The sequence below is a fragment of the Cydia pomonella genome, chromosome 8, assembly GCF_033807575.1.
Source record: "Cydia pomonella isolate Wapato2018A chromosome 8, ilCydPomo1, whole genome shotgun sequence".
Lineage (NCBI taxonomy): Eukaryota > Metazoa > Arthropoda > Insecta > Lepidoptera > Tortricidae > Cydia > Cydia pomonella.
The window spans coordinates 19,776,786-19,838,501 of record NC_084710.1 but is presented as its reverse complement, the minus strand read 5'-3'; the positions used below and the strand labels follow the sequence as shown (position 1 = coordinate 19,838,501).

At 36.8% G+C, this 61,716-nt stretch overlaps 4 protein-coding genes across 4 annotated transcripts; all 4 read left to right on the top strand.

Moving 5' to 3' along the window:
- Positions 1-11,871: 11,871 nt before the first annotated feature.
- LOC133520801 (procathepsin L-like) lies at positions 11,872-20,108 on the top strand. Its single transcript, XM_061855464.1, has 5 exons — positions 11,872-12,357; positions 14,107-14,227; positions 15,940-16,127; positions 18,357-18,464; positions 19,362-20,108. The coding sequence occupies exons 1-5, from the start codon at positions 11,916-11,918 to the stop codon at positions 19,502-19,504; spliced, it is 1,002 nt and encodes a 333-aa protein (XP_061711448.1). The 5' UTR covers positions 11,872-11,915; the 3' UTR covers positions 19,505-20,108.
- An 8,309-nt stretch (positions 20,109-28,417) lies between these two features.
- Positions 28,418-36,929, top strand: LOC133520796 (pro-cathepsin H-like). Its single transcript, XM_061855460.1, has 5 exons — positions 28,418-28,965; positions 30,138-30,261; positions 32,461-32,645; positions 33,834-33,947; positions 36,335-36,929. Exons 1-5 carry the CDS (start codon positions 28,506-28,508, stop codon positions 36,466-36,468), a joined length of 1,017 nt encoding a protein of 338 aa, XP_061711444.1. The 5' UTR covers positions 28,418-28,505; the 3' UTR covers positions 36,469-36,929.
- Positions 36,930-41,061: 4,132 nt separating this feature from the next.
- LOC133520799 (procathepsin L-like) lies at positions 41,062-48,855 on the top strand. The gene is made up of 5 exons (XM_061855462.1): positions 41,062-41,659; positions 43,448-43,568; positions 45,078-45,259; positions 46,304-46,411; positions 47,612-48,855. The coding sequence occupies exons 1-5, from the start codon at positions 41,224-41,226 to the stop codon at positions 47,743-47,745; spliced, it is 981 nt and encodes a 326-aa protein (XP_061711446.1). The 5' UTR covers positions 41,062-41,223; the 3' UTR covers positions 47,746-48,855.
- Positions 48,856-49,056: 201 nt separating this feature from the next.
- LOC133520800 (pro-cathepsin H-like) lies at positions 49,057-55,906 on the top strand. Its single transcript, XM_061855463.1, has 5 exons — positions 49,057-49,552; positions 51,266-51,386; positions 52,835-53,016; positions 55,069-55,176; positions 55,711-55,906. Exons 1-5 carry the CDS (start codon positions 49,117-49,119, stop codon positions 55,842-55,844), a joined length of 981 nt encoding a protein of 326 aa, XP_061711447.1. The 5' UTR covers positions 49,057-49,116; the 3' UTR covers positions 55,845-55,906.
- Positions 55,907-61,716: the final 5,810 nt, after the last annotated feature.

The window sequence follows — 61,716 nt, the reverse complement described above, 5'->3', positions numbered from 1 at the left end:
CAGCAGACGTACGAGAGACGTACGACGCAAAGTTAGGCTACGTGAAGAAGCACTTTCTGAGCAACTGTATTAAAAAAATATACAATATGTCTAGAGCATATAAGAACTCTATAATAATAACCCGCCGTTACTTTCATTATGGACAACTTCTTAATTTGTTCCAATAACAAACTTGTGACAATACTGACAATATTATTTACGAGAGTAGGTACAGTTAGCTGCAAAAAGACATATCGAGAGAATCGTCTCATAAATATGGTACTACGCTTCGCTTCGGTCGGCTTCGGTCTTATTACACTGGAATAAGATGCTATGGGACATATTTTTGAGTAAGATGTGTACACACATATTTTTACACTTGACTGTACTTTGCATTTTATGCCTTAATTACCTAGGTTACCTGCTATGGAGATTTCCAGAGATCAAATTTTATGGAATTAATGATGGTATTTATTTTGTTTTCTTATATAAGTATAAATATTATAGTTATTATTATAGGTAGTACCTAAGGTCAGGTGCAAACAAAGTTTACTTTACCTCGGGGTAAGTGAAACAGTAGATTTTGACCACGCTAACTTTGCACAAACTTGGCAATAATAATACATACATGTAAGCTCCATACTTGACGTACCACATACTTCCGCACATATACAAGCTACTACTATTGAACACATACTTTTTACTTACTTTTTTTTTCATGTTGCATGTTTAGATGTTTAGGATGCTCGGTGTCTGTCAGTAAAGTTGCCTGGGTAGGTATACACCGTGTTTATTTATTTCCGTTAATTTCAAGGGTGCATCACTGAGCTTTAATTAAGTAACTTTCTCACAGACACCTGTATTCTAATTAACTCCATTTCGGAGACAATCAATATAATTTTTTTATCTTATAAGGCCCGTATGAGCGTGTACACTTGCCTTAGGGCCTGTTTACATATTGATTAGTGTTTAGCATGAGATAATACATTTGCTACAACGTAAATACTATCTCGGACGATTGATGTTCGAAATGACATTGATATATCACAGTTTTCAATTGTTTGGTTGAATTAAATGTAATACCCGTGTTACAACAACATTTAATTACTTTCATAAAAAATAAAAAGTAATTAAAAAATTAAAAAACAAGGTTTTTTTAAATTAACTATGCCATTTAGTTTCCCTTAACGTACTTACCGATACCCCGAAGTTAACGGAATTCAATAAAGACACCGTGTATATAACGGGACTTGTTATCGAAGTTAACGGAATTCAATAAAAACACGGTGTATATAACGGGACTGTTATACATAGATAACAACTACAGAAATAAATAATACCTACGACCCCTTGTATTTTATAAAGAAACAGTACCCTATGATTTATCGAAACTGGCTTGTATCTCCAGTTCCTCTTCCTAGATCGATTTCCTAGGCCTAGGCATTGCGTCAGCAGGGTGTGATTAGCTTCCTCGTCGGCTCGGTGCTCGCTTTCCACAAAGTGCTGGGTTAGTAATTAGTGAGGTCGGTAGCCTAGGTCTTTTTTATGGTTCCGTGACTCAGGTGACAATCTCGATCGCGACATTCATATGACAACGATACGAAACGACTAACAACAGTGTGATAGATCTCTCACTAAACTACTGAAGTAGTTTACAATAGTTTATTTATCTTAGGGTTTACAACAATTAAAACAATACAAATCCTTTATTCAATAGCTTGAGTTTTTCCTCTCAGTCGTAATCTAACTGTCAATGTCACATTTTACCAAAACCGCGGCAAAACTATCTGTCACTTGTCAAACACTTGACAAAATAAAACTTAAAGGTCGTTCGAGATATCCTTAATATCTAACAAGTGTTAAGTTTACCTGATGATAAGCTGCTAGAATTAGCTACATAGGTACTTTTTGTTTAGTCGCTATCAGAAATATCGGAGCGGCCAAGGCGCTCACAAATATCTGAACACGCCTCTATTGTCAACTTTGTCAAGGGTCTACTCGAGTACCGATAGTAAAAACGCCCTTTAAATTGCGCGCGCCCTGTGACGTCACACCACACACGGCTGACGGCTGCGCCAAAACGTATGCAAAAGAATCATGAAAAATAAGCTACCTCATATTAACCTCTACATCCTTATAAAGCATCTGACTTTTAGGCTCAACTTTCACTGAACTACGAATATTAATAAATGTGGCAAAGTTAACATTCCGATACAACGAGGAAATTCCGCCAGTATCCTTGATCTACAAGGGTCTATTTTAGATTTAAGCTGGTTATAATAACACCACTGTATATATCTTTTTTTATTTTTTTATTTATTAAAGTTCTAAACATTAAATCAATCGCAGAGTTTCTTATTTCTTAACTGCTAAGCCAAAGATGGCTTGTTTACAGCCAGAGTTCGGACTAATGCACTAAGAATTTAGTTATGTTATAATATTGTACACATGTTACATTAATATTATTCTAATGTTATCCTTTATAAAATATGTTCATGGTTATTAGATGATAACAAGTATTTTTTTATATCTTTAGTTGATTCAGGATTGGTTAGGTATAAATCTTGTAAATGTTTCGGAAGGCTGTTTAGTGTTTTTGGAAGCAAGTAATAGTTGGTTCTCATACCGTACACATTTTTTACTGTTGGTAATATAAATCGATGTGAGTTAGGTAAACCTCTTAGCCTATTGTTACGATGGTATTCCTTTAGATCGGATACATCCTTGAAATCTTCTTTAAGCATTGTTAACTTGACTAAGTTTTGTACGGGAAGCACATTACAAAATTGAAAAAGGTGGGGATAGCCATCACTATTATTTATTTGTATGTTTTTGGGCACAATGGTTTTCAACAGTGTTTTCTGTAGATTGTATATTTTAGCAATATTAGTTTTGTATGACCTTCCGTAGCTATTCAGCCCATATCGTATTACCGATTCAGCCAGAGAGAGGTATAACATTCGTAGGGTGTTGTATGGTATCTTATGTCTTAAAATTGTTAGCCTTCCTATGACAGATCTTAGTTTATTGCATACGTATTCAGTATGCGGTTTCCAATTGAACCTATAGTCAATTAATAAGCCAATGTACATATGTTCCTTCACAAAATCTATAGTAGGGCAGTCGCAGTTTATTTGTTGTATGTGTAGGCAACTGTGTGCGTGTGCCTTAATTACTGGAGCGTAGGAAAGTTTGTTATGTGAAGAACGTATGTGCATGGCCTTCGTTTTGTCCGCATTGAGGATTAGGCCAACATCGTGTGACCATTTACAAATGGTGTCGAATATATTTTGAATTTTTTGTAAGGCAGTCTTAAGATCCCTATCCGCAACAACTATGCAAGTGTCATCGGCAAACTGGTACACATACTGTTCTCCGACCGTATTACACATGTCATTCGCATATAAAATATATTCGGTCGGGCCAATTATTGATCCCTGTGCCGTTCCTTTTGATGTTTTTATCATGTCGCTATACGAGTTTCCTAGCCTAACTGTGGTAAATCTGTTTCTGTGGTAGCTTTTAAACCATTCTAAGAGGGGGCCCTGAATTCCGTTTTGTTCAAGTTTTTTATATAAGGTATTGTACAACAAAGTTTCAAAAGCTTTACTAAAATCAATAAAAATTACTAATATATGTCTTTGGTTATTCAAATGCCCGTTTATTGCATCACAAAATCTATTGTATAAATAAAGATTTGGTAAATGAGGATTAATCATTTAGTAGTACTAGTGGCGGAACAAGACCAAATCTTTATGTGGACAAGGTACTCGTACATTTAGCGAGGCCCTCTGGTGGCGCAAGAAATAACAAAAAAAAATACCTTTTGAGGCGCGAGGCCCCTCGGTCTGCGAGGCCGTAGGCAATGGGCCATGTCCCTTACGCCTAACGCTGCCTCTGAGTAGTATCAGGTCGATTTGTGATATATTCGATTCGATATTTGATCGTGTAAGCATATAGAAATTTTAATAACTTAGTTACCGGTTCACTTCTGCTAAGTATCAATTATGTACCAGTGTATATATCTATTGTATAAATAAATATTTGGGTAAATGTGGTTAAATCATTTTGTTATCCAGTGACGGGACAAGACCAAAACTTTATGTGGGCAAAGTACATTTAGCGAGGCCCTCTGGTGGCGCAAGAAATAACGAACATTTTTACTTTGTGTCCGAGTTATTTGAGGCGCGAGGCGCAAGGCCCCTCGGTCCGCGAGGGCCATGTCCCCCACGCCTAACGCTGTCTCTGAGTAGTACCAGGTCGATTAGTGATATATTCGATTCGATATTTGATCGTGTAAGCATGTAGAAATTTTAATAACTGGTTCACTTCTGCTAAGTATCAATTATGTAACATGGACTCTGTAGTACGTTAAACATGTAGATTGAAGTTACTGTAATTATGTTATCCCTGCTAACCCAGTTCCTCGGCGTCTCATGGAAGTTTAATATTTTCCCATAACGGAGACAAACCTCTTGTATGATAAGGATTCTAACCGAAATTTTAGTTATCACTTTGCAATTTTTTCGAGAACATTTTTTTCTGCTCTATAAGTCTATACATCGTAATCGGGGTGTAAACCCATGATTTTTGTCATACTTAAAGGTTAAAGCTACAATAGTGCCAATAAACTTGTGTTCAAACCCCGGCTTATACCAAGGAGTTTCTCGGATTTATGTACGAAATATCATTTGATATTTACCAGTCCGGTAACCGGACAAACCGGGTAAACCGGACTAATAACAATAAGGCCGAGTTACCCTCTGCGTTGAATGGTTAGATGGCAGTCGTTTTCGTAAAATTTGGCAACAAATACCAAGATGTGGCGTAGTGCCTACGCTAAATCTTGGCACTAGTTGCCAGGCGGACCCCAGGCTCCCGTGAGCCGTGGCAAAATGCCGAGATAACGCAAAGAAGATGATGATGAGGTACTTACCATACCAATTGACTCACAAGTTATCATTTTCAAATTATGTATGTACTATGTACCTACCTACGTTTCGAAAATGTTGAAATATTAAAAGAATACGCGTCTTCCGTCGTAATGTAGTTATAAAACACTCTTATTTTTCCCTGTGATTAAACGTTAATATGATGTGAGCGGACACTTTTCTAAACGCACGCGCGGAGTCGGCGACCGCAACTCTCGCTGTCCACTGCATTCCATTGCATCTATTTATTATCTTTATTGAGCTAATGAAAACTAATCGTCAGACATCGGACTATAAGGGACAAAATAATTGATAAAATCAATTAACGATGCTTTTCCCATGTACAATATGTTTCAATGAGGGCTACCGTTTTTAGGGTTCCGCACCCAAAGGGTAAAACGGGACCCTATTACTAAGACTCCGCTATCTGTCCGTCCGTCCGTCTGACAGCAGGCTGTATCCCACGAACCGTGATAGCTAGACAGTTGACATTTTCACAGATTTATATTACCGTATTTCTGTTGCCGATATAATAACAAATACTAAGAAGTATGGAACCCTCGGTGGGCGAGTCCGACTTGCACTTGTCCGGTTTTTGTGTTCACCAGTTGCCGCCACTGTTGAGTGAGGTCCAAAGTACAGCGGTCAAAGCTATGGCTTTTATGGGCGCGACAATTTTTTTAATTTCAAATCATATTTAATACGTACTATACCGTAAAAAAATAACTTCTTAAGTCCTTCGACCCGCTTGGGTTTGCATTTCTTTTTCTTAACTCCGCTTTTAAAGTACTGAAACTCATTGTGCCGTTAACTCATATTTTAAATAAACTAGTAGTTCACCCCGAACTGAGAACTCGTGGTACGCGAAAAAGATATATCAATTGAATGCACCAAGTCGGCAAAGGATCGAAAACCGCGTGCGATTTATTGCAAGGTCTGTGGAGCCCTTACTGATAGATTTAAGTATAAAATAAGCTGTACCTGTGGTAAGGCATAATCTTTCTTATCGAGTGACAAATACCTACATTTTGTTTATTTTATTTCGTTTGTTGCTAATTATTATTTAGAATCGTAAATTAAAAAACAATATAATAAATGTGTAAACCAAGTACTTTCATTTGATACCAATCACGACCATACTTTCTTGCAAATAAGATGACCAGAACAGAATAGCAAGACCTTGACCTTGACGCAATAGAAATACAATATTATTGCGCATGATTGCCGGGATACCGTCCATCCTATCTTCGCAAAAGAAGCCATAACATTACAGTTATTTTTTATTGTAAACGAAAGTGCTATTAAAATAATTGTTACTACCTACCTATTCAAATGAACTAGTATATAAATAAGTAAGTATAACCTATTTTTATATACCCACATAAATGAAACATAGCTGACGCAAAATAAATACGCTAATGATATGTCCATAAAAAAAATGTTTACAAGCAACCATTCATTCGAGATAATATTCCCGTTCCATGTTCTCCAGCCATCATTAGACAGTTTAAATAGTTTCACTGCGGGAAATGAGTTGTAATGATGTTCCATAATCTACTGACTGGCATGGATTATTTATCTTCTAGAACTCGTACAGTCGGCATCAGAAGTAGGGGATCAGACTAATAACAGCTGAGCTCTCTCTCTCTCTCAGCAGCTCGCGCTCAGCAGCTCACTCTTCTCAGATTTGAGAACGTTAGTTAAATATCTTCGTCGCGCTGACGGGGCGGCTCCTTAAATTAGTGTGATAAGGACAACTGATCAGAAATCTGAATTGAATGAATTATCTTTGTTTTGTTAATGAAACTTAAAACGTGACCACGTTTAGGAAGAAGAGGATCTAGGATTTAGTTAGCTAATCTGGGAACGCGACAGTGCTCCCGCTAAGTTGAGAAAAAACAAAGAAACAGTCATAATTATCATTCTCTTTTTTATCAAAACTGACTGAGAAGTAGATATAAAAACCCACGACTACCGCCAACTGTACTTCGTACAGAATATGTAGAGCTTGCAAAATGGCGTCTTCCGATACCGGAAGCGGCGCTCTGTCATTTTCCCGACGCGGCTAAAACGTGCGCTGATCAACGACGGTTTACCGTCGAGTCGTATTTTCTATGCTACTGCGTAGAAGAAAGTTCTAATCCCAAAGATTCCAAGGGTACCGTAAGCTAGATGACATTTTTTTTATATATAGTATCAATCGTTCAGGTTCGTTTTTAGAATCAAATGAAAGAATAAAGAAGAAAGACCACTTGATATGCTGATCGACTATCTTCGTAATTTTTATATTAACAATATCTACGTGTATGCTTATCTCTTCTCTGAAAATTTCAAGCCCTTCAGTATAGTCTGCCTCATCGTATACTTTTCCAAGCTGCTTAATGAAGTCTCTAAGAAGGTTATCGGCGTCGTCCAGGTCATAGTATGGTTTGTCAAGATGACAGACCGCCATGACGACACTGCTGGCGAGGCAGACCCAGGTACCCAGGTACCCAGTATGTCGACAGAAACATATTGTTTGTTATTGTAGATTATAGAATACACAGAACTGTCCATGTACCCACTGACTGAATTACTATTTGGTATTGCATTTATATTGATTGCTCTTTTTATGTGTTTTCGCAAATTTATTTTATATTTTCGAATTTTTAAGCTGAGTTAAGTTTAAAAGTTGTATGTGTTTATCTCTATCTTCATGTATTATATGTGTCTCCATGTACATTTGTTCTGAGGTTGTGCAATAAAGTGCATTTGTATTGTATTGTGTTTAGTATCGGGTGCAAAACATTAGTAGAAGAAATAAAACAAGTAATTTTTTGAATCTTTGAAATGGACTTAAACAGCATTTTTAGCTGATAAGCTTTAACATTTTATGTGAAAAGTGCCGGGTGCAAAAAATGATTGGAAGGTATTTCTAAATACAAAAAATATATATTATTATAGTAATATAATGAAATGTTTTCATATTTTTAAGGAAAAAAACTGTAAATTTTGCCGAGTGCAAAGAAGTATTTGAAGCAATCAAACCAAGAAGTTATGAAATATATAATAAATATATAGCACTGAATGTGTTGCCATATTTTCTGATAATAGCATAGATATAATATTCCTAAACATCGAGTCTAAGCTACCACCACCGTAGCCACACACACACACAGCTACATTTTTATGTACGATTAACAATGAGTAACCAGATATTGTGGCCATGTCGATAAAGCCATATCGATAAACTATGATTCTCCATACATCTATTACAATTTAAATTTTACTTTAAAGGATTACCTAAAATGAACAGTACCCCTAGTGTAAATTTAGTCGATAGCGAAACGTGACGTACGCGTTTGTGTTAAGTCTCATTTTGTATGGGTTTTTGAACAGCGCGCCAAGCGGGACGTTTTGGAAAGTCAAAAATCTCATACAAAATGACACTTAACGCAAACGCGTACGTCACGTTTCGCTGTCGAAAATATTTACACTAGGGGTACAGATAACCATTATTACAAAACGTTATTTATATTCTTATCAACCAGTATGATTTTGTGAGTTCGATATTACAATAATCAACGGCGGAAGTCCATGACACACCGGCCAAAACCAACTAAAATATGTTTTCGGTAATATTGGAGTTATTTTATTATTAGAGAGTGGATTTGAAGTAGCGATCTCAATATTAATATGGATATGACTGGTATAATTTCCTACTTTTTCTACACACAGAAATAATGTAACTTGTCGGAACAAAAAAGTAGAAACCTTTTTGGAAGATATTGTAAATATTGGGCAAAAATTATGATGATAATAAATAAAAACATCGTTTGTTAATTTTTTAAATGATTTTATTTTTTAAAGTTATTTAATATTTCTTCTGCACAAAGCACAGTATTTTTTTTATTACGATACGACTCAAAGAAATGAAAAATGAAAATAATTCGCTTCCACAATGCTCACAGAGCAATTAATTAATTTCGAGGTAGTTTATTGGTTCTTCCTCACAAACGAAGTCAAAGCAATAATGACTCTCACTTACACTGCATTTTAAGCATACACCGTTGAAAAATGCATTTTCGTCCGTTATGTTTACCGTCCACGATGGTAACGATTGTAAAAACAGTTTTATACTTAAATCTCTTGGCAATTCTAGTACAAGAAACCATTGTTGGCAAATTCCGGATACTTGCACAAAAGATATGTAAAGGTGACCCGTAAACTTGGAGGATTTAATAACTGGAGCCGCATTGTCTGTAATTTTCTGTACAAAACAATCTGTCGATTTTTGCGGGGGCGGGGCACGTCAAATGCATGCACGTCAGATACACATCAGTCCATACAATACATATGACCATTAGCCGAGGTTTTCGACAGAGGGGTAAAGGCCATTCCAGTTGTTAAATTCTCCTAGCCCATATAGGTAAGCCTCGATCAAGCTTTATCAATAGGGAATATAAGGCAAGACCTTTCGTAGAGGGAACCACTAGCACATTCCGAGGGTCTACTGCGAAATACTTTGCGAAATTTTGATTTCCAAATTCGTTATCTGCACCTCTATCACTCTTGCATATTCGAATGATAGAGAAGTAGATAACGAATTTTGAATTTTTGCGTTTCGCAGTTGGTCCTTGTAAACAAACCTCCTTGATGCATCAATATCATTTTTATTCGCAGCAAATTATATATGGAAGGTGGAGGTAAGGAATGAAATCTCCATGTATCAAAAAGTGTCATCAAAAAACCGTAAATAGGGGGCGCTACAATACCTTGAATGTTTGAAAAAAAATCAAATCATAGACAGTATGGCTTGCAATATCGGACGGTTTCCAATTCCGGAACTGATTTTCGATATTGGGTCCCAATTCCGGAATTCGGAACTGATTCCGGAATTGTGGTTCGGCATATTTTATTAGATATTTTAATTAAAAACTAACAAAAAATTGAAATTCTGATACTTTACGTTTATCAAAGAAAGTGTTGTTTCAATAGAAATTAGTTAGTAGTATTATTAATCGAGAAATATCAATAAATTGAGTAGTGCAGTCTTTTCACCACTTATTTTAGCACTTTATTACTATGGCCACTTTTATTCACTTCAATGATACGGCGTATTTATTTGGGGAAACCACGGATGCTAGCAAACCATTAGATGCCTAATTTAATATAATGTTTAAATGTAGCGGCTGCGTTGCCTAGTAAGTAGTGGCTCTGTTTACGAAGATGAAGGTCCTGGTTCCGATCTCCGTAAGGGCATTTATTGTGTTTATAACGATTATTTCTTCCTGAGTTAACGTTGTGTTCTATGGATTAAAGTATAAAGCTATACCTATTACCTTCGTGCATTGCCGATTAGTGCCCAAAACTCGAGACTTATTAAGATTAAACCAAATGGGCTAAATGGTTAAAATTATTTTATTAGCGCTACATTCAGTTGGATGAGCCTTTTTATGAAGTGTAAAATAATAACTGCAATGGCTCATAGACATAATGCAAAATATAGGTACTTAAACGATACGTTTTTTAAGTTCGGTTTTTTCCTTACTAGTTCCTAATTCAGAATATAATATGTTCCGCTACAGGATCCGAAATCTTTCATTAAGGAAACTTCTTTCTGAATTGTGAATGAAAAATCCAAATCTTTATAAATTTTAATTCAAAAGTTAGCGTAGGTAGGTTTCTGGGAAAGTATAGATGTATGATTTTGCTTTATACTTCGTTTTGAGCATTAGAAACAAGGGCAAACAATCAAATCTAGACGTGTCTTGTTATTGAAAAACGCGTTTTAGAAATAAGTAACTTTTACTTATGACAGCAAAGTAATGTTTTATTTTTCAATCGTATATGATTTATAATTGTTACATATAAATTGATTTTCAAACACGTTATTCAATAAAAATACATGTCAAATATCCCTCACATTATTTCTAATGCTAAAAAAACGAATCCTAGCATGTAAGTATCAAAAGTTAAAAAAAACGATGGTTAATGCTGCTAGACTTGAGAAATTAGTCAGCGAGGACTAATAACATCAGCATGGTGTAATTTCTTAACGATTTTCAGTATTAAAAGTAATAAAATCTAATTAAAGTACATAAATACTATAGTTACGCTGTAACTGTGTTTTTCGTGTTTTTATTTCTATGTACAATAAAGTATATACCTACATACATACATACACAAATCCAATTCAAGAATTTTCGATATTCAGTGGTCTCAATTTCGGAATTGTAATATCGGAAAACTGGTCCGAGATTCCAGAATTTCGAAATTCCGGAATCTCGGATTGCAAGCCCTAGTGTATAGCATGCTTATTGAATCGTAGGTAAATTCGGCATGATCCAAATCATCTCAGTTCAGCGGTTATTGATTCTCCATACAAACTTCCATCTTCCTTTTCACTCCTTTAAGGGATGATTTCCGAGATAAAAAATATCCTATGCCCTTTCCATTCAAACTATGTATCTCCATACAAAATTTCAACTAAGTCGGTTCAGCGGTTAAGCGTAAAGCGTGAATTATTATTTTATATTTTATTTTATTTTACGTGTTTTTACTTTAAAACTACGTCAATCTGATAACAAATGAATTCCGCATCCCCGATCTATACGAAAATGATATCAAACTTGGCCTAGTAGGTAAATTGATATTATCAAGATAAAGTTGAGAGCCCCTCCCCCTCCCTAAAATTTTTCATCACAAAACTATTTAAAAAAAACCGTGTATCACAAATTGCCAATTTAAATTAAACTCTATCAAATTGACAAAGTGTCTTAATTTAATTGCGGCCTTACCTACTTGGCTACTACGTGTAGCACGCCGGTCGTTAGGCGAAAGAGCTGTAGGTAAATTACTAATAAATAATATAATTTTATGAAGTAACAGGAATTCAAAGCCGTAAATACTCGTGCGATAGCACGTATTTAGACAAACAACGAGTATTTTTTTCTGTATAAATAAGCCTGCTAAAAGAGTAACATATACAGTTACAAGTTACAAGTAATCGTACAAGTAAACATCATGTTAGTTTCGACAGTGTGGGTGGCGGCCTGCCTCGCCAGCAGTGCCGTCATGGCTGTCTCTCATCTTGACAAACCATACTACGACCTGAACGACGCCGAAAACCTTTTCAAAGACTTCATTAAGCAGCATGGAAAAGTATACAACGGAAGGGAGTATTCCGAAAGGCTTGAGATTTTCAAGGAAAGTTTAAAAGATATAAACTCTCGAAATGAAAAATATCCTCAGACGGTGTTTAAAGTGAATCATTTTTCTGATTTAACACCTGAAGAGCTGGAATTATACCGCGGTGTCGTGCCTGTAAGAAATGTATCAAAAGCTATCCCTTATCGAACAAATACTCTGTCCAGGCTACCTGAATTCGACTGGAGGAAAGTGGGGGTTATTACACCCGTCAAGAATCAAGGAAAATGTGGCTGCGGGTATATCTTTAGTGCAATTGGTAGGTATTTTTGTATTTTCTCTTTTTCAAATAAAATTACAACGGCTAAACTATCTATATATCTATAAGTCATAATCAGCTCGTTAAACATGTCCGATCCGTCGAGAAATGTATAATGTAATTTATTTTTATATATGTTAAACTATAAAGGAGTTTTACGCTTTAATACATTTATTTATGATTAAAAAAAAGAATTGACTAGCTGTTTAACTTATATTTTACACTATTTTTAATCGATAAGGTACCTAAGGTAAGATAAAACTATCACCGGCGCGCCTATCTATACAAGTGTTGGAAATCCTTATACTGTTTGTCTTGCCTCGAGCAAAATAAACTGTTTGTCTTTTATGAAGAATACAGTATCTACTGATATCAGTACACTCTGAAGGCTTGTCGACACAATGGCCCATGATGGGCGAGCAGGCATGCACGATTGTTTGGAAACCAGCGATTGATAATAAACATAGATGACGAACTAGCTCTGCAAAATGACCCCACACACATTGTGCCGAAGCGGGCGGGGCGTCAACTTATTTAGTTCGCAAATGGCGGCCGTGACAGTCATAGTAAGAAGTACCTATTCAAATTATATCTTTAATAAAAGAAAATATGCCTTATTGTGCGGATAAATGATGTGCTAGTCGTTCCAAAAAACACTGGAAAAAATATGGGATTACTTTTCACGTATAGTTTAGCTAGGATCATATTATTATGATTTCTCTTGATCACAACAGGCTTTATATGGGGATGATGTTATGCATTTTAAACAACCATTGCTGTTAAGAAACTTTCATTTTTAATTTGTTCAGGTTGTTATGTTAATAATTTAAATGTGTGATAGTGAATAGCCGTTGTAGGTGGAGGTTTTTTATGTGTACTTTCTAACTAAGTCCCGGTATCTCGCTGCTATTTATAACTTTTCATTAAGTTCGCGGACGTCTGAACCGATTTGGCTAATTTTAGTATATTCCAATACCGGGGCGGTATAGACAAAATCGGCCAGTAAGCGTGTCGCGTTTATTGGCCGATTTTGTCTTTTCACTAAACAGAGTCAGTGATTTGGTCCAATGACTGAATTTTTCTAGGGAAATGATGATATGGATTCGCCATTTTAACATCCTGCGTAATTTGATCATATCCCTTAGAGATTTGATCAAATCTCTGTTTTTATCATTTCCCTGCGTTATATTCATTATCCCAGTGTTTCCAGAAGGCGCAAGCAGGCGACTCTAACACTAGGCGCAAGAGGCTGTTAGAACTGTCACGCACGCGACGCATCAGGGAGGCAGTTCTATTATTATTGCACCGAAGCAATCAGTGCGCGCCTCCGCGAACATATGTACCTGACGCGCTGCAAAAACGAGACAGTCCCAACTGCATCCTGAACCCATTGTTGTACTTGACGCGGAGGGCATTGATGCCCTTTTTAGTATAATTATTCCACAGTCTGCACGTGTAAAAGGTCTGGCAAAAACGCTTTAAATAGCGTTATTTTGACTTTCTCATTACACCACGCATTTCATTGCATTGCGCATAATCTGTGAATATTTGTTACATCTCAATGACTACGTGCCAATCATCGTGCTCGTGTCTACACAATCGCCAATAATCGGGGTTTTAATCGTCTATCATGAGCCATTGGGTACTTGGGCAGACGAGCCAATATAACATTTTTGAAAGAACATTACATTTTTACATTCATTTTTTACATTTTTGTTATTGCTTCAATGTTTTTCACATTGTTTACAGGTACCATGGAAGGCCGGTACGCTATGAAGTATAGAGAGTGTCTGGCCTTCTCTGAGAGCCAGGCCCTTGACTGTTACGAGAACGCTGGATGTAATGGAGGCAACCCGTGGCAAATCATATGGCAAGTATTATCTTTTCCTTCTAAAACAAGTAAAAACAACAACAACATAACTCGACTATGTACACAGAGTTTTTTAAAGTTATTATTTCGGGATGAGGTTGTTAATAATTACAAATACGAAATACAAATACGTTTATTTGATTACTTTTTTTAGCAGCAGGAAGTAGTCCATCTTGTACAAAGTGTAGGTAAGTATTTATCTCAACAATGTGCAACAATTTGATTTAACTGTCAAACCTTTAAGTTATTGCAATGTTCCTTATAAAATGGGTAAATGCTGTTTTTTTTAATTTATTTAAAATTTGCTTATATTTAAAGAGTATTTGATCAAAATTGCTACGAGTACGAGAATCAAATAGAAAGAGTTTTATGACTATTCTTATATTTTTTTATGTCGTCAGTAAACAATTTCATTACACTTGTAAGAAAATGAGTACATTTTATCTAGTTTCTTTACAGTGCGTATGTAGAGAGAAAATAAAGAGTTGTTTCGCCTCTGGCTAGCTACGCAGCTATGCTTACTCTTTAGCTATGGAGTGTGGAATTAAAAGGAGTGAAATCTCTTATGGTAGAACTGTTGCAAGTGTCCAGCTGTCAGCTATAAATAATAGTTCCAAATCTCACCAGAGTAGTGCTAGAGTAGCTAAGAAACTAGGCGTTATTGACGGAGTGAAGTGTGCTGTCTATAATTTGATTTTTTGTTCAAATATTCTAGGTATTGTATCGCCACTTATTTAAGGTATTTTGATGACACTTTTTGGTACATGGAAATTCCATTCCTTACCCTTCCATTCTTCGATTCCCACCTTCCGTATCTTTAGCTTAGTGACAAACGTCAAACACCGAAAATGGCGGACACAATTTGTTCTCGATAGCCTGTCTAGTACATTTATGTTAGTGTGTCACGCAACGGATTCGAGTCAATCGTGAAGTCTAATGCCACAACGGAATTGGTTGATGAGTTCGCATCACGAGCGCGATTGGTCGCAACGCAACTAGCGTTAAGCACGATTGACTCGAATTCTGCGTGAGTGACACCACTGAACTAGCACCATTCCTAGTGCCCGTAAGGCCCATCCTTCGATATATGCCAATATTTGTACAGTCAAGGTATTAAATATATACACTGCCAAAGTGCTAAAAATATGTATACACTGCTTTAAAGTATAGGCAATAAGGTCGTGTATACATATTTTTGGCACTTTGTCCGTGTCGATATTTAAATAATAAATAAATAATAAATATTATAGGACATTATTACACAAATTGACTAAGTCCCACAGTAAGCTCAATAAGGCTTGTGTTGAGGGTACTTAGACAACGATATATATAATATATAAATACTTAAATACATAGAAAACACCCATCAAACTCAAAGCCGGCAACTGGCAGGAAGTGGCACAGGATCGGGACAGGTGGCATTCTCTCGTTTTGGAGGCCAAGACCCTCTTTGGATCACTGCGCCACAATAGTTAGTTTAGTTAGTTAGTCATAGAAAACACCCATGACTCAGGAACAAATATCCATGCTCATCACACGAGTAAATGCCCTGACCAGGATTTGAACCCGGGACCATCGGCTTCGTAGGCAGGGTCACTACCCACTAGGACAAACTGGTCGTCATCAGGTCGTCATTTAACACCTTGACTGTACACAGATTTTTGGAGCTTTGCCCAAATCAACATTTTAAACCTTCTTATTATTTATTTAAGGGGTTACATGTTCAGCAAATGTGGGGTTATATTGGAAAAAGACTATCCATATCAACCAGAAAAGCAAACTTGTCGTCAAAATAAGAGTATGGCAGTTACTCACGTGCTACCCGTTATCACAGGATGGGGAGTAAGTGAAGAAGAGCTTTTATTGGAATTCTTAGTAAATATCGGACCTCTAGCTATCTGTGAGTATAACATTGTTTATTTATTTATTATTTATTTAAACTTTATTGTGCAAATTTACTAAAATGGGTACTAATGGCGGACTTAACGCCTTGCATTCTCTACCAGTCAACCGTTGGGCTAAACAAAAACAGTTAGTTTGGTGCAGGAGTATAACTTAGCAATATTTTTTCCATTATTCTAATAAAATAAAGAATTGCCCATTCTGCGAAGTAACATTTTAGTGTTTATGTCAAAGATTTCAAAAGTGAAGATAGGTCCGTTCATACCCGTCCGCACGTTCTCGTTTGACAATCGAATTGTGCGCACGAATGCCATAACGCGATTGATTGATGAGTTCTGCAGTCACAGCACGATGGGCTCGCATTCGTCGCACAATGTGATTTGATACCAATGCACTAGCCTTTCGTAGTTCTTGTTAGGGCCGTCTTTACGAAGTATTTTGTACCTAATATGTCAATGGTTTATGTCATAAAAAACCGGCCAAGAGCATGTCGGGCCAAGCTCAGTGTAGGGTTCCGTAGTTACACATCCATCACAGTAAACTGCCTTGAAAGGGGGTAAAGTACCTTCGCGGCGTTGTACGTCTTTGTTTGTACTCAAGAGGGAAGACTTTTTGCAATACTTAACTCAAAAACGGCTTAACCGATCATGTATTGTTAAAGTTTTATTTGAAAGGTTTTACCAAGCTTTACTTTCACGATTTTTTTCATATTTTTTGGAAAAAATAGCGTCCCTCGCGAGTCGGACGCGCCCACGGAGGATTCCGTATAATTTTATTATTATGATCCATTTATTTATTTTTCATCTCAGGTTAGGGTTTTAATGATATGAATATAAAAGTAAAATACAAAAAATCATATAAAAAGAATACAAAATATATATAAACATATTTTTAAAAAATCCTAGCCTAGGGTGCCGCCAGCAGGAGGGGCAGGGCCCAAGCTGCTGGTGATCCTTCTGCATCTGACCCTTGATTTAGCCACCTAGCGAGAGTCTCTCAAGATGTTGGTCGAGACTCTTCGCTACAAGGGCGTTCCCTGAAACGACTATGGGAACAATGATCGTCGAATCAACATCCCACATGGTGGTTATCTCGTGAGTAAACTCTAGGTACTTACTGGACTTCTCCTTCTCGGCTTTCACGAGATTCTCATCATGGGGGATGGTGATGTCGACGAGCACGGCCCGGCGTTGCGATTGATCTATTATCACAATATCAGGCTTATTATTCTTTTTATTTACATTTATAGTTTTCCGATTTTGCCCTGTACTTGTAGCGTATTAATACGATATAACTCGCCATATTTTATAGTATGCCTAGGTCAACGGAAAATACCCTATGAATATTGATTCCCTTGAGAGTGTCTTAATATATTATCGACGCCGGCAAAACGTCCCACTTTGTCGCTTGCCATAAGGACGAGATTTGCCTGTATCTTTATACGAATAACCTTACAAGGGATCCTTATGGCAAGCGACAAGCCGGCCGCGGTCACATATAAGATTTTTGTGACATAAACGGCGTATCTTTTAGGGTTCCGTAGCCAAATGGCAAAAAACGGAACCCTTATAGATTCGTCATGTCCGTCTGTCTGTCCGATTCTGTCACAGCCACTTTTTTCCGAAACTATAAAAGCTATACTGTTCAAACTTGGTAAGTAGATGTATTCTATGAACCGCATTATGATGTTTACACAAAAATAGTAAAAAAACAATAAATTTTGGGGGTTCCCCATACTTAGAACTGAAACTCAAAAAATCTTTTTTCATCAAACCCATACGTGTGGGGTATCTAGGGATAGGTCTTCAAAAATGATATTTAGGTTTCTAATATCATTTTTTTCTAAACTGAATAGTTTGCGCGAGAGACACTTCCAAAGTGAAAAAATGTGTGTCCCCCCCCCCTGTAACTTCTAAAATAACAGAATCAAAAATCTAAAAAAAATATATGATATACATTATCATGCAAACTTCCAACGAAAATTGGTTTGAACTAGATCTAGTAAGTAGTTTTTTTTAATACGTCATAAATGGTACGGAACCCTTCATGGGCGAGTCCGACTCGCACTTGGCCGCTTTTTTTATGTTAACTTAGAAGTCTGATTTTTTCACAGTTCAAGGGACTGTGTAGACTTGAGTATGGTTTCGTAAAGGGTCTTGACAGACAGACGGATTTTTTCCTTTTGAGGTACGGAACCCTAAAAAAAATGGTTTATATGTCGTTTCAGGTTTGAGTGCTGCTGATTTTAAACATTATTCTGGAGGAATCCTGGAACCCGACTTGTGCACCGGCAAACCTTTCGATCACTGCGTGCTCTTAGTAGGGTATGGAGAAGGTTTGTAAGAATGTAAATTTGCTAAAATCGATCAAAAGTATAACAGAAATTAACACAAAAAATATTACTTTGCTGATCCGCGAAAAGTTAGCATGCTAGTTAATCAGTGCTAGCCCGTTATACTTACTTGCTTATTTTAACATGCAATTAATATTCCCGCTCTCCCACTGCAAAAATAAATACGCAAATAAATAGTCCTGGACATGTTGACGGTCTGATGTCCGACAACTGAAACACAGACACTGAGTTTTCGGACGTGAGACCGTCAACATCTCCAGCATCTCCTGAGGATGCCTCGTAGAGAGGCGAAACATGTGTCGAGTTTTGTACTTTTGGTGGTGGGTTGTTATATTTATTTGCGTATTAATTTTTGCGGTGGGAGGGTGGCAATATTAAGTGCATGAAAATATACGCAAGTAAGTATAGCGGGTTAGCACTGATTGACTATTGGCACGTTAACTTTTCGCGGATCAGCAAAGTAATATTTTTTATTTTAATTAGTATGGATTTCCGCAAAGTAACGCCTGATTCTATTCATTAATATACCTAACAGAATTAATGTGTAGGTAGACACTATTAAAACACCTATCTTTTACTCTTATTATTTGACATACATTATATATTTATGTAAAATAAGAATAGTTTTAAATATTTTGAATATTAGGTACTAGCGTTTAAGTAACGAAGTGATGCTATTAGCAGCACATTGCATGTAGGTTGAATACGTGGCACTTTTGCTTTTTAAGGGCTCATCTTATTTAAACTTAGATCTTGCAAATAAAGGATTTTTGTTTTGAACAAACAATGGCAGGCTATAAATAAGAAGTTGTAAGTTTCCATTAAAATCCATTTTTTAGCATGAACGATGTTCTTAACGTCATTTGTTTTCTTCTACAGAAAATGGTAAACAGTTCTGGACCATAAAGAACTCGTATGGAGTAATGTGGGGCGAGAGGGGCTACGTGCGCATACGTCGAGGCGTCAAAGCGTGCGGCATAACGGGGAAGGACTTTTTCTTGTACTTCGCTGAAATGTTATAACGCCCTTAAAGAAGGAGGCCAATTCAAACTTTTATTGTGATATCTTAATCATGTCATTTTAATATTATTCATATGTTAGTATTGTCGCGAATGTGAGTAAAATGACATAATTTAAATATCATTTTTATTCGGATTGGCGGATTTTGGATTTCTCCATCAACTAGAAGCTCATGAAAAGTTACTTGATATCTTCTAATGTTCATAATAACTAACACGGACACGAAAAAATATTCGACGAGTTCGCGAAGAGTCCCCTTAAATCTTATATGGACTTTAGATTCAAAAATAACAATTGATTCACGCAAAGGAGTTCCATGGTTGATTTAAATACGAACAGAAACCCCGCTCTTCTTGGAAAGAATACGTATAATAGCTTAAAGTATAAGTGTACAATCTGTTAGCAAGATGCGCTTATTGTGTGTATAGACAGAACTACTTTTGTCTATACACACAATAAGCGCATCTTTGTGAACGGCACAAACTATAAACGTACCTAAGTTCACATGCATGTGTTGCCTTATTTTATTAATTTTGTCAGAAACCTTCAACAATAACTCCTGTCATCTTAATCAGAAATAAAATAAATTTGGATTTGACGTTTCAATATTTGTTTTTATTTTATTTATTACCTGTAAGAACTCAGACTGACAAATATGGCCCTTGAAGATAGTTATATCTCTAATGGGGCCCACTGATTACCAGTTCGCTGGGCGATATCGACCTGTCACTTATTAGCGATTGTTGGCAAATAACTTTACTGACATGCCGATATCTTCCGGCGAACTGGTAATGAGTGGGCCTCTTAAGAGTTTGCACTAAAAAACGAATTGATGAACAGGATGCCTAGCCAAGATGACAATGATTGATAGAAAACGCCAATCCAAACACAAATAATGTATGGAAATAGTCACGTAGCTGTTCGTAGCATCATGATAGTTTTTTTTTTTTTATCGGTTGGCGTTTGTCGATATATGAATGTACTCCATCTTCAGTTATCCTCAAGCATTTTAAGGTCTCTAAGCTGTCCTTCCATTTTACTGTTCTGTCTAACTTGTTGTAACATGTCTAAGGTACCTGAGCTGAAGGTGAAAGTGGCCCCACTATTAAAACACGCAATACTCATAACGGACCAATTGCAACTCGTCAAAGTTTAGGTCTTGTTTTCTTCCACGAAACTTCATTTAACCATGATTAGTCAATTTAAACCACCCAAACTATGATTGGTCTATTATAAAATGAGGCGCTGTGATTGGCTGCAGCGTTGTCACTTGAAAATACATGAGAATGGACACCAACTCTAAGTAGACGGTTTCATCCGATATAGAACATGTTTTAAATGCAATATTTTGGTATATTTTATTTTTTAAATTGTATTAATATACAGGCTTATTACTTATTTGTTCGTTTATCGCACGTATTTAAAGACAATTAAGCCTCCGAACCAATTAATACATTGTACCGTTCATCTTATAGGGCACCTGCGACATTTAGTTAGGTGGCACAGAAATATGTCAAATGTAAATTAATGTAAATTTTATAGGTCAAAATTGAAAAAAAAACAGCTGGCATTTGGGATTTTTAAATTTTGCTCTGATCAAGATGAAAACCGATATCTGAGGATCTGAGCCGCCCTACATTATGAGTCTGAGGTCAAATTTGGTAAAAACGCCCGACATCTTGAATTTCTCTGTTTTGACTCTAATCATGATGAAAATCGATATCTGAGGATCCGAAAGCAACTTTATACAGAATCTGAGGTTAAAAAAAAATGCCCGCCATGTTGGATTTCTACATTTTTGCTTTGATCAATAAGGCGGGCGTATTTACCAAATTTGACCTTGGAATCACACTGAAGGTTCTCTCGGATCTTCAGATATCAATTTTCATCTTAATCGTAGCAAAAGTGCAGAAATTCATCTCGACCAGAGCCAAAATGCAGACACCGAAGATGGCGGACTTTTTTTTTCATTTTTTACCTTAGATTCATAATGAAGGGCCGCTCGGATCCTTAGATATCGATTTTCATCTCGATCAGAGCCAAAATGCAGACATCCAAGATGGCGGAGGTTTTTTTTTTATTTTTTACCTCAGATTCATTATAACGGTCCTTTCGGATCCTCACATATCGATTTTTATCATGATAAGAGCAAAAATTGACATATTCGAGATGTCAGGTGTTTTTACCCAAATTGACCTCAGAATCATAATGTTGGGCCGGTCGGATCCTTAGATATTGATTTTCATTATGATCATGGAAACAATTCAGAAATTCAAGATGGCGGGTGTTTGTTTCATATTAACCTCAGATTCATTAATTTCATTATAAAGGATCCTCAGATATCGATTTTCATCTTGATCAGAGCAAACATGCTGAAATACGTATTGAACACGTTCGTCATAGGAACAGTTTGTATGGGAAAATATCATTATTGTTTTTACTATTTGCCTCGCATTCTTTCCATATTGTTTCACCATTCAAACCATCCCTGGACCTAGAAATATTCCAATACCAAAAATAGCCAAATCGGTCCACCCAGCCGTCTGCGTTAGTAAAAAAATACACATAAAAAACCTTCACCTACAACGACGATTCGTATTTACCATCACAAATTTAAATTACTAAAATAACAACCTGAACAAATTAAAAATTAAAGTTTCTTAAAAATAATGGTTGTTTAAAATGCATAACATCACCCATATAAAAGCTGTTTTGATTAAGAGAAATCAAAATAATATGATCCTAGCTAAACTATATGTGAAAAGTATTCCCATATTTTTTCCAATGTGTGTTGGAACGACTAGCACATCATTTATCCGCACAAGGCATATTTGTTTTGTTAAAGATATAATTTGAATACTTCATACTACGACTGTGACAACGGGCCGCCATCGCCATTTGCGAACTAAATAGCTCCACGGCACAATGTTGACGCCCCGTTACGTCCGCTTCGGCACAATGTGTGGTCATTTTGCAGAGCTAGTTCGTCATGTGTTTATTATCAATAGCTGATTTAGAGCAGCTCAGTATGACATTAAATATATACATTTTGGCTGACCAAATATATATTTTTGTTCATCAAATAGGAATCTTTCGCAGATTGATTAAATGACAGACATGTGTCATGTGTGTGTGATATCCAGAGAGGAAAATAAGGACTACGTTTGTATGGATAGGCGATTTCACTCAAGTCCTCCAATTTCGTCTTAAGTGACATCGCTTGAAGAACCTATGGCAGGGGGGGAGGATAGTCGTGTGCTCTTGCCCTTTATTCGAAAATGCGTCACCTATTTTACTTAACATAACTTAACATAAAACTTTTTTCTTAATATGGCTACACTTTATTTTGTCAGTATGGATTAAGTCTCTTATCCAGGCCATGAAACAAACAAAAAATCATCTGATAGAACAGATCATTTACGGGCATCGTTGCAATAAGGGTAATGCGTTTACTCACCGTTCTTAATTTAAATTGCTAAAGTTCTCAAAATGGCCCAAAAACTATTAGAAACCGTGATACACGAGTTGCAAAAGAGAGTGACTATGCTTGTGAATAAAGTGAGTGCACTTGAAGTGAAAATTACGAAGCAAATGCAAATAATTCAATCACAAATTGAAGTGACTAACCGACCAAATGCAGATGTCCACAGCGAAACTTCTAGGACTACCCTCGAGTCATTTACGCCTTCTTCTATAACTATAACTATAAGATACATATTGACCAACCTACCAGGCAAAATGCCTGTATTGATCATATAATAAGTAATGATATTAATGCTATCGGTGAACTTCATTCGCTTCAAATATCTGATCATAATACGGGTCAATTATTAATAGTACCAGATGTCCCAATGATAAATCGTAGCTCATATTGGTTTATTAGAAAGCGAGACTTTAGCAAAGAAAATATAGATAAATTTTGCAATTGTCTGTGCTCATTGACTTGGTACGAAAAATATAATGAACCAGATATTGATATCGCATTTGACATTTTTCATAAGTATTTAACATTATTTTATAATTTATGTTTTCCTGTAATAAAAATGAAAATTAAAAGGAAGTCATCTAAAATAGCCTGGCTCAGTAAAGGAATAAAAATAGCATCAAAAACAAAACGTATACTTCGTTATAAATATTATTCCACGAAAAATGAATTTAATAAAAAAAAGTACTGCGATTATCAAAAAACTTTCAAGAAATGTTTGAAAACGGCACAGAAACTGAGTAACAAAAAATATATAATGAATGCAAAGAATGTGTGCAAAGCTACTTGGAGTGTAATCAAAGAGAATAAATACATCAAACAAATCGTTTGATCGAAAAATCATTGATAAAATAATATGTAATGATGTGACGATCACCGATCCAAAATTGATTGCAGATGCATTTATAAACCATTTTATAGGGATCTCAAAAACTCGCCAAGATCAGGAAAATGTTAAGTACTCAGCTAAAATTACTGGCGTTGATGCTAGTATGTTTCTTTTCCCTACAGATTAACAAAATTCTTCAGTAAGCATACAGTGCTCTCCAAGCAACAAAATGGGTTCCAAAAAGGGAAATCTACCAGTCTGGCTGCCTTTCAAATGGTAATGGAAATTACGAAGGCTTTAGATAACCGAGCCTCGACGACTGCTATATTTTTCGACATGAGCAAGGCGTTCGATTTGGTACAACATAACCTGCTTTTGTCCAAATGTGAAAAATGCGGATTACGTGGTAAAGTACTAGATTGGTTACAAAGCTATCTTAGTAACAGACAGCAATATGTGGAGATCTCGAACATTAACGAAGATAATGAATATGTAAGCTACAAATCAGACTACATGACTCATACTGTCGGTGTGCCTCAGGGGAGTATCTTAGGGCCGTTACGGTTCCTGATTTATATCGACGACTTGCCATTAAGCACTAATCATCATTGCATTCTCTTCGCTGATGATGTATCTGTTATCGTATCCAGCGAAAACAAAACTAATCACAAAAATGATATTAATGCAGCACTTGCCAATATAATAGGTTGGCTAAATATAAATAGTCTGCAAGTCAACATTAGCAAGACCACATATTTGCAATTCTGTAATGGATATGGGGAAAAAGAAAAAATGTTACTTTCATATAATGTTAATGACCAACAAATTACAGAGTCAGAGCAAGTCAAATTTCTTGGGATTTTAGTTGATGATAGGTGTCACTGGACACATCATATTGAAAGCGTGTGTAAGAAAATAAACAGTTTTGCCTATGCCCTTTGGCTTTTAACAAAAATTACTAGCCAAAAAACAGCAATCCAAGCGTATCATGGCTACGTGTCATCTAGTCTACGATATGGTATAACTGTATGGGGTAACGGGTCAAATATAAATGGATTGCTTATAGCTCAAAAGCAGTGTATACGCGCGATTTGTGGTGTTTCGGTATCAACTTCATGCAGACCATTATTTTAAAAACTGATCTTCTCACTGTTCCTTGTTTATATATATTTGAAATGTGTGTATTTGTAAAATGCAATCAAAATCTATCTACAAAAAATGACGAAATATGTAACTTTAATACGCGATACCCTAACAAACTGATATGTCCGAGAACACACACGAGTCTTTATAGGAAAAGTTGTTATCCCATGAGCATACGTTTGTTTAACAAGCTGCCAGATACTATTAAAAGCCTTACATTACAATTATTTAAGAGACGTTTATTTCAATGGCTTAATGAACAGACCTTCTATTCCATAAATGAATATCTGGATAAGTGAACTGCTACAGCTCAATTTATTTTGTATTATACGATATAATTAGTCTTTAATATTTGTTATTTTGTATGTAAATATTGCTATGTAAATACACATGAATTAATTTTGGACATTATTTAGGTGCATGTTTAGTATTAGGTAAAAACTTTAAAATTTGCATGTCACTGTGTGACAAGGTAGCTTGGCTCAGTTAACTATAAACTGCAACATCCTATGTATACCCTATCTTTCGCAAATAAATAACTTATGACTTATGCACCTGCCCCAAAAGCGATGCAGCGCCCTGAGCGACTGGTTAGGTCATTTTCCAAAAATCATTATTTCCTTGTAGCGTAATATCCAGTCGCATTTTTTCCTATTCTTAATTTACACCAGACGTATTTATTCCTAACATGATTTTTCCATTCGCATATTTTCCCATTAGTTAATTTAAATATTCTTAATTTACACTAGACGTATTTATTCCTTGCATGATTTTTCCATGCGTAGATTTTCCCATTAGACAATTTATCCACAATCACCCAAATTGCGTAAAGTTAGCAATATCGACGGAGCCCCGCTTGCGCGGGGCTCCTATTCTGTGCCGTTTGGCCTTCGGGCGTTTGAAGATACCTAACGAACCTAACTCCCAACACCGACAATTTTGCAAGGAATAAATACGTCTAGTGTAAATTAAGAATAGTTAAATTGGCTAATGGGAAAATATGCGAATGGAAAAATCATGTTAGGAATAAATACGTCTGGTGTAAATTAAGAATAGGAAAAAATGCGAATGGAAATTACGCTACAAGGAAATAATGATTTTGGGAAAATGACCTAACCAATCCCCTGAGCGTCAAGCGCGCATTAACGCGGCCGCTGCACACCGGGGTAAACCCAGCGCTGCAGTTGCTGTACGAAAGCGAGACACGAATAAAGTGAGTAAACCTGCCGTCATACCTGCATGTACAACACCCGAATCGAGCCCAAGACCGAGCACAATATATTATGAAGTTTGAAGTTATAAAAATCTGACATTAGTAATTTTTATATACGGCCAAAGAATATTATGCGCATAATATACGAGCAGCACAGCTTTTTAGGCTATTTGATGCATTATTATAGTGACATTTATGCGAAATAGAGTTATGCCAATCGTGTTATGCCGTGTCAAAATATTATTAAATATTGAATTGTCATTTTATGGGAAAAAGAGGGCACCAAGCAACAACTCTTGTTCTGCAAATAATTCACAAACGGTCAAATCTAAAAAAAATATATGATATATATTACCATGCAAACTTCCACCGAAAATTGGTTTGAACGAGATCTAGTAAGTAGTTTTTTTGAATACGTCATAAATGGTACGGAACCCTTCATGGGCGAGTCCGACTCGCACTTGGCCGCTTTTGTTATAATTTATCTGCTGAATAAATAGTTGAGCTGTAAAATTATTATTTGGTCAGCAAGATTAAAAATAGGTTCGTAAAAAAACATGTTTCTAAGCAGTTTAATTGAGATATATGCATATTAAAGGAATGGTAATCTGATATAATAAGGTGGCTAACGATTGATTTCAAAAATCGGTAAAGTTACAGGCGGCGCGAAATCAGCTCACGTTACAGTCACCAAAATGTCAAGGTCATCTAAAACCGAATCAGAGCACCCCAATATCCATGTGGTCTTGTCTATCCTACCCCTAGAGTAATTGCGAAAATAGAGGCGCGAAGGGAGGGCTGCCCTCGCCCGCTGTAACGGAGCGTGGGAACTAGCGAGGCGAGGCTGGGAACGAGCGAGGCGTGGCTGGGAGCGAGCTGAGGCTGGTCGCTTTCAAGGCGACCAGCTAGCCGAAGCTGCGGAGGTGAGTGTAGTGAAAGTACTTAGTCACAATAGGACGGAAGGGCTGCTCTTCCACAGCGCCGGAGCTACCCAAAATCAACAGCTTCACCCCACCGCAGTTGCGTCCCGGCTCCCTCACCCCTCACCATACGGTCCATATTGTACATTTTTACCCTTGAATACACCCTATCCAACAAAGACCCACCCTATCCCATTTTGTGAATGAGCAGTAAGTTTCTTGAAGGACAAAATGAAAAAGAGGTACTTAATCAAATAATGCCCAATATTTTTTTTTGTTTAAAAAATCCGCTGATCAGTAAAGGTAGGTTAGGTTAGTTAGACATTTGCTGACCAACGGAATTTTCAGCTAATCAATTGTCATCCAAAATGAAATAATCCGCTTACACACTGATTGCTTGACAAAATTTTAATGGGTCGCTTACTAGTTACTACCGATCAAATAATATTAAATTTAGCTCCGTTTGACATTTATTGCGATCTGGTTTAGAAATACTTGCTAACCTTAAGTTACTGACCAAGTATACATTTTGGCTGACCAAATATATATTTTTGTTCATCAAAATAGGTATATTCTACAAATCGATTATACCCCTATGACACCCTAATGAAAACAACCGTGTTAGTTGTCAAGCGGATCCCGGGCTCCCATCAGCCGTGGCGTGGCAAAATGCCGGGCCCACGCGAGGAAGTAGAATGAAAACAACCGTGTAGACACCAACCGAGGACGTATAGTCATCACGGCAGACCTCGCAGAAGTTAAGGTGATGTGCAGACAAAATAAGTGTTATTTGCCGCTGCATCCCTGCCGCGGTAATATAGAAGGGCATTAAATAGCGAACGAGTTAATGTTCATAATGAAGGCCACTGGGTCCTGCAGACCCATTAGCGACTGTTGCAATATTAATTGATAAGTTTTTACGACAGACCTTTACATACCTATTGTTAAGAAAATACCATTTAGTGGAATGTTAGGTTTTTTTTTAGTTCATAAATTCCTAATTTTATTTCGTCCAATACTTGTTTACTCGGTAGCAATGGAATGCTAGTAAGCATTTATTAAATTACATTTTTCAAGTTCATATATACCCTTTTTCCAATAAATTTTTGCACTCGGCACCATTAACATAAAATGTTTATCCTTATCGTAACTTAAAAATTCCGTAAATAATATTAAGTGAATTTAAAAAATTCAAATATATTTTATTTTTTTCAATATTTTTTGCACCCGGCCCCAATGACATAAACATTTTTTAACCTTATCTCAGCAATATTTCATTTTTTAATATATTAGCGAACTCATAATAACAACTGTCAGTCGCATTTCAGCGCTTATAAAAAGCTACACAAAAAAGTATTTTAATCAGTGGTTCAACAGATTCCATGGAATTACAGATCGGCATTTTTTTTTAAATATGATTGTGCCGACATTCTGGGTGGGAGTCTGCCTCGCCAGCAGTGCCGTCATGGCTTTCTCTAATCTCGACAAACCATACTACGACCTGGACGACGCCGAAAATCTTTTTAGAGACTTCATAAAGGAGCATGGAAAAGTATATGACAGGTCAGAGTATTCTGAACGGCTTGAAATTTTCAGAGAGAACCTAAAAGATATAAACAGACGAAATGAAAAGTATCCTATGACAGCGTTTAAAGTAAATCATTTAGCTGATATGAAGCATGAAGAACTGCACATCCACATCTTTAAAGAACGGCATTCTCAGCAATTGAGTGAAACGATAAAGAAAGTGACTATCCCTGATGGACCAAACCCTGCCCCGGACACATTTGACTGGAGGACACATGGGAAAGTTTCAGACGTTAAGAACTCTGGAAAATCTTGTTTTTTAGGCTCCTATATCTTCAGCGCTATTGGTAGGACTACTTAATTTGTGTCTTCGTTTTGAAATGCAGGTAGCATGCAGAAAGTGATGCTCGAGCAACTTGCTAGTTAACATACTTATATAAATATAAATCAAATCGGAACCGGACAGTTGGGTACCTTTCCTTGTAAGCTAATTATACGGTTTAGCCCATCTATTTTTAGTCACTCGCGCGACCTATTTCGGAGAGCCTAAGGTCCTCACCACACGGAGCGTAAGCTTAAGCGTCGCGTAAGCGTATCATAAAAACGTTACGAGTACGCGCGTAGACGCGTAGAGTTTTGGACACCCAGCGTCGCGTAAGCGTAATTGTTTTATAAATGAAATCTCATTAGTTGAAATCACGGCGTCGCTGGCGTCAGATGTCTTCGGCGGAAGTATCGACGATCTTACTTTCTCGTCAGATGAAGAAGATTTTTTATTGTTTGATTATGTCAGACAACCGTCGACCGATCGGGCGCCCCAGGTACCGCTGGTGTGATGTCGTGGAGGCGAACCTGCATCGGCTGAATGCCGATTCATGGCAGGAAACCGCGCTGGATCGGGACAGGTGGCGTTCTCTCGTTTCGGAGGCCAAGATTGATTATGTCAGAAGTTTTGTTTTTTACGCTACGTTTTGACGACGCTTCGTGTGCGGACTTGTTTAAAGTTGTTCGTGCTCGTAGCGCTCTCGTTCTACTTGCGTATTACGATACGCTTACGCGTCTCTTACGCATACGCTTCGTGTGCCTTAGTCGTAAATTAAACCGTAAAGTTGGCTTAATGTTAGTATCAAAGTGAATATATACGTACATACGTTTTGACCACCGGTCTGGCCTAGTGGGTAGTGACCCTACCCATGAAGCCGATGGTCCCGGGTTCAAATCCTGGTAAGGGCATTTATTCGTGTCATGAGCATGGATATTTGTTCCTGAGTCATGGGTGTTTTCTATGTATTTAAGTATTTATAAATACTTATATATCGTTGTCTATGTACCCTCAACACAAGCCTTGTTGAGCTTACTGTGGGAGTTAGTCAATTTGTGTAATAATGTCCTATGATATTTATATTTATATATTTATACGTAGTGGGTATGACGACACGTGTTTCTCACGACAGTTTAAATTAGATTTTTACATTTATTTGTCAGATTTTATTTGCTAATGTTTTTTCACTGTTTACAGCCAACATTGAAAGCCAGTACGCTATGAAGTATAATCAGTGTCTGGCCCTGTCTGAGGGGCAAGCCCTTGACTGTTGTCTCGATAACTGGGGTTGCATTGGAGGTTATCCCGATAAACTCATGGAGTAAGTAAGATTTAAGTATTGAGATGATCCGCTGATTTTAAATATAATGTTAATACATTAGTTCGTTCACGAAATGACGAATACATTTTAATATCCCATATTAAGCTCAGACTACCGGCCTTCGAGCCTGTCGGTAGTAATCCTGCCTAGGAAGCGGAGGCAGGATGTCCCGGGTTCGAATTCTGGTAAGGGCATTTATTTGTGTGTTGATCACAAATGGTGCAGACTTTTTTACAATAAAAATATACATAATGTGTAAACAGAGGATTATTATAACTAGCTTAAATCTAAAATAAGCCCTTGAGGCATTGTACCAAGGATGCTGGCGGCATTTCTTCGCGGTATCGCAATACTGATACGTTGTGCGAGGAAGCCACCAGTTTACGTCAACCAGGCGTTTCGCGATATCTGTGAAACATGTGCGCGTAAGGATGGCTATGGTCCATAAATATATGTTCCTGAGTTAGGGGTATTTTCTATTTTCTATGTGAGTATATAAGTATGTATTAAATATAACAACGTATTATATATGTCGTCGCCTAGTACCCACAATACAAGCCTTATTGAACTTATTGTGGAACTAGGCCGTTCTGTGTAAAATTGTCCTATAATATTTCTTAATTTTCATTTATTTAAACATGGATGTGTCCGTTCCTGGCTTTGATTAAGAATGAACCAATTTTATTAGTTGTACTTGCACAAACCAAATAGAATTACAAAATCACTTACATGAGAACATTATAAAACTAACATAAATTTTCAAGTGCTAACGGGGCCCTCTAATAATGTCTGCCGAACTGGTAATCCGTGCCCCCCCCCCTACCCCCCAGTTTCAAAGATGTAGAATTAACTAAATCACGAAGGAATATTCCCGGGACTCAAACTATCTCTATACCAAATTTCATCTAAATCGGTTCGATTAATTCCCTATACAAAAAACCACCTCCCTTACCTTAAAGGGTGATTTTAGAGATAAGAACTATCCCGGTTTAAGCGTGAACAGATTTTTTTTCATATTATATATGTTTTTACTTGGGAATGGTTTCAATATGATACCATAAACAAATTCGGTATCCCTGATTTATACGAAATCAGTACCAAACTTGGCCTACTCGTATTGGATTGGATCTTAAGGACCAATTCTGCTAAAGGAAATATTTTGTTCATGGAACGGCAACGCCATATTTCACGAGCATGTAAAGACTAAACGGGAAATTTGGACAGTTGAGCAACGATAAAAGAAAAGCGAACTTTTCTTTCACTTTAATCTACTACAGGCCACAAATTAAGAAATTTCTCGCCCTGTTTTTTGCTCAATATTCATTATAATGGACAATATATTCGAGTTTTATGGCGATGGCGGCCAGACCGATTTATTCAAATAATTTTTCCTTAATAATTTTCAACATGTTTAATCGCCCGAGGTGAAAATAATGTATGAAAAATAGAGTGAGCAACTTTCAATAAATAGTTTATCGTATACTGATTCTAAAATGCTATTATAACACATGCTAATCTACATCTTTTCAATTAAAGATAATATATGGCCTAGATTATCAACTTTACTACAGATCAAGGTTAGTTAATATAGGCCATTATAAATAAATGCCAAGCCAAAATAAATCCATAGTTGTTAGTTAGTTGATATGAATGTACGAGATAAAAAATATTTTTTTAAACTTGAACTGTGATAGCCAGACATAGAAATCCGTAGGGCAAAATTGTTTGACAAGTAGGTAGTTCCTGTATCGATAAACTCGACTATCGATGCTAGTTCTTTATACTAGTGATCACTCAAGGGTTTGCTTGTAAAAATATGTTTTTATTAAGAGTAAAGAAATAATTAAATAATAACTCAATGCACTCTTCTTCGATTTTAAGACAAGACAAGACAATTTTATAATTTTACACATCCCAATTTTCTTCTTCGTGAATGTCACATTTACTATTGTTAAAATAAACGACCAGAATTTGTTCCATATTTTCGGGCGTTAAGCGTCTCCGTCTTGGCTGATAAATCCATTTCAGGTGGCTAAATGACTTTTTAATTTTAACAATAGTAAATGTGACATTGACACGAAGAAAAAAATTGGGATGAGTAAAAATAGCTGTCAATAGAGTGAATATTAGAAGTGTCACAAGCTCACAAGTCACATGGCTTCGTACGCGGTAAAGAGATAATAAAATGGCTTTTTACAGCGAATTCGCCAGAAAACCGGGAATCATGTTGGAAGCTGATTATCCCTTTGTGGGTGAAAGGGGGTACTGTCATGAGGATGACACTAAAGTAGCTGTCGGGGTAATAGAAGGCTCTAAATTGATGAATACTGAAGATGAAGAGGTTTTAAAGCAGAAATTATACGAGATCGGACCATTGTCAGTGTGTGAGTACATAATGACACTGATACACAATAAATAATGAATTAATGTCACTGTACAGATACACCTATTCTAATTTTGTTAACAGGTTCTGAATTAGATCTGGATTAGTTATGGATCTATAAATTGTTTATTTTCTTTATATTTATTAAAATGTGTTGATATATTAATATTAAGTTAATCCAGATCTTATTATTATTATTAATCATTTATTCTCGTAATACACGGTACATATGTGTTACATAAGAATAGTACTGCCAAACTGCGAAGCGGATTGATGGCAAGTAATTTTGCTCTTGATATCCATTTGTGTCAGTTGAATATAACCATGCTGTATTATTTTAACTTAATAACTAAGCATGCAAAATTAATTATAATTATTCTAATTAGCCTTCAGGGTCTGCAAAGACGGGCCAACTTTTTATAGGTTTCCATAATGAGTTGACCCCCCTTCTATGCTCCCGTGGGCAATTATCTATTAAATATTAACCCAACTTATTATCTAACTATATAACCCAACTATAGTCCAGTACTGGAACTATGATCCACAAGTATGATAAGAAATAAATAGGCCAGGCAACGAGTGCTCAAAAAAAGTTATATTAGACCAGGATCTCTAGAACTGTGTCGTATGGTAGACCTCAGTTTGACTTCTGATCCCTGTAGTGGTGTTCCTAGGCTTCTAGAAATCCGATGTTGCCAGGCTGAAAAGGGGTGCCGTTACCCCCACCAGCTCTTTAAATTTTTCCTTTACAATTCTCGTACATTCGCCATCGAAAAAATCACAGTTTTTTCACAAATCTGACTTAAATTCAACGACTGACTTAATTTTGGTATCAATTTATAAATATTATTTCTAAATAAGTCGGATTTGTGTAAAAGGTGGCAATTTCGATAGCCCAGACGGTGCATGGGTTATTGAAAACATCAAACTTCTAGGAAATTATGACCTTGACACTTGTACCGTCTGGGCTATCAAAATCGCTGCCAACTTATCTTGGTCTGACTCTAAGTGGTACCTAGTGATACACTACTTGGTTAAGTGTTAAAATAGAACATTAAAATTCCATGGCGAGTGCGAAGTGTGTAATAACTTACGAGTCCTGAGATGTCGTTCAAGGGCCGTAGGCGTAGGGCGTATAGGATAATTTTCTACAATTTCGTGGAACTCTTAAACCTACATTATGTTTCAGGCATCGAAGATCGTGACTTCCAGTTTTATAATGGAGGCATTCTGGAACCTGAAAAGTGTATGGAACAGCCTATTTATATATCTGGTTGCTTCCTCTTAGTGGGATATGGTGAAGGTTTGTATTCAATTACATACATTAGTACTTGTTTAAGCTGTTTGAAAAAAGATAAAATAGATTATACCTATATCTCCTCGGATTTCACTAGGCTATAAATCACGGTCTTTTGATAGGCTTGCGTGGGGATATAGACCCAACAGGTAGAAGCCCCTTGGAGAGCTGCAATGTCATGTTATTTATTATTATTATTTGTAGACTGGTCTGGCCTAGTGGGTAGTGACCCTGCCTACACGTTAATTTTTTTTTTTTTCATACTACGTAATACTATGCAAACAAGCATACGGCCCGCCCGATGGTAAGCAGTCTCCGTAGCCTATGTACGCCTGCAACTCCAGAGGAGTTACATGCGCGTTGCCGACCCTAAACCCGCACCCCCTCGTTGAGCTCTGGTAACCTTACTCACCGGCAGGAACACAACACTATGAGTAGGGTCTAGTGTTATTTGGCTGCTGTTTTCTGTAAGGTGGAGGTGCTTCCCCGGTTAGGCTCTGCTCTAGATCTGGAATGACATCCACTGGCTGTGCCCTACCACACAAAGCGAGATGACATTCACAATGCCCATACCTCTCTTTTGGACGTAGTTTAAGGACGTACCCAGGTCCAATAATTTGGAGGGTTCTGATTTGGCCACTGAAAATTGTGTTAAATTCATTGATATAGTACATTTAGCTAGGGATATTAACTGCAGAGAAGACCTTTAGTCGCTGGAAAATAACTTGCTATGCACTTAGGCGCGGTACGCACTTAGCGGCTGGCCGCACTGCGGCTGCCTGCACGGCTAACCGGAAGCCCAGAATTGTATGTAACCGTATCATTTATATTTATACGTAAAAATTAAATTAAATTGCGGCTGCCGTCCAACCGCTCCGGTCGCTCGCAGCGCTGCGGCCCCTCGGGCAGGTAGACGGACGGTCGTTGTACGCACTACGCTGTTTCACAGACTATCAATATGGAATACGAAGTGTGCAGAGTATTCCGATAGAAATTTACGTCGGAAAGCTTGGGAAGAGTTGGTGGATATCGTCCATCTTGGAAATGGTCAAGTCGACTCGACCGCGCGGTCGCTGTACGTACTATCCAGCTGGTCGCACTGCTGCTGGCCGTTCGTCGGTTGGTCGCAAGTGCAACCGTAACCCGCGGCCAGCCGGAGGGCTAGCCGCTATGTGCGTACCTAGCCAGGAGCTTACGCGATACATTTGCTTTAAAGCAAGTAACGGCTAAAGCTAAAGCTACAAATATAATATAAATATAGCGCTTGTTGCCCAAAAACGTGCCATCAAAATCATGGTCTGTATACCGTGGTGGCAGTCCTCAGTCCTGCAGGGAACACTTTGTCCGGTTCAAAATTTTAACAGTGCCCTGTCTCTTTATTCTGGTGTTAGTGACTGGTGTCGTAAACATTTAGAGAACCCAGGAAGGACTTGGATTAATTGATAGCGCCTAAATTGAAAGTTGTTTACCATTGTGTGCGATATCAAGCAGTAAAATTGTATAACTGCCTCACTGGGCTCAAATCAATGCATGATGTAAATTTCATTTCATTATATTACAGCATATATAAATAACTTTAAATGCAGGCTAAAGGGACCATTTAATTAGTAAATGTTATTACCATGTTAACGACTTTATTTGTAATCTTTAATTTATTTTTGACCAAACTGACATTCATAAGACTGTAATTTTTACTATTTTGTATATTTTCATTCAAGTTTTGCATGTTTTTTTTTATAAAATTTTGATTCATTTTAGTAGGTTGTAAGTTAATAATCACCTTACAAATCTTATAATTCCGATATGATTGTAAAATTGTTATGGAATAAATTATCTTATCTTATGAAGCTGGTGGTCCTGGGTTCGAATCCCGGTAAGGGCATTTATTTGTGTGATGAGCACAGTTTGTTCCTGAGTCATGGATATATTTTCTATGTATTTAAGTATTTGTATATCATATATATCGTTGTCTGAGTACCCACAACACAAGCCTATTTGAGCTTACCGAGGGACTTAGAATTTGTGTAAAAATGTCCCTATAATATGTTTTTATATATTAAAGGGTGAGAATGTACCTAAGCATAGAAATAAATACATAAATGAAGCGAACTAAAATTTAAAATGAGAGTTTACTTGGTCGATTGATGACTAGCCTGACCTAAATTATTTGTGACACTTTCACTTACTTAACAATTAGGAAATTATTTGTGACAAATCAAATCAAAGGGAACCTTATGGCGGTCGGCGCGTACGCCATTATTAGCGGCGCGCCAAAACGAATGCGGTACCGAGCGACGTAAGCGCCGACCGCCATAAGGTCCCTTTTGATATGAATTGTCACATTTTTTCATGTTTGCTATGTATTTATTAATTAAATTGGAATTCTTCCACAGAAAATGGTACAGCGTACTGGACAATGAAATTCGCGGCGGGACCGGAGTGGGGGGAGAAGGGGTATGCGCGCATGCGTCGAGGTGTCAATGCATGCTTTATAGGCTATTATACGGCCACTGCTACCGTAGTATAAAATATGACTCACGCTAGACCGGGCCGGGGCCGGGCCAGAACGTCTGACACGTCATTTTCTATAATAATACATGGAAATCATACCAAAAAAGAGGTGTTGTCTAACATCAAATGAGGTAGTTCTGTTTTTTTATATATATTGGTAGTGATGAAATAGTAATGACAAATCCCAAGGGCTTTCGAGGTGGAAAACTTGGACTTGTTATTACCATTTCATCACTAGCAACATATTAAAATACAGAACTACTTACCTCATTTGATGTTAGGTAAAATGTACCAATTCCATGGGCTATAACGGCCATGCACGCGTTGCTTTCCATAAAAAACGAAGGCCTGGAAGCTCCAGCCCGATTCGGTCTAGCGTGAATGATCCTTAAACGCAAGTAAGCAAGCTCCGAAGAATCTAATTTTAACCCCAGTTATTTCTACGATGGTTTATGAATAAAAAATAATATTGTTGCATTAGAATTTTATTTCGAATGTTGATAAGTATTAATACGAAGAAGTGAATTTAGACTTAAACACAGTTATTACTAAAGTTTAATTTTTTTTTTGTTTTTCATCACACTTGCTCGGAAAAGAACTTATTTCGTGTAGGTGTACTGAAGGACAAAGGCTTATATTGTTCCCGCGGGAGATATACTACTAAAGGGCTAAATTTAACTAAACCAGAAACATCAAGACAACCAGGAAGATAATAATATTATGTATCGTCTACTAAGTAAAAAACGTAAAAAAATGCATTAACATTAAATATCCAAAGTGATATTCAAATAGAGATGATACAGTCTAAAGCTTAACGAGATATATCTAAATTTGTGGCTTAGAATCATCAAAATGAATTAAGCACGGTTTCCACGAGTTGGTATTTGTGTTTACGTTAGCGACTGCGTCAATTCGATCGCATTCCTTCTCTGTCCCTCGCAATCGAGCTTACACTGTCGCTAGACTTTTTCGATAACTTCTCTATTTCCGCTACCCAAAGGTTGTCTGGAAGAGATCGCTCTTTAGCGATAAGACCGCCTGTTGTCTGCCTCTACATTTAATCAATTATTTATTTTCCTGTATTTTTTTGCTGAGGTGTGCCAATAAAGAGTATTCTATCTATCTATCTATCTTGCAAGTATATAGTTTCCGTGTAAATTTTTGTATGGCATTCGCTCAATGATTAAAACAACCGTACAAGTGCGAATTGTACTCGCGTTGCAAGGGTTCCATACATCACACAATTTTTCTTTCTCTTCATCTCGGCAAACTTGAACTTAATATAACTAAAAACCGATTAAAAAAAAATCCGCGCCACGTACCTATATCAGACGTCGCCCGACTATATCAATTATTTCATGAACAGCGATGATTTATTTCATGAAAGACAATTACATAATAAATTTGCATTGATGTCAAAAATATAAGAATTTATATCATGATCGTCAAAATAAAATAAAAATTAAAATAATAACAATACTAACGAAATAAATTTATAGCACCAATAAGGATTGTCAATACTATTATAATAACAGTACGTAGGTAAATACTTACAAAATCCAAAATATAAATGTACAATGTCAAGACTTACGAAAATACAAGAACAATAAAAATATGAACGATAAATTAATAAAAGAACACAAATAATATATCCTAATAAGAATCGTCAACACACAACAATATAAAAACAATGAAATAGTATCTCTCAATAACGATCATCTGTATGATAAGGAAAACAATGTCAATAAAAAACAATAAGAATAAAACAATTTCTGAATCAAATTGTCAATTCCATGAACTAGAGTACAGAGGGTTTTCCAACGAGTGTACTACATTTTTTATAATTACTTTTCATATATTATAGTTTGATATATCGTTATTTCGAATAAAGTAATAGATGGCATACTACCGTAATACCTAATTAACGGCAATTATAATGTTATTATTGGTATAATGGTTATATGGTATATAACTATATATACTTTGCCATAATTATTACATACTCTAAAACATATTATTTGTTCTAACAAGTGACATCATATAATTATTTGTGTAGCATAATAAGTACATGACAGAAATGGGATAGGTTAGGTTGGAACTGCGACTCCACACAAACGAATAACTGGGTCAACATTCTTTTCGTTGTCTTGTTTTTTGTCCCCAAAATAGGTGACGGAATGCAGCTTTCTGTATGAGATAAAATTAGTTTTTATAATTTTTCATGTAAATATAATCTATAGCTGGAAAGACATACAAATAGGACTCAACTTTTTTATTTATTTGATAGAAGACTTAGATTACATACAAGCGTGACAGGGTATTCAGAAACAAGACAACGAAATGAATTTGGACCCAGTACCTAGCAAAAGGAGGGTTAGGTTAGATTAGAACTTCGACCCCCAGTAGAATAAAAAACCTCGCAAAAATGTGGTTTAGGTTAGGTTTGAAACCTTGAAAGAATAGGTTTGGTGGGATGATAATCTGTACTTCGTACTACTTGTTATATTAATTATGTAAAACTTTACGTTATTATTACATTAAATATGATAAAATATGTTATACAATATATGTATTTATACTTGATAAATTTACAACTGGGGAAGTACCTCCACCTTACAGAAAACAGCAGCCAAATAACACTTGACCCTACTCATAGTGTTGTGTTCCTGCCGGTGAGTAAGGTTGCCAGGGCTCGACGAGGGGGGGGTCGGGTTTAGGGTCGGCAACGCGCATGTAACTCCTCTGGAGTTGCAGGCGTACATAGGCTACGGAGACTGCTTACCATCAGGCGGGCCGTATGCTTGTTTGCCACCGACGTAGTATAAAAAAAAAAAATATTACGTTATTCAAAAATATAATATAACAAAAGTCATTATAAAAGATGTCTATATACTACTTAAAAATTATATTGCAATAAGCATTATAACAAGGACAGTTTAGATAAAATCACAATATAACAAAAGAATACCCAGATACCGCTGGAGTGACGATGTCCTAAAAGACCTGTTCGCCCTCGGAATACCCAACTAGCGTGAAGTGGCGCAGGATAGGGCAGAGTGGCGCTCTCTTGTGTCAGAGGCCAAGATCCTGTTTGGGTCACTGAGCCAGTGAAGAAGAAGAAGAATAACAAAAGAAACGTATAATAAAAATTACATTATAACATATAATATTATATCAAATGACATTATAACAAATGTATGATAGTTCATTTTAATAATTATATTAAGCATTACACACCCTTTTCCAACAAAAGGTTTCTCAATTTACGTCTGAATATTTCGTCGCATTGCTTGTTTCTTATCTCGGCAGGTAGGTGCTCGATAAAGTAGGTCCGATTATTCGTGGGTTCCTTTTTGAAAGCACCAAGCGACGAGGAACTGTTCTAAGACGACCTGTGTTATGCAGTTGTTTTCCCGGACAATCTACACGAGAAAATTGAGCAATATTATTTCTGAAATATATTATTAGATCATTGAGGTGTTGTGAGTAGTGAGTCATTATGCGTTTCGAAATAAAAAGTTCATTACAAGGGCGTCTGTGTTTTACTCCAGCAAGTGTACGATTTGCTCTCTTCTGAACTATGACGACTCTTCTGGCATCAGTGGAGTTACCCCAAATGAGCGTGCCGTACGACATAATAGAATGGAAGTGAGCAAAGTACACCTGCTTTAGAGCTCCCTTCGAGATAAGTGGCTTCATCTTTCGCAACGCAAAGACTGCACTACCCAACCTATCACAGACACTGTCGACATGGTGCTTCCAGTTAAGGTTACAGTCAACTATAAACCCAAGAAGGAACCTACTCTCATTGCACACTGGCATCGGACTGCTGGCCATGCATGGTGGCAGTGGAATCTTCCGACCAGAGAATAGCATCACGTTTGACTTGGAACACGGAACAGTTTATTATGAGCCTATTTGCTGAAAACCAGGTCTGTAACTGTTTAAATGTTTATGTAATATTTTTGCAATAAGACACACATAATTGTTGTGTTGATCGACAAACATAACAAAGCTTACAAATGGTCCCCCCGACTAGCGGAGTAAAGGCAAAACGCCCAGATAACGGCAGCCTCTCTAAAAAAGAACTAGGGGCATTCTTACTGGATGGCACTGCGCCACGGGAAATCATCAACGCAGAGGAGTTGGAGGGGCTGGCGACTACCCTTGAGTCCCGCAGTGTAACTGTCTTGATAGGCGGGGCCACAAAGGCCCAGCTGATAAACACACCAAACTGCTCCTCCATGGCCCATAACCTGGTAATCTGCGCCCGAGCAGCTGCCAGCTTAACCGGCAATTCCGCCATTGAGGACTGGCCACTGGCCCCCAAAACGGAGCAATATGAATAAGCATCTATGTATATAAGACATGGATGCAAAAAAATTGGGCACTTTCCGTCTTTGTACATGGGAACATGAGAAAAATACAACTTCAATACGTAGGTACCGCAGGGTTTTGGTAGCATTAATAATAATCGTAACTAATGTTTGCAATCTCAAATATTTAGAAACATAAAGTACACGTGGAAGTACTTAAACTCACTCAGGTATTTAAATGTCTAGTCAACTTGCAACGACTGTAGTAATAAATGTAAGTAACTAATTCTTGCAATACTTGGAAATAAACTACACGTGGAAAACATTTAAATTCACTGAAGTATTTTAGAATGTATTTTTTCGTATAAAAAGGTAACACGAAAAAACAGATCAACATTATCAATAGTGAGTATACTGATAGCGTTCTGGTAAGCTCATAACTGTCAACAAACACCATGTTTGTGCAGATTGCACTGGCGATGGTCTGCCTTGCCAGCAGCACGGTCTTGGCGGCATATGACAAACCATTCTACGACTTGGAAGACGCTGAGAACTTGTTCAAGGAATTTGTCCAAGAGCACGAAAAAGTATACAACCGAAGAGAGTATTATGAAAGGCTTGAGATTTTCAAGGCGACTTTAAAAGATATAAATGAGCAAAATGCCATGTTTCCTGACACTGTATTTGCACTTAATCATTTCGCCGATCTGAAGCCTGAAGAGCTTGAGCACTACTTTGGTTTCAAACCCTCAAATGAAACTACACAGAAAGTGAATACCCCCAATGGGCCACGCCCTCTTCCTATAAATTTCGACTGGAGGACCCGTAATGCGGTTTCACATGTCAAGAATCAAGGATATTGTGGCAGCGCCTATATCTTCAGTGCTATTGGTAAGGGCCCTTTATCTTTCTCACTTATTTATCAGTTCTAGTTATGTATCTTCCCGATAGTAGTCACTCCTTTTATTTTTACCGTCGGTTTCACTCTGTTCTCAACATGCAGCAGCAGAATTTCCTCCCGCTTCAGACCAAAATTATGTTGGCTCAGTTTCTTCTTCTTCCGCTTCTCGATTACGCTGATATTGCGTTTCTCGACTTGAGACAGGAGCTGCTTGACAAACTTGAACGCTTGCAGAATATGTGCATAAGATTTGTTTTTAGTCTAAAGAAATACGATCGTATTCCCCTTTTTCGCACTCGACTTAATTGGCTTCCCATTCGCCGTCGCAGGGATCTGCATATTCTTTCTCTTCTTTTTAATGTTCTTTTTATTCCTTCTTCTCCTCTTTATCTCTTACAAAAATTCAATTCAAATTTATGGCAGACGGTAGTGGCCATCGCCTTCGATCGAGTGCCAATCTTGCACTACCAACACCTCATCACAAATCTCGTGCGTATAGTAAATCTTTTGCGATACGAGCGGTTCAGCTTTGGAATGAGTTGCCTACCTCCTTAAGGCAATCGCGGTCCGTACCATCGCTTAAGGGGCAGTTAAAGAAGCTGTGGCTATCTGACCAGATTTAACTTATTTCTGACTATAAATATATAATTATTGTATATAATATAGGAATTCTATATATTTGTTATACTATTACTTCTATTTTATTTATTTATTTTCATTTAATTGTATTTTTTTTCTCGCCCTGTTTTATAATTTTATTGATTTTCCTCTAGTCTATTGTCCTCAGTGCTATATTTGTCTACCATTCTTCAATTCTCATCTACTCAAAGGTTAACTGGAAGAAATCCCTTAAAGGGATAAGTTCGCCTTTGTACTGCTTATTCTGTGCCATATTTATATGTTGTCTTTGGTACAATAAAGAGTTTATACATACATACATACATACATACATACATACATATTAATAGAACATATTATACGAACGTTGGAAGACCGATGCGGCGCTATAAAGACTCTGTTAAGCGAGACATGTCAGCATTTGAAATAGACCACTATGCCTGGGAAACCTTAGCTGAAGACCGTGATGGATGGCGCAAGCGTGTTGTGGGGGGAAGAAAGCTATGCGATGAAGCCTGGTTTAATGCGTTAGATAGCAGAAAGTGTCGCAGAAAGCAAACCGCAACTGGAACCTCAGGTGGCATGAGCTTTCTCTGCCAAATGTATGGGAGGTCGTGCCGCTCATGCATCGGCCTCCACAGTCCCCAAACTGGTTGTCTAAACAGCAATGCATAAATCATCTGCAATAGATGCAAAAGCCTGTGATGAACATATTATTTAAATGATTGATTGACTATTTAATATTCTGTATTTTGCCCATTATTTTGTCGCTGTTACCTATTTACTTATTGTTTTGTATCCGTGTCTTCATTCACAACTTAGCATAGACAGAAAAGAACAGAACTCAATAAAGCCTGTGATGAACATATTATTTAAATGATTGATTGACTATTTAATATTCTGTATTTTGCCCATTATTTTGTCGCTGTTACCTATTTACTTATTGTTTTGTATCCGTGTCTTCATTCACAACTTAGCATAGACAGAAAAGAACAGAACTCAATAATATATCTGTAATAAATACTCAATATTGTAAAAACGTGTTTGAACGTAGTGAGAGCGCCAATAGTACGAGACCGAAATAATGCCTTTCACCTGCGATAAATACTCTACATTTTATTTCGAATACCAGGATATTATAAAAATCTTTTAATTTACAGGAAATATTGAAGGACAGTACGCTATTAAACATCGCCAATGCTTATCCCTTTCCGAAGGACAGGTCCTTGATTGTCTCGATAGTGGAGGTTGTGATGGAGGGTGGCCGGATGTAGTAATGAGGTACGTCTCATTGATATAGAATGGTAAATTAAGAGTAAAAATTAGAGGTGTGTTACGAACTATTTAGTTGTTCAGCCTCTTTAACTTTTTTTATCTGTGTTCCTTATTTAGTTAGACATATAATATATCAGATATTGGATAATATATAGGATACTTTCTGTTGACCTAGATTTATACATTGGCAAGTAATACCGTTGTATTTAAAAATTAATATCTGAAAACTACGCATTTGTATTTAAATCATAAAGGGAACATAAAATGTTAATAATAAAGTAAAATTTAAAATGAAATAAGTAAACTAACATAGGTACATAATATGCTTACAAACTAATTGACAAATTCAAAACCGCAACGCAGGTTTCGTCAGGCTCGAATGGCTAAGTAGGAGATAAGTTCTCAGGATGTACAGCATACGTGGCATACCTAAACAGCTCTGTATCAGGATAAGCGACACGTGGGCTGACAACTTTTTAAAATGCTCTTAAGCCTTACAAACACCAACCTTTTCTCCTCAAGAGCAAAGGTAATCCCCTCCGGAAAAATGGGAGCACCCAGTAAGCTAAAGAATGACCTGTGCAGAAGTCGTCGCTGACAACAAATCTTTATTCACTGTACCATGGCAAAAGAGCTTGTACTTGTTTGGGTTAACCTCTAAACCGAATGCTTTTAAGCCTGGAAAAAGCTTTTTGATATCCTCCAGCACCACCTGCGGACTACCTACCTAGGGTTCCGTCATCTAAATAGATCCACACCTTCAGGGGAGTAGAAGCGAAGCGATAACCTATGGTATGGCCAGAAAAAAAATTATGGCCCCAAAGGATCGCCTTCCTGAGCCCCGACTTGTGAGATTATCGAAACTAACTAATCAATAATACTAAACTACATGTATTCTAAAACTTAAAATAAGCTTACATATTAAAAATTAAAAATGCTCCCCAGGTCGCTATCATGTGTTATCGTGCCTAGAAGACTGGCAGCGTTACCTGTTTGGATGGCCAGACTTAGTCTCTGGCCGAAGTACCTGCCAGCCCTCTGGTCACCAGCTCCAATCATAAAAAACATAGTATTTATTTAAAGTACGTACCCCGTTAGCGAAGTTTAGCAACGGTATGCGCGGTATGGGTGACAAAATCTTTTTGTATATTTTTTTAAAACTTTTACTAATTTGTCCAGAATATAAAAATCTGATAGCCGTATATTTTTATTTATGGAAGCCCTCTACTAAACGTAAGTTTCTTTATTCCACCATAACTACAGAATGCCTTAACCGATTTAAAAAAAAATACCACGACGGTGGCAAGCAAGCATACGGCCCTCTTGATGGTAAGCAGTCACCGTAGCCTATGGACGCCTGCAACAACTCCAGACGGTCGTGTTACATGAGGTATCATTAGAATTGCTACAAGGACAAAGGCTATGTGACATCATAATCTAGGATTCTAGCTTTCCGTTTAGCTTTTAAACATGAGTTGTTTTTTTTTTGCCATTAAAAATCTTTGTTTTTTTCAGGGATTTATATAAGAAAAAGCTAGAGAAAGAAGAAGACTATCCGTATTATCCAGAGAAGAAAATGTGTATAGAAGACGCTAAGAAAGGAATTGCCGAGGTGACAGGAGTTATCGTACGGCCATTTATTAAACATGAATACGATTTGATGAACGATTTGATACAATGTGGACCTCTGTCAGTTGGTATGTCCTGATATTATATAATAATATTATTACACACCAATAGAATAAACTTTGACACGCCAGTATAAACAAAAAACAGAGATACCATACGGCTTTTTGGTTGCAGATTTTAGCATTTAATCGGTATTTCGGAGGCTGTATGTATGTATGTATGTATATACTTTATTGTACATAGAAATAAAAAAACGAAAAACACAGTTACAGAGTAAATTAAATACAACAAAGACGAACTTATCCCTGTACCTATGGGATCTCTTCCAGTTAACCTTTGAGGAAATGAGTAAAACAGAAGTAACGGTGAATGAATGACAAACACAAACAAAAGTGTACAATCACTGAAATTAATGAAATGCACGTTTTGAATACACATTGATACAAATATACATAGATAGAAAAATAACCATAAAATAAGATTATATGGTTGTATATGAGATTTTGAATCAAAACTCACTTTCTCACTTTTATTCTATGGTAATTTTTATTTTTATTTATGTATTTCATTTCGGAACATATTAACACCACTACATCCTTATAACACTACTGTACTATTTTTTTACCATCACATTTAGATTTACCTAACTGTACCGTGATCAGGGTTCCGGAAAAATATCAGTGCTTTGCTCAAATAAGAGTGTAGCGTAAAGCTGAGTCGGAACCCTTTTGTGTTTGCTTTGCTGCAATACACACAGCGTACAGCAAGTAAATCCATTTCTCGTGTTTAGTGATATTGTTCCTGGTAAATATATTGTGTACTTTAGTTTTATTCTGCTTGTAATGTATTTGTAAATTGTGTCATCTGTCGCTAAGTTAAGGTTAAAAAAATGGGTCAGTTCATGTTTTGAAAATATCACTTACTATGTATGCAAAAATATAAGCGGTTAAACTATTAACCCAGTGTCAAATTGTACTGGTACCCATGGCAACTCCTTTTTAACCGGTTAACCTCGGGTTCGTGCGGTGGTGCAAATGACCTACCTACTTACCTGGTTATGTGGAGAAACTGAAGAAAAACATTTTCAACAAAATACCCTTTTTTTGTTTCAGCTGTTAAGCCCGCCGACTTTAGATCCTATAAAGGAGGTATAATAAAACCTAATAAGTGCAAAGGCGAAAAGATATACACTCCTGTGCTCTTGGTAGGCTATGGAGAAGGTTTGTTCAAATTTATTGGTTACTACTTATATTTTCCGTAAGTCATTAACTTTAATTACTTATATTTATCTAGGTAGGTAGATAAAATTTGGGCCCAAAGGATCTGGAATTTCTTGTATTCAACGGGCATTAGTAATGAATCTTTAAAGGGCTGCGGTCGTCACAAAGATCTCTGCTCGGTCGACGTGGCACTCAAACGGCCCCCCAATAATAATAACATAAAGCAGGGCAGCTTTTGGAGAGCTGTTGGGGAGTGTTCCTGGGGAGATCTGTCACCCCAAGGTTGGTGGGTGGGATTGGCATAGGATTTTCTGCCTCTGGCTTGCCTTGGCCGTCTGTCCAGAGTGGAACCGTGAGAGCTACATTCTTGAGGGTAGAAGTGGAAAAGTAAGTGGCGAGTTGGAAATATGTTTAAATTCCAGTGACACCTCTCTACCCTTTGTCCTTACACCGGTGTTGTTCTTAAGCCATCGAGATGTAGCTTTATGGCGATTGACCGAATGCCGGAATTAAAATTTAATACCATTTTATTAGGCAGGCGTCTGGTTTTCTATCTCATAGCCCAGTATTCATTCCATCGCTTTCATCCAATTGCCTAGTTTATTTTAGATTTCATCAACTCTCAATAGTACTTACTCTCTCAATAGTGTCAAAGGGGACTCTACGTGTTAGCTTTGGCTCCGCACACGGCTTTCCAAGGTCCGAAACATCATTGTTCCGTGATGGAAAAGAAATAATTATATATTTATCTAGATTCATATCACGGTTACAGAATCCTATGAAAAAGATTTCATACTTTTAGGTACCTAATTATGTACCCAGGACTCGGAAACCGTTTCATTTTTCAAACCGGTCTCGTTCATTCACCCGGAAACGAAAAGGTTTTCGTTTCTATTTGCAGTTAGCGGTGAAATAACATATTTACAGTTATAATTTCATTATGATCTTATGCTACCTTTACTTATAAAATTGTTGTGATTTGAATAACTAACACTGAGTTTATATTATTTATTAAAGAACACCTCACGACATTCTCATAACGTAGATATGACAATAAGAATAAAAAAACAGTACTGTCAACTCTTCAAACAGCTAAAACTTAAATGAGGTTCATATACTATGAACACATACAAACTCCATGTATTTGCATTGCTGTATTATTCTAACAAAAAATTAATTAAAACTTTGTTTATTTCTCAGAAAAAGGTAAAAAGTTCTGGATAATCAAACACTCCTGGGGGGAAAATTATGGCGAAGGAGGCTACTCGAGACTCTTACGAGAAGGCAACTCTTGTGGTATTTTCGACTATGTCTACACAACTGCTGTATATTAATGAGTAATGACAATATAAAGCGCACGAACTCCAAGCAATCATAACAACATTCGTCCACCAGTCGTGAAGGGATGTAGTGAATTCTCTACTGCATCCTTTGCCTCCTTAGTTTGGAGCTCAATTTCACCCACAACAATCTACGCCTATACCGACTCCCGACACCCTCCAGTAGCTACAAGGCGCAGCGCTCACACTTCTGCATCCTTTTTCTCCGATAGTTCAGAGCTCGTGCATACGTTGGATCAACATATATCATACCATCTTGTGTCATAAGACAAGATATCCACATGGCTATGAAAATTACTTTAAAAAATAAATAAATATATCAAATCTAAAAAGTGTTGAAAAAAAAGTCTTGTTTATTGGTTCGAGCACGTATACAGCTATTGATAATTTCAATACTGCTCCAGATGAAAGATTTAGATAATCTCTGTGCTGCTCTAATTTACCTACTTTTGTTTGAATTTTATTTGCTACATTGTTTGGAAAATAAATTCATTTGGTGTCAATTGCCTTTTCTTTATAAGAGCTGTTAAAAACTGTAAACCTAAACTTACATAATTGTATCCTTCTAAAATCCTAAATTGTACACCCTAGCAGGGTATCATGTACCTACTTGACCATATATAAGACTAAAATGTGCAAATGAAAATAACATCCATTGAATGGAATAAATGATATGATATGATATGATATGATATGATTATGTCATCATGTATAGGGTATTAATCAGTTATTTTAGTTCACCAAAGGTCAGTCCATTCGATCTTTTGCCATACGTACAGGTCGTTTCACTAAAGCTGGCACGGATGGAATGAACGAAACTTTCATTGTATGAGTGACATATACATACCGATACATTCAGAGCCGCCATTATATTGGTTGATGTCATACATACATAGATATTTTCATTCACTCATTCGTTCTATTCTTGCCACCTCGGCACACTAGCCGAACATCACCATCGATCGAATAATTAATATATATTTGCCGCCAGCATCCTTGGTACAATGCCTCAAGGGCCTATTTTAGATATAAGCTAGTTATAGTAATCATCTGTATATATCCATTATGTATATTGTTATTGTCAATAAATATTTTTTTTAATGAGGTTTTTCCTATTATTTCATTTTCCTAATATTTCTGCCTATAGCCGCTAGCTTCTGATAACATACCTATACAGTAATAAAAGTAACTAATTTATGCAATTTTAAATATTTGGAGACATATAATATGCGTGAAGTACTTAAACTGTCTAAGGTATTTTAAGGTTTATTTTCCATATAAAAGGCAGCGCAATAAATAAAATCAACATTGAGTCTACTGGTAGCTTCTTAGTATGCTCATAACCTAGCTCTGTCAACAAACACCATGTTTGTGCAGGTTGTACTGGTGACGGTCTGCCTTGCCAGTAGCACGGTCTTGGCTGCATATGACAAACCATACTATGATGTGAACGATGCTGAAAACCTGTTCAAGGACTTTGTCAAAGAGCACAAGAAAGTATACAACCGAAGAGAGTATTTTGAAAGGCTTGATATTTTCAAGGAAACCTTAAAGGACATAAATGAGAGAAATGTCATGTTTCCTGATACTATATTTGCACTAAACCATTTTGGTGATCTCAAGCCTCATGAGCTGCAGCACTACCTTGGTTTCAAACCCTCAAATGCAACAATAAGGAAAGTGAAATTCCCCTATAGGTCACATCCTATTCCTGAAGAATTCGACTGGAGAATCAACCATGCGGTTTCACACGTTAAGAATCAGCAAACATGCGGTAGCTGCTTTATCTTCAGTGCTATTGGTAAGGTCCCTTTATATTTTTCACTCGTTTGTCATGTATGATGCAATTTGTATTTTCTTTAACTGGGTCATCTTTCTCCTTATCTTACCCTTATCACATTATTCTCGATATTTTCATCAGATAGTTGTTTCATTTCACTAATGTTCTGTCTTGTCTACTTACGTTCTTTATTAGTATTATTAGTGTTGTGTTCTAGTGCTAGTTTCTTGTTCCGTTAAGTTTACTTTTAAATATTGAAACGGAGCCACACTTAAGATAATTATAATTTACCTAAGGTCATTACGGGTATGTGTTGTTAGCCTTCATACTGGGGCCTATTTATACATTCACATCATCATCATATCAGCCAGAATACGTCCACTGCTGGACACAGGCCTCCCCCAGAGTTCTCTACATCAGCCGGTCTTGTGCCGCTGTCATCCATCGGCTCCCTGTTATGACCTTTACGATCTTAAGTGGGTCTTTTCTTACTGCGTTTTCCGGTTTCCGTTTCTGAAAGTTGGAATTTCCTAGATGGGCTACTTGTCTTAGGTTTACATAGTAATTCACAGCTTCAAGAGTAGAACCTCCAACATTCAAGGGACAACGCGGAAATTATGTCGAACTCCCATGTTGTACCCACGTACAGTCAGCGTCAAATACTTCGTAGCAACCAAAGTAGCCAAATAGTTCGGTACACCATATATTTAGTATGGTGTACCGAACTATTTGGCCACTTTGACTGCTACGAAGTATTTGACGCTGACTGTACAACATGGGAGTTCGACATAATTTCCGTCTTCTTCGTGTTCATTTTAAGACTCACTTGTAGTGAGATTAGGGCGTTGACTATTTTACCAAGGTCTTTTAGAGTCTCAGCCATGGCTTCAATATCATTGCCAAATCGGAGCTTGGTTATGTACTTGCTGTTTATGTTGATGCCAAATCTATCCTATTCATAATCTTGAAGACTTCATCCAGAGCGGCAGTGAACAATTTGGGGTATATGGCATCCTCCTGGGGCCCGTTTTTCGAACCATATTAGGCTAATATTATTAGTGTGCTGTCATGAATTTCACAGTTTGTGGACTAATATTATTACTCTTATAGCGTTCGAAAAATAGGCCCTTGTCACACACCCCGCCTTAGTTGAATAGGCTTCGTGTCCTTGAGACGAACTGACATAGTAGCATTTTCGTACAGACACCGTAGCTAGAACTTTTATATAGATCATTATAATTATATATATATATATATATATATATATATATATATATATATATCATTATATATATATATATATATATCATTATAATGATCTATATATATATATATATAGATTATAGCGCCGCCCAAGTATCAATCGAATTGAAAGCCTTCTCATAGTCCACAAACGCTAAGTTAACAAATTTTTGTGTGTTTATTGCGAGTACACATTTGCTTCTTGCGTTTACTCGACATGAAGTAGTACATGAAAGCCAGTAGACCTAGCACAGAATGGGTGCAACGAGAGGTCTTATTCTCACTGTATTCATTCAAAGAGGGACGGGTCGACTATCTCGCGGGCGAGATACTGTGAATTACTGTGGCGCTCGTCCTGTGCTAGGCATAACACAGCCATATTATTTACTTATTTATTATTAATTATGCTTCCTGAACACATATGACATATGAACAGAACGTTTAAGTTTAATAAACTCTCAAAATTATACAACTGTTTTAATTTATTCACAGGTAATATTGAAGGGCAGTACGCTATTAAACATGGCAAATGCTTAGCCCTGTCCGAAGGACAGGTCCTTGATTGTCTCGATTGTGGAAGTTGTTCTGGAGGCTCGCCGGCTGATGTAATGGGGTACGCTTAATGATGACACACGCTAGAATAGTCCAGGTCCTGGCTGAGGCTTCCGACACTTGGTTGTCTATGATGCGGAAGAAAACTGAAGGTTTGGACGCGTGACCCCGGACCCAGATCGCTTAAACTTGAGTTATCCGTTAGGGCCACTGCACACGTGTCTCCCGAGCGTCGGCAACTGCGCAGTGGCGCCCTTTTCCATAGCGCTGACTAAACGCCAACGCTCAAAAGAGTATAGTGTTAGGTGGCCTTTACTCGTCATACGTACAAGTTTAGCAGCGCCGGATCTAGAAATTTGTCGAGGCGGGGCAAAAATATAAATAGGGCATATAATATAAATTCTATATGTATTATATTTTTATCATTATTATAATTATGTTCAACCATCAGACATCCACTGACAGACATATGCCTAACGGAAAGAATTCTTCTTTCTGTGTTAAGCCTATGTTTTTTACGAATACATATAATAATATGGACGTGTAAGACATATCATATATTTATAAGATAATACAGGATAGGATATTAAATAAAGAGTAAAGATAACAATTTTTCGAGCCAGATCTGCTCTATGCTTTTGCAGTTCTTCAGTTGTCATTTTCAAGATTTCAGTACCATTGAGTAAATTCAGATTCGGCATGGTATCACTATCAGAATCAACTCTTGTTTTAATTTCGATCAAATACCATCATTATTTCTTTAGAAAAGAGTTGATTAGGTTTTTTACGTATTGGAATTCGTTTAGTCGGCTTCGTAACTAGAGAAGGCACTAAACGCGTCGTCCAAGCCTGTTAGCTTAATGCTCGGTCAGCCATATGAATGACACTCTAGGCTAGGTACCTATAATTATGATAACTATGGAGCACAGATACGTAGTATTTTGCTTAGCCATTGTAACTTAAACCATAAGGTACTAGTGGTACTACCCATTGCATAATTAAGAAGTGCGCTCGTACTGGTTTACCCTAGCGTTGGTCACAGATGCGCTTAATGAGCAAGTGGACTTACATTAAAGTACGTTGCCGTCATTTAGATGTTTGCGATGCTCTGACTGGCTATAAGATTCCTAGTGCTTTGTGCTTGCCATAGTACTGCACGATTCGAAAAAAAAGTATACCTACTGACCATATTTTTTGTTTTTGATGGATAAAAATGACAAAAAAATAAAATAAGTTTTTCAAAAATATTTTGTATTGCTGATCTATAATGACATATTCAAATATGCCTAACTGGTCAAAAATTATCCTATTTATGTAATTTGTAACGTACGTGTCTAACTAAATGAATATAGACGATCGATTGAACGAAAACTTGCTCTCACAGAGCCTTACTAACTTTACTATGTAGGTTAACTTTACTTTATGATTTTCATTAGAAATTATAAAAGTCATTACTAGCATCTTCTGATACCTTTCATGATTACTTACTTCCATCTTTGCCAATTTCAGCGAATTAGTTAAAAAGAATTTAGAGAAGGAAGAACACTATCAGTATCAGCCACGTAAAAGAGTATGTAAAGAGGATATTAATAAAGGAGTTGTAAAGATGACAGGAAACATATTGCAATTAGACATTGACAAAGAAATGGATTTGAGGGCTTATTTGGTGTACTACGGGCCTCTGTCAATTGGTATGTACCTCACATCTTTTACATTCTGTAAATAATAAGATGATACATATTGAATTTTATAACAAAATCTAGTTATAATAAATAAACACAAAAAAAATATATGGAAATTATAAAAAAAATACATACAAAGTTTCTAAGACATTTTAAAATTCTTGAATAGATCAAAGTTATTAGGTTTTCTGGTTTCTCGACCTTTTTTATTTCTCGAGGCACGGGAATAAAATTCCCGACCAGGATTTCTCGAGTATCTCGAGAAATTTTAATAGTTTCAAAAAAGACCATGTTATTTATTTATTTTTTGCTTTATTACAAATCAGACTCTAAGGAATCGTAGGTGAGATCAATAATCAAATGGTACATGTTTAGTAGCCATAAAATGCACTTAATAATCAAATATTTAACAAAAAACGATAAATTCAGGCGTGCGTGCGGCGATAGTGTATTTCTTTAGGTAATTAAACAACAAACAAGAAAATGATAAATTTCACAAAATGGAAACAAACCACAATATGGTATTTTAAGTAATAGTTGCCAAAGTTCATTCATTAAAAATGCACTTCACGATTGTTTACCTTTTATCTAATGCTAAGAAATGAATCTAAAACGAGAAGAATTCTTTAGACATTCGAGGGTGGTAGTTATAAATATGAAAATTGGTTGAGCCAGAACGATAGAAGACGGATCAAGACAGTTTTTTTATTTGGTTGATTAACTAATAAATGTTTTAAATACCTAAAAATCTCATAAAATATTGTTTACATTTATTGTATTTAACTACCTAAAGAAAAACTAGATACATCTCATGTTATACGCGTGTTTTTTTGTAACTTATCACAAGAGATTCATTTCTCGAGTTCTCGAGGCATTGAGTATTTTTTTTCCGTCTCGACATAGGACAAATTTCTCGAGATTTCTTGCCTCGAGAATTCTCGAGCAGAAACCCTAAAAGTGATAGTTTTATTATAAATGTTTTATGTATTTTTATATATATATATGTCTGCGAAGCAATTCAAAGGTGTATGTGAAGTCCCCAATCCGCATTGGGCTAGCGTGGGGACTATAGCCCGAGCCCTCCCGCGCACGAGTGGAGGCCTGTGCCCAGCAGTGGGACGTATATAGGCTGAATTATTATTATTATGTCTGTGTTTTACAAATTCTCGGAACCATGGTGTCCCGGACATTTGGAAGGCGTGCGTGGGGCCGAAGTCAACACGTAGAGTCCCCTTGTAATAAGACAATTTACTCTAAATGTAACGTCATACCAACCGACGATTATCCCTGTTCACACTATAGCAGTGCACCCAAGGACAAGCCCCGGTTAGTGTAGGACTATTGTAAAAAAATAGGTACAAAACTAAACCGGGCTATTGGGTTGAGTTGCAAGTGGACTGGTAACCGGGACTATGGAGGATACTATGGCACCTGCACTGATCATATGTTTTTAAAAACACGACAAAATGTGCAGGTAGCCAACTCACAATATGGGTCCCCGAAAACGGCCGCTCGCACGGTGCGACAAGGGGACAACATTCCGTGAGTGGCTCAGGGTGTGAAGAGGTGTGCGCCGCTTTCTACCCAGTGGCTGTAAGCAGCCACGGTGCCAACTCGCGTCTTATGCAAATTTCACTTTCACCCTGCGACACCCCACTCTGGACATCCGGTAAAGGCAAGCCAGAGGTGAGAGTCCTGCGGCGCCTGCTCAGTGTTCACTCCAGCCGGCCAATCAAGGCAAGCCGGAGAGAGGAGCCTGACCGACTCTCGGGGGTATGTATGGGACCCAAGGGACGTCACTTCCCATTCAGTTATTATTATTATTATTATTATAGAAATAACCATCCTTTATCACTGCAAAAAGCTTGGTCTGACTCTACCATTAAATTTCATACATGGGACATAAATAAAAATTTAATAACGTATCTATTAAATAAAACTAAATTAAAATTAAAAACTAATACTAACTATTACTTCGCGTTCGCTTAAGTAAGGCGCTGCGTTAGAAAGGGGAATATTATTCAATAAAGGGACGTGTTCATTGTTTTTTTTTTGCTTCAGCTGTAAACTCCAAAGACTTTTTTCATTATAATGGCGGTATATTAGAACCTAGTAAGTGCAAAGGCCTACTAGCGGACCATGCTGTGCTCTTGGTGGGATATGGAGAAGGTTTGTGAGAATTTAATAGTTATTTTATTAACAGTTACTTAAATCTGTCTAAAGTATTATGATGATAATTTCTACTACATATATAAATGTTAAAGTAACTCTGTCTGTCTGTCTGTCTATCTGTTACCTCTTCGAGCTTACATCGTCGAATCGATTTAGATGTGGTACAATAGAGACAGTAATTCGAGGCCCGGAAACGGACATAGGATAGTTTTTAGCCATCATCGTCATTATTATCATCCACCGCAAAAAAAGTCGTGGACTGGAGCCAGTTCTATAAAAAAAAACAAAAACAAAAAAATAATATGTCAGAAAAATCTGTACTTGAAGTACCTATTTGCGGCACGTTTGTAGATCTTATTTCAGGAACATCATATTATAATTTAGTCTGTTTTTTACTACAACGCCATACCTACATTTCCTATGCGAAAAACTAATGAGGATTTCATATTTCCTATGAGAAGAACTTCATAACTAAAAAACAGACTATTCTATCTCTCTATCCATAAATCATTAAACTTTCTCTTTTCGCAGAAAACGGCAAGTTGTTCTGGACAATTAAAAACTCATGGGGTGCGGGTTGGGGCGAAAAAGGCTACTTAAGACTTTCAAGAGAAGGCAATTCATGCGATATTTACACCCAAGTCTTAACAACCTCCATATTTTAATTAAAATATAAACTCAGAGTTATATCTCTTATATTTTTTGTTAAATAAATTAATTTGCTGGCGTTTGCCTTTTCTTTATTATTATTTAATCTTTATCTAATAGTTGTAAATCGATAGTAAAACTTAATCAGTAGGTACACTTTCTTCAAGAATATCTTTAATAATATTTATCATTTACCTGCTTCAAGAAGAAAGAACTATCTTCACCAGTTATTCCAACATGTTTGGTCTTCATCAGCAATTTGAGTTCATAATAGGTCGGTTTTCGATAGTAATTGCACGAGTTAGTACAAACAATGTCCTTGTCACTTTAAACGTATCTATAATATTTGAAGATTTCCCTCGTAAGACCCTAGGTCCACTCCTCAGATCCTAACGTGATAGAAATAAGCCTAACTATGAACTTCTAAAGTATAAAGTTCTTGTGACGTATTTTATTTCTTATTTTAGACTAAGGTTCAAGTTGGAAATCAGCGTGGTTGCAGTATGTGCTCCGACACATGCTAAGTGGTCTCTTTTGGACAATAAATTACAAAAGTATGTCACATGCTTACCATCTGTTAATTTTAAGACTGTGTATTATTTCAAATAATGTATGTATTTTCATTATCACTTCATTATAAAAGTTTCTAAATCGGTCCTACTGTTTTTGATAAAAAGGAGCGTACATAAAAAGCTAAACTACGATTCTACCGAACTATTAACCGAATTCAAGAAAGGGCAGTTTCTCGATCCGTCGAGAAACTTCTCTCTTGAAGGTGGTTTAAACAAGAAATCTAGACACAGGAACACGTAATTGTGTTAGGGACGAGTAACGTCAAGTAATATGATTTCTAAGCTATATTTTCACAAAAGCATGGATAAGAATAATGTGTCATCAATATCCACTGGTTACTTGCTCTTTATAGCGTATAATAGTCCAGTAATCAAAAATCTTTATCATAAGGGTAATAACGACTTCACAAAAATAATCTAATATCCCTATCAAAACCAATCACTACAGAAGTAAAATAAATGATTATTGTGAAAGTAAAATAATTATTTTTATCTTATTATTTGGAATTTTTCGAGATCCTATTATACAGACCTCAGCGTGATGACGGTGATAATAACAAATTACACAAAAAATTTAAATCTGATTAGCACATCCTCTTTTTCAAGTCAGTTGAAAATGATTCTCGAATTCGGTTAATTCCTCGTACGTACAACAGTGGGATTCACCTATTTACTACAAAAACAATTGTCGATTTATTAGTTTTCGGAAGCCAGTTAAAATTAATATGAAAAATTGTCGTCAATATAAATTAACTTTACAAACATTCAGGATTGAAATTAAACCTTCTTGGAAATCACTTACTTGGACTCGGCAAGTACGGTTTAAGTAATTTTAATGTGTAGTTTATATTCTTTTAATCTACTAATAATTGGCGTCACTGCAAAAGTCATAAAATAAATAAATGAATATCAAGCGATTACGAAGTCAGTTTAATTACTATTTGGTGTATAAAAAGCCTGCTTGAAAACTAACATCAACAGATTTTTAAAATATTTCTAAGCGTACTGTCATGTTTCTACCAAAAATCTGGGTGGTGATCTGTCTCGTCAGCAGTGCCGTCATGTCTGTCTCTCACCTTGAAAAACCATATTACGAATTAAACGACGCCGAAAATATCTTCAGAGATTTTGTAAAGCAACACGGCAAACAATACGTTAGAACAGAGTATTCCGAAAGGCTCGAGTTTTTCAAGGAAACCTTAAAAGATATCAACTGGCGAAATGAGATATTTCCTAATACTGTGTTTGCTGTGAATCATCTTGCTGATTTAAGACCTGAGGAGCTGCAGCAATATCTTGGTTTTAGGCCGTTAAATGAAAGAAAGAAAGAAAGAAATGGCATTTATTCCATAAAGCACACATACACAGGACAAGAAGATGAAAGAAATAAGATAGAAAGATAATGATAAGAACAACTAAACAAAAACAAAAAACAAACAACAGATAGAATTATGTACACATTTAAAATCCGAAAATTACAGAATTGGGTCCAGCAATGTGTGCAGTAGGGAAAATACCCTGTCTCAGCATATTGTTGCTATTCGCAAACGAGGCAAATTGCAACGCTGTTATTCTGCCAAGGCCTTGGGGAGTGACATACAAATATTAATAAATAGGTTTATATAGTATTATAAATAGGTATTAAGAAAAACTAATAATATAATAAATGAATAGTTATTGAAGATTAAATTAAAATATTAAATATTCATGCCAATAACAATTTATACCTCTAAAATAATAACAATAACTAATGTGCAGCGGGTCCACATTTAATTTGAAAGTCTAAAAGAACTTCACGCAGTTTCCGTTTGAAACCGAAATTGGAACCACAGTTTCTAATAGGCGGCGGCAAGTCATTCCAGCACTTGGTAGCTTGGAACCGGAAGCTGCCACGGAATGCAGCACATTTATATTTATTTATGAAACAGTTAAGAGAATGTCTATCACTGAATCTAATGGGGTTGTCACTGCTCCCTGATTCACACGATTGGAGACAAAATGGGAATGAAATCACACGTCAAATATATAGGACAATGTGGCAGCAGCTATATCTTCAGTGCTATTGGTATCTCTTTTTCAATTTCTTTTAATGCTTTATGATAATTTTTCAGGAGTTACTTATAGTACATTGTAAGTGAAATTTTGGACACGAGGGTGGTAAGGAATTAAAGGCCCGAGTTTACAATATTCTTACCCCCGGAGTTACACACAATGTTTTTCATCACATTTGCGAAGAAAAAACTAAATTTTAAGCGAAATATTTTTTAAATACGGTGACATAGGTTAGGCATCGAAGGCACAGACCTATTTGGCATTCAGCCATTATTGAAATTATGTAAAAATATTGTAATTAATCAAATTAAATAATTTTAATCATAAACAAAAATATTAAATTACAAACGTCAGTATTTTAAAAGTAAAACTTGTTTATGCTACTTGATTTGTATGACGAAGTGACATCATTTAAGAATTTTTTTTATAAAAAATTTAATAAGGGCCTTCACAAGCTCGTGCCACGCCTTCCTATCTTCAGCTCGCCTTCTGGCCTCGCTCCAGCTCAACCCGACCGCTCGTAGCTCTCTTAGGACGGACCGTTGCCAAGAGTGTACAGGACGCCCGGAGCCATGGCTTCCGTCCGGCGGTTTCCAAGCGAAAGCTAGCATTATTCGTTTCCCCTCTTCGAATAGTATGTAGTTTGTAATTATTTGTACCTAGGTAATTATCAATATTGTGTTATCTATTCGCAATACTTTTGTAAACATGTACATAACTCTGTTAATTGTTAAAAACAACTTTAACGATCTTCGCATATTTTTATATTAAAAACGTACTTAATAGGAAATGTGGAAAAGGAGAATTTTATCTTTCAAGGCCATTGTTAATTTTATTTGTTAGCAGTGATTTTTTGCAGCCATTTACCATTCCAAGTATGTATTTGTATTGTTTTTATACTACGTCGTTGGCAAACAAGCATACGGCTCTCCTGATGGTAAGTAGTTTCCGTAGCCTATATACGCCTGCAACTCCAGAGGAGTTACATGCGCGATGTCTATCCTAACACTCCGCACCCTCGTTGAGCTCATTTGAGGCCGGGACTGCATTTTCCACAATTTCAAGTGAATGACAATTTAACTTATTTATAGGCTTCAATTTGGACCACGGCAAACATGCGTTTGTGTCTGGGCACCTTGACAACAACTTGAGAATTGACGTTTATGGGCGTTCGCTAGCTGGCGCGGTTGCACGGAGGCAGCGGTAAGCGCATTGTCATTTTTCCTATATTCCGTGGACTCGTGCGTTCAACGCTGAGTTCATCGCATAAAACAACCTCGCGGTTTACTTTCGCAATTTGGAAGAATTTCTCTGAAGCACTAAATAGGATAGATAGGTTTTTTTTTTTTTTTTTTTTTTTTTAAATCTTTATTGCACAAAAGAAAACCTTATAGTACAAAAGGCGGACTTAATGCCATGAGGCATTCTCTACCAGTCAACCTTTAGGCAAAGCAGAGAGATTGTTGGCGGTGCTACTTTAACAACAACAACCAAATATAATACTATAACATACCATACATACATAATACATACATACATAAATATACATACTTATATTTCTTATAATATATACATAAATAACGACAAAACATATAGAGCTTACCCATACATTATTATTTTTTCATTCTGCTAGCAAAGAAAGCCCGTAAGGATTTTTTAAATGCAAACTTATTTTGAGCATTTTTGATGCCGTAGGGAAGTCCGTTCCAAAGACGGGCCGCCTGTACGGAAAACGAATTCGACATGAACCCAGTGCGGTGAAGAGGGATAGATAGAGACATATTGCCGGAAGAGCGAAGTTGACGGTCCCGGGTAACGCCGTAGTATTGAAATAGAGACTTAAGGTATTCAGGAGAATGAGGATCATTTAACACAGAAAAAAGAGTACACAACATGCGAACATTGCGTCGTTGACGAATGGGGAGCCAGCCGAGGAACGAAAAGATGAGACATGATCATATTTACGAAGGCAAAAAATGAAGCGAATGCAGTTATTGAGTAGCCGATCCAATTTGTCGAGAAGTTCTTCATTTAAGTCCGGATAACACACATCACCATAATCAATAATGGGCAGGATAAGGGAATTAATTAATAAAACTTTGGTTTTGAGAGGCAGGAAGTGCTTAAATTTATTAAGAGCGTGAAGGGAACCCATGACCTTTCGACTGATCTCGGTAACCTGTGCTCTCCAACTCAGAGTACTATCTAAGAGAACACCCAGATCTTTAACACTTTGACTGAACCTTATTGGAGTGCCGTCAAAACTTACTGGTGTTATCGCGTCCAAGTCTATTCTTGCAAGCTGTCTGGAACTACCGATAACAATGGCCTGGCACTTGGAAGGATTTACAAAAAGGCCGAACTTGTTTGACCACTGCTGGATATGTAAAAGGTCCAGGTTAAGTTTCTCAATGCAAATCTGAAGATCAGTCACGGGGCACTGGTCGTTGAGTTGCAGGTCATCAGCATACAGATGGTAGGTACAGCAAAGGTTAGGTGTAATAAAGTTAATAAAGGCGGAAAATAGAAGTGGGGATAAAATTCCTCCTTGAGGCACGCCAGTAACCAGGTCACACCAGTCAGACAAGGACCGGTCAACTCGGACTGCCTGCTGGCGGCCCCTCAGGTAGGCTGCGAACCAGTTAAGGGCTGTTTCCGAAACGTTCATGAGTTTGAGCAGAGCAAGGAGAATATCATGGTCAACGGTGTTGAACGCGTTAGAGAAATCAATTAGAACAATCCAGAACCGTGACCAATTGACTCTCCATGCCCCGCCTAATGTCTTCTGTCACTTTAAGAAGCGCAGTACTGGTGCTATGACTTGGTCGGAAACCTGACTGCACGGGGCTTAAAAGGTTATGCGAATGGACAAATAGCGAAAGTTGCTTATGAACAACCGCTTCGGCGATTTTAGAGAGAAAGGGGAGAATGGAGATGGGTCTAAAGTTATTAAGAGAGGTGGGATTACTAATTTTAGGTAGCGGAATCACAAACGCTTTACGCCAAAGAGAAGGGAATTCGCCAGTGACCAGTGAGGAGTTTATGATGTCAGCCATCACAGGAAGTACACAATCAAGGACTGATACAATCATGTAACGGCTGACATCATCACAACCCACGGCCTTTGACTTGATGGCTTTAATAATGGCCTTTATATTAACTACAGAAATAGGACAAAATGAGAATGAATCTGTGACAGGAGAGGGCATAGATAAGATAGTAGAAAGAGTACTGGTCTTAATAGCAGTGTCAACACGAGAAGCGG

Coding starts and splice junctions, on each gene's coding strand:
- LOC133520799 (XM_061855462.1), top strand. CDS start 41,224: ATGTTTGTGCAGATTGCACTGGCGATGGTCTGCCTTGCCAGCAGCACG. Junction 43,569..45,077: donor TGGCCGGATGTAGTAATGAG/GTACGTCTCATT, acceptor TGTTTTTTTCAG/GGATTTATATAAGAAAAAGC. Junction 45,260..46,303: donor ATGTGGACCTCTGTCAGTTG/GTATGTCCTGAT, acceptor TTTTTGTTTCAG/CTGTTAAGCCCGCCGACTTT.
- LOC133520801 (XM_061855464.1), top strand. CDS start 11,916: ATGTTAGTTTCGACAGTGTGGGTGGCGGCCTGCCTCGCCAGCAGTGCC. Junction 12,358..14,106: donor GTATATCTTTAGTGCAATTG/GTAGGTATTTTT, acceptor CATTGTTTACAG/GTACCATGGAAGGCCGGTAC. Junction 18,465..19,361: donor CTTAGTAGGGTATGGAGAAG/GTTTGTAAGAAT, acceptor TTTCTTCTACAG/AAAATGGTAAACAGTTCTGG.
- LOC133520800 (XM_061855463.1), top strand. CDS start 49,117: ATGTTTGTGCAGGTTGTACTGGTGACGGTCTGCCTTGCCAGTAGCACG. Junction 49,553..51,265: donor CTTTATCTTCAGTGCTATTG/GTAAGGTCCCTT, acceptor ATTTATTCACAG/GTAATATTGAAGGGCAGTAC. Junction 51,387..52,834: donor TCGCCGGCTGATGTAATGGG/GTACGCTTAATG, acceptor TGCCAATTTCAG/CGAATTAGTTAAAAAGAATT.
- LOC133520796 (XM_061855460.1), top strand. CDS start 28,506: ATGATTGTGCCGACATTCTGGGTGGGAGTCTGCCTCGCCAGCAGTGCC. Junction 30,262..32,460: donor TATCCCGATAAACTCATGGA/GTAAGTAAGATT, acceptor GGCTTTTTACAG/CGAATTCGCCAGAAAACCGG. Junction 32,646..33,833: donor GATCGGACCATTGTCAGTGT/GTGAGTACATAA, acceptor ATTATGTTTCAG/GCATCGAAGATCGTGACTTC.